We start from the raw sequence: 60,948 nt of genomic DNA, 5'->3' as shown, positions 1-60,948 counted from the left end.
CAACTTGCAAACTGAGTAGATCTTCAAAATGGTGGGAAGAGAGCTGAAGCAAAGAAGGAGGCTGCCAGCCCCTCCCTTCTGGTCTTCCAAAATGGCCGAAAATGAAGAGACGCAGACAGATGGGCTCCTCTTCAAGATGGCCGAAACTCCTCAGACACACAGATGGATGGATCCAGGTAATGAAGACTTGAAATGGCTTGTACAGGCTTCTTAAACACTGTTCTGTAGCTGTAAAGTCTTTTTCTCTATTCCCGGGTGGCAGAAGCCACCAGCTCCGTCTTTTACTGTGCTGTCGCACGCTGGGCCTGTACATTAAACCGTACACAGGACATAAATTCTCTGTGCCCAACGGGACGCCGGGGCTGCCTCAGAATAAAGGCCCTTAGATTCCCCCAAACAGAGTCTTTAGAATGCTTAAAGTAAGTCCAACAAAGTTCTTTTATTAAGGAACAAACAGGAACAAACAGGTACTTTAACGGTTTTCTTAACAGTCTATAGGCTCTTTCAAATCTTGTCCTCTAGGAACAGGCACTGTCTTCTTAACTGTAGCTAACCAATGGGGAAATCCTAGCTTCTAATCTGGGCAGTCTGTACTTGCCTCTGTTGACGTGGAGCCCCTGCACCCGGTACCAATTGCGTCTGGCTTCCGCGAGTGACTTGCCTCAACAGAGCTTTGTAGACCTCCAGGGAAAAAGAAGGAGTTCAGGTTGCTGTGATGGCCGGCTGGAGTCCCTTAGCCAAGCTGTGGCTGTATGTCTCCTGGCCAAGCCGTAGGGCTGTATAACCCCGGCCAAGCTGTAAAAGACGAAGCTTTTCTACAGGAGCCACTTCGTTCTATGTCCTGTGTGAAAGGCTTCTCTGTGAGAACTAACTCAAAATGGCTTTTTTCCTCCAAAACTCAACAAGGGGCGGGATCAGGGAACCTAACTATAACTGGCAGGTGGCTTACCCTATAAATGCAAATTATAACAGGAAACCCCCTGCTGCAAAATCCCAAGCATAGGATTGCACACAAACATTTAAACACAGCAAATACATCTGGAGCTCCTGGAACAGCTGTTCCAGAACAAAGTCACAGGGATGAGGGAGCAAGCTTGCTTTCTGCTTCCTTGGAGACTAGGACGCGGAACAATGGTTTCAAACTACAAGAGAGGAGATTCCATCTGAACATGAGGAAGAACTTCCTGACTGTGAGAGACGTTCAGCAGTGGAACTCTCTGCCCCGGAGTGTGGAGGCTCCTTCTTTGGAAGCTTTTAAACAGAGGCTGAATGGCCATCTGTCGGGGGTGCTTTGAATGCAATTTTCCTGATTCTTGGTAGGGAGTTGGACTGGATGGCCCATGAGGTCTCTTCCAACTCTGATTCTAGGGTTCCACAGCATTGAGCTGTGGCAGTTAAAGTGGTGTCAAACTGTGTTCATTCTATAGTAAAGACACATCTGTGGTCTGTGGTGTTCTGGTCAGGAGCTCTTGCATACCAAAACCTCAATGGGTTAACTCCACTGAGCTCTCCAGCCTAGACAGGGCTGCACAAATAAAAATAGACAGTGCAGAGTGTGTTTGGGTTTGTTTGGTTTTTTTTTTTCATACTTGCACTGTATTCCTCTTCCTGTCCCTCCCCTTTGGCTAAAGTGTCCTTTTCGTGTGTCGCCTAAACTTTGGAGTGTTCTCCAATTTTGCAAAGGCTGCAACTGAATCAGCACTTCAGGGAGGTGAGTAAAGAAGGGGGGAAAGGGGGAGGAAATCAGAAAGGAAGGAGAGTGGAAGGAGAGGAAGAATTGCCCGAAAAAGGAAGAGGGAAGAAACTAACTGTAAACCAAGGATCCCAAACTGTAATGCTCAGGTGCTGTTAGACTGCAACTCCCATCTAACCAGTTTGAGAAGGTGTGATGGGCATTGCAATCTAGCAACATATGGAGGGCCATAAGTTGCTCTTTACATGTTTTCCTTTCTCTCCCTCTCTCTGTAATGCATAAAGATTGTCAGCAAACTTCTGCATACTCTAATGCAATGTTTCTCAACCTTCGTAATGCCATGATCCCATAATACAGTTCCTCATGTTGTGCTGACCCCCAACCATAACATTATTTTTGTTGCTACTTCACAACTGCAATTTTGCTACTGTTACGAATCATTATGTAAATATCCAATATGCAAGATGTATTTTCATTCACTGGACCAAATTGGGTTCAAAAACCCAATACGCCCAAATCTGAATACTAGTGGGGTAGGGTTGGGGTTGATTTTGTCATTTGGGTGTTGTAGTTGCTGGGATTGATAGTTCACCTACAGTCAAAGAGCATTCTGAACTCCACCAATGATCAAATTGAACCCATCTTTACACAAAGAACTCCCATGACCAACAAAAAATACTGGAAGGGTTTGGTGGGCACTGACCTTGAGTTTTGGAGTTGTAGTTCACCTACATCCAGAGAACACTGTGGTCTCAAACAATGATGGATCTGGACCAAACATGGCACAAATAATCAGTATGCCCAAATATGAACACTGGTGGAGTTTGGGAAAAATAGACCTTGACATTTGGGAGTTGTAGTTGCTGGGATTTATAGTTCGCCTACAATCAAAGAGCATTCTGAACCCCACCAATGATGGAATTGAATCAACTTGGCACAACCAACTCCCATAACCAACAGAAAATACTGGAAAGGTTTAGTGGACCTTAAGTTTTTGGAGTTGTAGTTCACCTATATCCAGAGAGCACTGTGGACTCAAACAATGGTGGATCTGGACCAAACTTGGCATGCATACTCAATATGCCCAAATGTGAACACTGGTAGAGTTTGGAGAAAGTAGACCTTGGGATTTGTAGTTGCTGTGATTTATAGTTTGCCTACAATCAAAGAGCATTCTGAACCCTACCAATGATAGAACTGGGCCAATACAGAACCTCCATGACCAGCAAAAAATACTGTGTTTTGTGATGGTCTTTGGCGACCCCTCTGACACCTCCCTCGCAACCCCACACAGGGGTCCCAACCCCCAGGTTGAAAAACACTGCTCTAATGTATGTGTGTATGTATGTATGTATGCAATAGTAGAGCCTTCCCATTCAGGTGCAGTCTATCTCTGAGTGCACCTACACTGTAAAATAAATGCAGTTTGACAGCCCTTTCACTGCCCTGGTACAAGGCTATGGAATTCTGGGAATTCTACTTTGGTGCAGAATCAGCACTCTTTGGCTGAGAAGGATAAATAAATTACAGATCTCAGGATTCCACGGCATTGAGTGATGGAAGTTAAAGGTGTGTCAATATGCATTCATTTGCCAGCTTAGATATGTAAATAGGTATGCATTAAGAGAGCCTCCATATTTAGGTGCAGTTTGACACCCCTTTGATCCATGATTCAGTGCTATGGAATTTTGGGATTTGTAGTTTTACAAGGTCTTTATCCTCTCTTCTTGTAGTTTGAATTCATTGCTCTGTTTCTAGAGCAGTAGAAAGCAAGCTCTTCCCCTCCTCAATGTGACAACCTTTCAAATATACCAACATTTACGAACATGGCTTTCGTTTCAGCCCTTAACCTTCTTTTCTCTAAACTAAATATATCAGTGTTCCAGGTTGTCGATATCCTTCATAGAATCATAGAATCAAAGAGTTGGAAGAGATCTCATGGGCCATCCAGTCCAACCCTCTGCCAAGAAGCAGGAATATTGTATTCAAATCACCCCTGACAGATGGCCATCCAGCCTCTGTTTAAAAGCTTCCAAAAGCTTCTTCTTCAACAACAAAAAAACACTTTATTTATAATCTGCTACATCTCCTGGAGAGACTCAGAGACTTATTACATATATAAGGCAAACATTCAATGCCTTTTTACACAGTACACAACGACATACAACACACAGATAGAGGTAAAAGCCTTTCCTTCCACCTCCAGCACCTGGAGGCGCGAGTCAGGGTGAGCTCAACTCTGGCCATCATGGCTCTTGTTCCATATTTCCATGCCGAAGAGCCTGTTGACCGTAGACTTCTCTGATCGAGTTGCCGGCATGTTTGCATATCTGCATGGGGTGCCCTTTTGCCTCCCCTTCAAGGTGGTACCTATTGATCTACTTGCAATACATGATTTCGAACTGCTAGGTAGGCAGAAGCAAGAGCTAACAGCTGGCAGCTCACCCTGACTCGCGGCTTCAGACTTCTAACCGTGCAGTCAGCATATTTCCTGAAGCTAGCAGTTTAACCTGCTGTGCTACTGAGGCTCCTGTGGTATGCAGAACTGGACAGTTCCATGTGAGGTCTGACCAAATATACACTATCTCAAAGCTGATCCAGAGTGTTGAGTTCCAGATCAGTCCCAGGATGGTTTCCACCCCCAATTCCTAAGTTTGCAGAGACAGGAAGGAGTCCTGGTCATCCAGCGATGCCAAACTCATTTTGGCGCTGCCAGATGCCCACTTTTGTACAATCACCTCCTGTTCTCAGCATTGCAGTGGCCTCTGAGTGCAAAATGGCTAGTGTCCATCGCTTGTTGCTTGGAGTGACATCGTCAGGTGTCAACTCACTCCAGGTGACTAGTAATGGATACCAGCCACGTTAGGCCCAGTGGCTATCATGATGATTTGGATGGTGAGTGCCATCTTGTGTCCCTGGGCCACTGAAGCCAAGGAAATCTGGAATAGCCATGTCAACAGTTGCAGCTGTTTCCATCTTGGAAACAGCCCAACTCCTTATATGGGCCCAACATTGCAGTTTGCTTTGGATTCTTGGGGGGAATTCAGAGTAACCCACAATTTTGGTTAACGCTATTCAAGGCTGCGTTAACCCAAATCAGGCCCATGCCATGTGCAGCCATTATGGAGCTGCTTCACCCCTCCTTTGGGATAATGGGTTAGTGTCAATGTGCCACTAGATGCTACGGTTTTTGGCAAAATGATGCCATAACCTTTTGGCAAATGTGAATCTCATAACCATTTGGGAAATAGGATTCATAACTTTTTTTGAAGAATATCACTGGTCACTGGAAAGGCATGACCTTGTTAGAAGTCACAACCTTTTGAAAAATGTAGTTTGCCAGCATCCATGCAAGGCAACTAGGTCTCTCAGCTGTTATGTACCTAGGTATGTCTTTGAACTGTCAGGGCCAAAGAAATGCCAATGCACAAAACATATATTCAGCAAAGTTTCAGAAGTGTTCTTTTAGTTGTCCCAAAACATGTACTCTTCCTTAAAATATATTTGTCTTTAAATCATGCTACCGCGGGGGAAATCCCTTCCTGTCTTGCTTCCCCTATGATGTAGCAGTTGTTTCCAGCTAGGGACAGACATGTTCCCGTGGAGTCTCTTGGTTAGCTAAGTACTTCCCAAAGACAAAATAAACAGTTTTCTTTAAAGGTAACAGAGTTGGTCTAAAGATGTGGATGTTTCGCTGTACTTTTGACTAGACAATTCCTTAGACAACTGGTTCCAGCTAGAACCCAAAATCTCGTCCTTGCACTTTACTATTGTTTGTACCCAAAGCTCTACCTTACATTGTCCTCTGTCGTACTGCTGCCATATGACCTATGCACTTTATTCACTAGCGCTATCCTCTAAATAGTTTTTGCACCAGTTCGCCCACTCGTGAAAAAAACATGATGTGGAGGGGGGCAAAAACTCCCAGTTGTCATTTTTGAAATTAACTCAGTGTTGAGACAGGTTGAAATGAAACTAGTTATTGCTATCATTTAGTACAGCAGAAGTCATTTTTTCCATTGTTCTTGTTGTCATCGTTGTGTACCTTGAAATCATTTCAATAGGTTTCCATGACTGAGCAGGGAATCAAATATTTTTGGAAATTATAGCCTTTTGAAAGGCAAAACCTTTTGGAAGTTATGACCTTTTTGAGATCATAACCTTTTGTAAAACCAGAATCTCCATAGCCATTTGGAATCATAGAATCATAGTTGGAAGAGACCTCATGGGCCATCCAGTCCAACCCTATTCTGCCAAGAAGCAGGAATATTGCATTCAAAGCACCCCTAACAGATGGCCATCCAGCCTCTGTTTAAAAGCTTCCAAAGAAGAAGCCTCCACTACGCTCTGTGGCAGAGAGTTTCACTGCTGAACAGCTCTCACAGTCAGGAAGTTCTTCCTAATGTTCAGATGGAATCTCCTTTCTTGTAGTTTGAAGCCATTGTTCCACTTCTCCAGGGAAGCAGGAAACATGCTTGCTCCCTCCTCCCTATGACTTCCTCTCACATATTTATACATGGCTATCATATCTCCTTTCAGCCTTCTCAGGCTAAATATGCCCATCTCTTCAAGCCGTTCCTCATAGGGCTTGTTCTCCAGTTTCTTGATCATATTAGTCGCCCTGCTCTGGACACATTGTAGATTATCAATATCTCCCTTCAATTGTGGTGCCCAGAATTGGAAACAGTGTGATTCCAGGTGTGGTCTAACTAAGGCAGAATAGAGGGGTAGCATGACTTCCCTGGATCTAGACAACAGACTCCTATTGATGCAGGCCAAAATCCCATTGGCTTTTTTTGCCGCTGCATAACATTGTTGGCTCATGTTTAACTTCCTGTCCACGAGGTCTCCAAGATCTTTTTCACACATACTGCTCTCGAGCCATGCGTCCCCCATTCTGTATCCTTGCATTTCATTTTTTCTGCCTAAGGGGAGTATTCACATTCACAATTCCCCTATCAGCTGCTACTAAATAAATTCTTGGTTGATTGAGGGTGTATCTACACTTTAGAATTAAAACAATTTGACACCACTTTAAGTGGTATGACTCCCTGCTATCGAATCATGGGAATCATAATTTGGTGGGGCATCAGCCTTCTTTGGCAGAGAAGTCTAAAGACCTTGTAAAACTACAACCCCCATGATTTCATAGCATTTAAAGTATGATCAAACTGCATTTATTCTACAATGTATTTGTATCATTTGATTTTTCAAGAGCTGTTCAGCAGTGGAACTCTCTCCCCAGTGTGATGGAGGCTCCTTCTTTGGAGACTTTTAAGTAGAGGCTGGATGGCCATCTGTTGGGTGTGTTTTGAATGCGATTTTCCTGCTTCGTGGCAGAATGGAGTTGGTTTGGATGGCCTACAAGGTCTTTTTCCAACTCAATGATTCTATGCTTCTATGATTTGAGATGAAGTTGTAGTGATGGAGAAATTAAGAGTTTGTATATATATATATTCACACCAAACACACATACTAGCCGTCCCCTGCCACATGTTGCTGTGGCCCAGTCTGGTGATCTGGAAAATAAAGTATTGAGAAAGTGTTGCTTTCTATTATATATAATTTCTTTATGCTTTTGGGTAAACAGTGTTTGATTACATTTCCTTGCCCTGGTGAAGGGAGTTTGATCATAGAGGTTCCATGTGGGAAGTTTGCCCCAATTCTATCATTTGTGGGGTTAAGAATGCTCTTTAATTGTTGATGAACTATAAATCCCAATAACTACAACTCCCAAATGTCAAGGACTATTTTCCCCAAGCTCCTACTTGGGCATATGGAATATTCGTGCCAAGTTTGTTCCAGATCCATCATTGTTTGAGTCCACAGTGCTGTCTGGATGGAGGTGAACTACAACTCCCAAACTCAATGTCAATGCCCACCAAGCCCTTCTAGTGTTTTCTGTTGGTCACGGGAGTCCTGTGTGCCACATTCAGTTCAATTCCATCATTGGTGGAGTTTGGAAGGCTCTTTGATTGTAGGTGAACTATAAATCCCAGCAACTACAACCCCCAAATGACAATTATTTTGAGTGATGGTCACTCCTTGGGTTAGTAGGTGTTCTGTGGCCAAATTTGGTTGCAATTCGTCCAGTGCTTTTTGAGTTACGACCCCCAAATGACAAACTCAATTTTTTTGAGTGATGGTCACTCCTTGGGTTAGTAGGTGTCTTGTGGCCAAATTTGGCGGCAATTTGTCCAGTGCTTTTTGAGTTACGTTAATCCCACAAATGAACATTACATTTTTATTTAAATGTATGTAAATCTATATATAATATAGATTTATTATTCTAGCTCTGTTTTTAAATATTTAATTGGTTTAATTGATGTGGCAATTTTCGAAAAGTCAAACAAAAGAAAGCAAAGGCCATGCCTCCTTGCTCCAGTTTTCAGCCTGGCAACTTTAATCCTGTCTCTCCAGATCCAGCTTTTCCTCTCTCCAAACCATTCAGCCCTCCAACAGTTAAGTCAATAGAGTTTCCATGTGCAGAGAGGAAGGTGCATTTTTGATGTGTGTTTGGGGGGGGGAGGAAGAGGGGGAGCCTGCCATTGCATTAATAAATGCCACTTCCGCTCTGCATCCTTTGCCAACTGGGATTTTGAATTAACCTTTAGCAGCAGAGGAAGGAAACCGATGCCTGGGACCAAGGCTTTAAAGGTACATCATTAGATGGGATAGAGGAGAGGATGGAGGGATGGGGATGTGCGCATCAGGGGGAGAAGAGATGCGTATTGTGTGGGGATTGTTATTATTATTGAAAGGAGGGGGGCAGATGGATTTAGGAATGCAAATTGTGCAGCCATGTATTGTCGAAGGCATTCATGGCCGGAATCACTGGGTTGTTGTGAGTTTCCCAGGAACAAAAACCATAGTGTTACATAGTGCAAATGTGGGATTCATAACAGTAGCAAAGTATTTATTTATTTATTTGTCGTTTCAGAACAACCAGTCAAATTATATTACATTTCTAACAGAACAAAGCAAACAAACAGACAAAATACAAAATTTGTGAGTTTGGTAGTTCATCAAATGTCCTTTGACCAGTATCTGGCCACTTGGAGTGCTTCTGGTGTTGCCGCAAGAAGGTCCTCCATGGTGCATGTGGCAGGGCTCAGGGTGCATTGCAGCAGGTGGTCAGTGGTTTGCTCTTCTCCACACTCGCATGTCGAGGATTCCACTTTGTGGCCCCATTTCTGAAGGTTGGCTCTGCATCTCGTGGTGCCAGAGTGCAGTCTGTTCAGCGCCTTCCAAGTCGCCCAGTCCTCTGTGTGTCCAGGGGGGAGTCTCTCATTTGGTATGAGCTATTGGTTGAGGTTCTGTGTTTGAGCCTGCCACTTTTGGACTCTTGCTTGCAGAGGTGTTCCAGCGAGTGTCTCTGTAGTAGCAAAGTGACAACTATGTAGTAGCAACCAAAATAATGCCTTAGTCAGAGCACACCTGGAATCACATTGTGTCCAATTCTGGGCACCGCAATTGAAGGGAAATGTTGACTCCAAGCTGGAATGTGTCCAGAGGAGGGCGACTCAAAGGATCAAGGGTCTGGAGAACAAGCCCTATGAGGAGCAGCTGAAAGAGTTGGGCACGTGTAGCCTACAGAAAAGAAGGCTGAGAGGAGAAATGAAGAGGGCCATGTATCAAGATGGGAGGGGAAGTCACAGGGAGGAGGGAGCAAGCTTGTTTACTCATGTATGGTTTGATGATGTTACTTGGAAACTACCCTGAGTCCCCCTCAAGGAAATAGAGTGGTATATAAATAAAGGTGATGATGATGATGATGATGATTATTATTATTATTATTTTCCGCTGCCCTAGAGACTAGGACATGGAACAATGGCTTCAAACTACTGGAAATTCCACCTGAACATTAGGAAGAACTTCCTAATTGTGAGAGCTGTTCAGCAGTGGAACTCTCTGAGTGTACTGGAGTCTCCTTTTTTGGAGGCCTTTAAACAGAGGATGGATGGCCATCTGTCAGGGTATTTGAATGTGATTTTCCTGCTTCTTGGCAGAATGGGGTTGGACTGGATGGCCCATGAGGTCTCTCCCAACTCTGTGATTCTGTGAGTCAACATTGCGAGTACCAGAGGGTGAAACCAATATTGTTTTCTTTTGGCCAGGTGACGACATTTTAATCAAAGCTTTATATATGTATTTATAACAACAAGTTGGAATTCATGCCACAGAAGACATTCCCTAGCTAACCACTAAAAGACCTTCAGTGTATTGCTGAAGGCTTTCATGGACGGAATCACTGGGTTGTTGTGAGTTTTCCGGGTTGTATGGCCATGTTCCAGAAGCAATATCTCTTGACATTTCGCCTGCATCTATGGTAGGCATCCTCAGAGGTTGTGAGATCTGTTGGAAATTAGGAAATGCTATAAAATGAACAACAGGGAATAATTGCTGTCTAGGGCTGTTAAAGAGAACGAAAAGCCAAGTCAAATTCTGTCTGACTGAGAGGCACATACATATGATGATTTCCCAAGATATATCTGTGTTACATCTGTTGCAGCAAAACAACAAAAGGCTGCATCTCCACTGCAGAATGAATATAATAATAACAATAATAATAATAAAACTTTATTTGTACCCCGCTACCATCTCCCCAAGGAGACTCAGTGCGGCTTACATGAGGCCGAGCCCACAATACATCAGCAAAAAACAACAACAGTAATAAAAAACAATAAAATAAAACTCATAAACAAAAAAGAGGCAGTAAACATCAACAATAACACAATAGCATTTAAAAACCTATGGCTGGGCCAAATGTAATGATTAAAATTTTAAAAATAATGCTGAGCAAGACCAGGTGAAATATAACTAGGATAGAATTTCAGAAAAGAATAGGGCATACAGACAGTCCTAGATCACTAATAGAGTGAAATTAGGGACATATTCTGGGAGTTTCCTTATTCTGGGAAGGCACACTGGAACAAACACATTTTCAAACTCCTCCTAAAGATTGCCAAAGTTGGGGCATGCCTGATGTCCTTGGGGAGTGAGTTCCAGAGTCGGGGGCCACCACCAAGAAGGTCCTCTCCCTCGTCCCCACCAATCAATCACGCCTGCGATGGAGGTGGGAGTGCGAGCAGGGCCTCTCCAGATGATCAAAGAGATTGTGTGGGTTCATACACAGAAATGCGGTCACGCAGGTAGGCAGGTCCCAAACCGTTTAGGGCTTTGTAGGTAAGAACCTGCAACTTGAATTGGGACCACTTTGATGCCACTTTGATGCCACTTTGTCTGCCATGGCACCATGCTCTGGGATTCGTTGTAGTTCAGTAAAAAGCACTCTTTGGCAGAGAAGGCTAAAGACCTTGTAGAACTGCAACACCCAGGATTCCATAGCATTGATCCATGTCAGTCGAAGCAGCATCAAACAGCATTAACTCTACAGTAGAGATGCATCCTGTCAATCCATTTAAGACAAATCGAATCTTAGAATCCTAGAGTTGGAAGAGACCTCATGGGCCATCCTGTCCAACCCCCTGCCAAGAAGCAGGAATATTGCATTCAAAGCACCCCAACAGATGGCCATCCAGCCTCTGTTTCAAAGCCTCCATAGAAGGAGACTCCACCACACTTCGGGGCAGAGAGTTCCATTGCGGAACAGCTCTCACACTCAGGAAGTTCTTCCTAATATTCAGGTGGAATCCCCTTTCCTGTATTTTGAAGCCATTGCTCCATTGTGTCCTAGTCTCCAGGGCAGCAGAAAATGCTCCCTTCTCCCGATAACTTCCTTTCACATATTTTATACATGGCCATGATGTCTCCTCTCAGCCTTGAGCGAGTCACTCTATTTCAGCCACAGAGGAAGGCAATGGCAAACATCTCCTGAAGAACTCTTGCCAAGAAAACCCAAGGAATCTTAGGACCACAACTTGGAGGCACATGCTAATAATTTATTATAGCCTGAGCATTGCTGTATTTATCCCAATCCACGCTGACATACTGGTGAGATAATTTCATCAGGGAGAGTAATGGAATACTAGAGCTGGACGAGACCTTAAGGGCCATTCGGTCCAGCCCCATGAAGCCATGCAAGAAATGCACAAAGCATTCCCTACAGATGGTCATCCAGCCTCTGCTTTTAAAAAAAGCCCAGAGAAGGAGACTCCAGGCCCTTCCACACAGCCATATCACCCAGAATTTCAAGACAGATAATCCACAATATCTGCTTTGAACTGGGTAGTCTACACTGCCAAATAATCCATCTTAATGTGGATTTCATACAGCTGTGTGGAAGGGGCCTCCATCACACTTGTATGATGACATGCAAGAAATGCACAAAGCACTCCTGACAGATGGTCATCCAGCCTCTGCTTTAAAAAATAACCCAGAGAAGGAGACTCTGGGCCCTTCCACAAAGCCATATCATCCAGAATATCAAGGCAGATAATCCACAATATCTGCTTTAAACTGGGTAGCCCACACTGCCAAATAATCCAGCTCAATGTGGATTTCATACAGCTGTGTGGAAGGGGCCTCCATCACACTTACATGAGAAGCAGACAACTGGAGAACATCCCATAAAATCCACAGAAGAATGGGAGATGCGCCTCAAAATGTTAATGAAAATAATATGGTTGCTTTGTGTTGTCGAAGGCTTTTATGACCAGAATCATTAGATTGCTGTGAGTTTTCCAGGCTGTATGGCTATGTTTCAGAAGCATCTCTCCTGACATTTCAACCATATCTATGTTAGGCATCCTCAGAGGTCGTGGGGTCTGTTGGAAACTAGGCAAGTGAGGTTTATATATCTGTGGAATTAGCAGGGTGGGAGAAAGAACTCTTGTCTGTATGGTTGCTTCACTAGTCAAATAGAAACCCAGCAGGTTTCAACCTGAATATACTGTCAGCCCTCTGTTTCTACAGATTCTGTGCTTATGGATTCAACCATCCATATCAGGAAAATATTTCATTAAACTTTTTCCAAAGGGCTAACCTTTATTTTGCAATTTTGTATCATGGGACTATTTCGCTACATCATTGTATCTAGTAGCTTTTGAGCATTCATGGATTTTGGTACCTCTGGAACCAGACCCTAGCGAATACCAAGGGCCCACTTTTACTCTTAGGACAGTGTTTCTCAATCTTCCTAATGTCCTGACCCCTTAATACAGTTCCTCATGTTGTGGTGACCCCCAACCATAAAATTATTTTCATTGCAACTTCACAACTGTAATTTTTCTACTGTTATGAATCATCATGTAAATATCTGATATGCAGGATGTATTTTCATTCACTGGACCAAATTTGGCACCAATACCCAGTACGCCCAAATTTGAATCCTGGTGGGGTTGAGGGGGAAGATTGATTTTGTCATTTGGGAGTTGTAGTTGCTGGGATTTATAGTCCACCTACAATCAAAGAGCATTTGGAACTCCAGCAAAGATGGAGTTGAACCAAAATTGGCACACAGAACTCCATTGACCAACAGAAAATACTGGGTTTGGTGGGCATTGATCTTGGGTTTTGGAGTTGTAGTTCATCTACATCCAGAGAGCACTGTGGACTCACACAATGATGGATCTGGACCAAACTTGGCATGAATACGCAATATGCCCAAATGTGAACACTGGTGGAGTTTAAGGTGTATCAGGTATTTATGTCAAATTTGGACCAGTGAATGAAAATACATCCGACATATCAAATATTACGTGACGTTTCATAACAGTATCAAAATTAATTATGAAGTAGCAACAAAAATAATGTTATGGTTGGGGGTCACCACAACATGAGGAACTGTATTAAGGGGTCGTGGCTTTAGGAAGGTTTAGAATCACTGATTTATACCATAGAATGAATGCAGTTTGACACCACTTTAACTGTCATGGCTCACTGCTATGGAGTCCTAAGAGTTTAACAGGTTTTTAGCCTTCTTTGACAAAGAGTGCCGGTGACTTAAGAAACTACAACTCCCACAATTCCATGTCATTGAGCCATGGCATTTAAGTAGTGCCAAGCTGCATGATGCCATAGATGCACCCTTTATAGAGGATGTTTTTGTCTGCATAATGACCAGCATAATGCAAAATAAAATGCAGTGTTTATATATTGTTATTTACGTGTGTGTGTCTCCTCTATAACTTTTTGTTGGCTGTGATTTTGCTTGGTTTCTTAAGCAAGTTTTCCTGCTCTCCTTTTAGGCGGTTTTAAGTTTGGCTCAATTCTATCATTGGTAGGGTTCGGAATGCTCTTTGATTGTAGGTGGATTATAAATCCCAGCAACTACAACTCCCAAATGTGAAATCTATTTTCCCTAAACTCCACCAGTGTCCACATTTGGGAACGTTGAGTATTTGTGCCAAGTTTGGTCCAGATCCATCATTGTTAGAATCCACACTGCTCTCTGGATGTAGGTGAACTACAGCTCCAAAACTCAAGGTCAATGCCCACCAATATTTTCTGTTAGTCATGGGAGTTCTGTGTGCCAAAGTTGGTTCAGTTCCATTGTTGGTGGAGTTCAGAATGCTCTTTGGTTGTAGGTGAACTATAAATCCCAACAACAACAACTGCCACATGACAAAATGAATCTCCCCACAACCCCACCAATATTCAAAATTGGGTGTATTGGGCATTTGTGCCAAATTTGTTCCAGTGAATATAAATATATCCTGCATATCTGATATTTACATTGCTATTCATAACAGTAGCAAAATTACAATTGTGAAGTAGCAACAAAAATAATTTTAATATTGGGGGGTTACTACAATATGAGGAACTATATTAAGGGGTCGTGGCATTAGGAAGGTTGAGAAACACTGTCTTAAACAATGAATGACCAGGGCCAGCTCTATCAGTATTCCTGTAGAAACATACCAAAGCCAAGGTCCTAACGTCTTATTTCATTGTTTCATGTTTTTTTCTGACTCATCCGGCCTCGTGTTGGAACAATAAGCAATGCAAAATCTCCCCCAAGCCTCGAATCAGAGTGCTCTCGCAATCCTTTTATTAGATTAATAAAAGCAAGAGAGTCAGCCGCTCCGATTTAAGCACAGCCATAAAGAATGGAGATGGCAGGTGCATAAATGCCCCGCACCACCCGATTTCCTTGTTCTTTATAATGAGCAGAGAACGAATCCCAGTTCTCCCACCTTTGACCATCCCTGATCTGGACTGGGAGGCACAGGTTTGTGGTGGGATAAACTCTAGATCACATTCCACCTTACCCTTCCCAAGCAATAGTAAACAGGATTGGTATCCATTTTTAATCCCAGCAGACACTTAATAACCCAGATAGCAGGGTGGAAATATAATAGCAGTATATGTTTATAACTATCAGTGGAGGAAAGCTGGATTTACTACTATGGAAGCAGCCAGCCGACAGACCAAAACAGAGCTCAGGAAAGAATGAGTCTCTCAAATGTTTCCATGCAGAGGAGTATTATTATATCGTCTCAAAAGTATTTCACAAATTAGTATAAAACCGATAAAAATAGAAGGAGCGCAGGTGGCTAAATATCTTATGTCCAAAAACGGGCAACAGCAATGGCATTGTCTGTAGCCTCCAATAAATCTTCCTCTGTACATGAGGCAGGGCATAGTGGACAAGCATACAGATGCGGAGTTGTCTGTTCTGCTCCACAGTCACACAAGGTTTGGGATTCTTTTAGGTAGTGCCATTTTGCCAGGCTGTCTTTTGATCTGCCCACTCCACTTCTGAGTCTGTTCAGGGAATTCCAAGTTGCCCATTCTTGGTTTGCCCCTGGAGGAAGACCCTTGTGGGGGGCCATCCAGTTGGGGTTTCCTGGTTTAGCTGCCCAGAGGGATACCCTTGCTGTTGCTGGGGGGATGCCAAGAGGAGTGGTAGTAGCCAAGAGGAGTGGCCCGTACTTTGGGAAGTCTGACTTGGCCACGGTGGTCCACGCTTTGGTTACATCCCGTTTAGATTACTGCAACGCTCTCTACGTGGGGTTGCCTCTGAAGACTGCCTGGAAGCTGCAGTTAGTCCAATGCTCAGCAGCCAGACTACTAACGGATGCTGGGTGCAGGGAGCACACCACTCCGCTGTTACACCAGCTCCACTGGCTGGCAATTAGCTTCCAAGCACAATTCAAAATGCTGGTGTTAACCCATAAAGCCCTAAATGACTCCGGCCCTGTTTACCTCTCCGAAAGTATTCTCCCCTATGAACCATCAAGATTATTAAGATCGTCTGGAGAGGCCCTGCTCTTGGTCCCACCGACCTCGCAAGCACATCTGGTGGGGACGAGGGACAGGGCCTTCTCGGTGGTGGCCCCTCAACTCTGGAACTCTCTCCCACCGGAGATCAGAACCACCCCTTCTATCCTGACTTTCAGGAAACAGGTGAAGACGTGGTTATGGAGACAGGCATTCAACGAGTGAGCCAACACCCTGAGATATGGATGGAGGATGATGAACATCGATTTTAGTGGGACAACTGACCATTGTACTTATTGAATATAATTGCTGTTTTAATGTTTTATTGTAATATGAAGTATGATGTTTTATTGACTGTATGTGATGTTATGGTTGGAAACCGGTCTGAGTCCCTCAAGAGAGGTGAGAAGGTCGATATACAAAACTTTTAAATAATAAATAAATAAATAGTTCTCGTGAAGCTTTTCCTTGATTTGAGTCTGCTGGGAGGAAGCTGGTAGCCATGTAGTGGGTGGCTTTCACAGTGTTCAACCTTATCTCTCTCACATTTAGCAGCAACTTCCCATCACACATCGGGAGGGCAATGCCAGCTAGCTTGTAGAGTTTATCAACAGGCAGGGGTGGCTGAAGCAATAGGCGAGTTACGCATTTGCGTATAGCGCGTGAATCCCCGAGGGGTGTCTCAAGAGCCCTAGTCCCGAAAGGAGAAGCGATGGCCCTTCCAAAAATAGCCTTCCCTGCCGTCCCGCTCCTCTCCTTGGCCTTCATCCCACCTCCAAAGGGCCCACCCCCACTTCGAGCCCCATCAGGTGTAGGTTTAAGACATCCTGTGATTATTCTGCATGTTTCATTCAATGCTATGTTCACCTGCTTTGCATGGGCAGACCTATGCCAAACAGGACAGGCATACTCGGCAGTTGATTAAGACAAGGCCACGGCTGATGTTCTTACTAATTTTGGGTCTGTACCCCATGTGCTGCCAGTAAGTTTCCGCAGGATGTTATGGCATGCAGTTATTTTGTACTTGGTGTTCAAGCAGTGTTTCCTATATGTTAATGTTCGATTTATTTATTTATTTATTTATTTATTTAGCAATTTTATATACCAGTCTTCTCCCCTCTATCGGGGGACTCGGGCCAGTTTCCAACAATAAAATCACAAAACAATCATTAAAAACATCATATAACATATTCAATTAAAATGTTATAACAGCAAAATGCAATCACATAATAACAATGGTCAGTCGTCATAGTGAATTCGTTGTCCATCATTCATCGTCATCTATCCGATCACAGAAATATTGATCCACTCGTCGAAAGCCAAACCCCATAGCCAGGTTTTCACCCATTTTCTGAACGACAGAATGGAGGGAGCAGTTCTGATCTCCAATGGGAGAGAGTTCCAGAGTCGAGGGGCTACCACCGAGAAGGCCCTGTCCCTCGTCCCCAACAGATGCGCCTGAAAGGCCAGTGGGACCGAGAGCAGGGCCCCTCCAGACGATCTTAACAACCAAGATGGTTCATCTAAGGTGACACTGAGATATTTAGGATGGAAATAATGTTCAAGCTCTTGACCTTCCCAGGTGACTTAGAAATGGAAATGAGAACCAACTCCCAGAGTTGGACACGACTGGACTTGATATTTGGGGAAAACCTTTATCTTTACCTTTACTTAGCTCAGACGTGATGGAACTGTGCCTGCCTCTTCTTCCTTCCCTTCAAGGTCAGGGCAGTGGCAATGGGCATTGAGGGAGGAGTTTTCATCTGAGTCTGGCAGAACTGTGACTGCCATTGCCCCAACCTGAGGTTAGGGCAATGGCAGTTGAGATGGATGGAGTGCATCTCAGCATGATGGAGTTATGCTTGCTGTTTCTTTGCGTCTTTATTTGTCGTGTCAGGGCAACCAATCAATTATGTTACATTTCTAACAGAACAAAGCAAACAAACAGACAAAATACAAAATGTGTGAGTTTGGTAGTTGATTAAATGTCCTTTGACCAGTTCCTGGCCACTTGGAGTGCCTCTGGTGTTGCTGAAAGGAGGTCCTCCATTGTGCATGTGGCAGGGCTCAGGTTGCATTGCAGGAGGTGGTCAGTGGTTTGCTCCTCTCCACACTCGCATGTTGTGGATTCCACTTTGTAGCCCCATTTCTTGAGGTTGGCTTTGCATCTTGTGGTGCCAGTTCTTCTCTCTTGAGGCCAGGGCAGTGGCAGATGGGATGTGTGGAGGGGCTTTCTCTTTTCGGGGCAGCCCAGTGTTTGCAAGACTTGAGCAGGGCAATTGATGACTAGTGCTCTTGGAAGGCCTTTCAATTGCTCTGAATAGGCAGGGTTATTTTTAATATATATGTGTTATTGTGATAATTTTATGCTTCTGTTGTTTTGTTAATTTTATGTTACGCTGTTTACTCTGTATGTTGTGGTGATGTTGCTTGGAAACTGCACTTGAGTCCCCCTCGGGGAGGTAGAGCGGTATATAAATAAAGTTTTATTATTGTTATTAGTAAGGCTCTGAGAGAGACAACAAAGTCAAAGCCAAATGGACAGCAATAGCAACAAACCAGTGTTCCTCCCAACCTCATTGTTGAATTTGCTGCAGTAATGGAAAGTACAGTTGTCCTTAGAAACAAGATGTATGCTGGCTTGGTGTTAGTTTTCCGCGCTGTCTGGTCATGTTTCAGAAGCCTTCTCTCCTGACATTTCACCCACATCTATTGCAGGCATCCTCAGAGGTTGTGAGGTTTGTTGGAAACTAGGAAAGTGGGATTTGTATATTTGTGGAATGCCCAGATTGGGAGAAAGAACTCTTGTCTGTTTGAGGCAAATTTGAATGTTGCAATTGGCCACCTTGATTAACATTGAATGGTCTTGCAGCTTCAAAGCCTGGCTGCATCTTTCCTTTGCTGGAAGGTGTTAGCTTGTCCTGATTGATTCCTGTCTGGAATACCCTTATCATAGAGCAATGGGTTCAAATGACAGGAAAGGGAATTCCACCTGAACATTAGGAAGAAGTTCTTAACTGTAACAACTGTTCAACAGTGGAACTCCCTGCCTCAGGGTGTGGTGGAAGCTCCTTCCTTGGAAACTTTTAAACAGGGACAGGAGGGGTTGCTGTGAATTTTCCAGGTTGTATATGGCCATGTTTAAGATCCACTGGGGAGGCCCTGCTCTCAGTCCCACTGGCCTCGCAAACGTGTCTGGTGGGGACAAGGGACGGGGCCTTCTCAGTGGTGGCCCCCTGCTTGTTGACTCCCCAGTGAGATTAGATCAGCATCCTCCCTCCTTTCCTTCAGGAAAAAACTGAAATCGTGGTTTTGAAACCAGGCTTTTGGCTAGCAGGCACAACGGCACTTTGGATGTTGAATTGGACCATATGATGATTGTTATGATAATGGAAACGGATATGATTGTATAATTCATGTTATTGTTTTAATCTATCATGTTTTATGGTTTAATATTGTTGTTCTATTACGATATTGCGGCATCGAATTGTTGCCAGTGTTTGCCGCTCTGAGTCCCCCCTCGGGGGGTTGAGAAGGATGAGGTAGAAATGTTGTAAATAAACAAAATAAATGTTCCAGAAGCATTCTCTCCTGATGTTTCGCCCACATCTTTGGCAGGCATCCTCAGAGGTTGAGAGATCTTTTGGAAACTAGGCAAGTGGGATTTATATATCTGTGGAATGTCCAGGGTGGGAGAAGGAACTCTTGTCTGCTTGTGAGAAGTGTGAATGTTGCAATTGGCCACCTTGATTATCATTGAATAGCCTTGCAGCATCAAAGCCTGGCTGCTTCTTGCCTGGGGGAATCCTTTGTTGGCAGGTGTTAGGTGGCTCTGATTGATTCTTGTCTGGAATTCCCTGTTTTTTAGTGTTGCTCTTAATTAACTGTTATGATTTTTTAGTATTTTGTAATACTGGTTGCCAGATTTTGTTCATTTTCATGTTTTCCTCCTTTCTGTTGTAATTGTCCACACAATTATGGATTTCAGTGGCTTCTCTGTGTAGTCTGACGTGGTGGTTGTGAGAGTGGTCCAACATCTTTGTGTTCTCAAATAATATGCTGTGTCCAGGTTGGCTCATTTCCCCAAAATTGCCTACCTTGAATTAAAACGACAATAAAAAAAACACAAGGATAGGTATGCCGGCATTATTCTCAAAAGAGATACTGTGGCTTTAAGAGGTGCACGCAACGGGCAGGAACTCTAGATTTTATTTATTTATCTCATTTAAGGATTTTGCGACTTGCTTTTCTAGTAAAACAAACCCAAGCAGCCGGCGATGGTGCATAAACAGATTAAAGCAATCCATCATAAAGCAATAAAAGCTGCAAAAAAAACCCAACAACATATAGAAGTAACAAATAATGCCAAGCAAAATACCATGGGCAAGTTGAAAAAATAAGCATTTAAGAAAAATAGTCAAGCCACAAAGCAAGTGTTTGATGCTATCCAAAGCAAGGCTCCTTAGCAGACAAAGGGAAGAAGACACCAGAGTGGTGCAGGGTGGACTTCCTTTGGTAAAACATTCCAGAAGGTAAGCGGTACAAGAGGAACCGGCTTCACATAGGTCTCTAGGGAAAGTCAGGGCAGGAGTTTTGATCCTAATCAGAGAATATGTTTGAAAGCAACAATAGCAATAATAACAATGGATATAATATTTGTGTTGTCGAAGGCTTTCATGGCTGGAATCACTGGGTTGCTGTGAGTTTTCCGGGCTGTCTGGCCATGTTCCAGAAGCATTCTCTCCTGACGTTTCACCCACATCTATGGTAGGCATCCTCAGAGGTTGTGAGGTCTGTTGGAAACTAGGAAAATTGTGTTTATATATCTGTGGAATGTCAAGGGTGGTAGAAAGGACTCTTGTCTGTTGGAAGCTGGTGTGAATGTTGCAATTGGCCACCTTTATTAACATTGAATGGCCTTCCAGCTTCAAAGCCTGGCCACTTCCTTTCTTTGTTGGGAAGTGTTAGATTGCCCTGATTGATTCCTGTCTGGAATGCCCTTATCATAGAGCAATGGGTTCAAATGACAAGGAGAGAGATTCTTTAGGAACTTTAGGAAGAACTTCCTAGCTGAATTTATTTATTTATTTATGACACTTATATGCTGCTCTTCTCACCCCGAAGGGGACTCAGAGTGGCTTACAAGATATATATGCATACAATATATTAAATTATTAGTATAGTACAATATCAGTATTATATATTACTATAGTACTACACCAAGTACTTTGGCCACATCATGAGAAGAAAGGAAAGCTTAGAGAAGAGTATGATGCTGGGGAAAATGGAAGGAAAAAGGAAGAGGGGCGGACCAAGGGCAAGATGGATGGATGGCACCCTTGAAGTGACTGCATTGACCTTGAAGGAGCTGGGGGTGGTGACGGCCGACAAGGAGCTCTGGCGTGGACTGGTCCATGAAGTCATGAAGAGTTGGAAATGACTGAAAGAGTGAACAACAACACACCATTATATTGTAATATTATTAGGACTATTACATGTAATATAAAATATATAATTATAATATTGTATCATTATTATTAGTATTATATTGTATTACATTATAATATTATAGATATTATATGTATATACAATATATTATATTATATTATTAGTAAAGCAAAGGAGACAAGATGGAACTGTCTTCTGCCCCCCTCTCTCTTCACTCTATATGAATTGTTCAACAATGGAACTCCCTGCCTCAGGGTGTGGTGGAAGCACCTTCCTTGGAAACTTTTGAGCAAGGGCTGTATGGGTTGCTGTGAGTTTTTCGGGCTGTCTGGCCATGTTCCAGAAGCATTCTCTCCTGACGTTTCACCCACATCTATGGTAGGCATCCTCAGAGGTTGTGAGGTCTGTTGGAAACTGGGCAAGTGGGGTTTCTATATCTGTGGAATAATGTCCTGGGTGGGAGAAAGAACTCTTGTCTGCTTGAGGCAAGTGTGGATGCTGCAATTAGCCACCTTGATTAGCACTGAATAGCCTTGCAACTTCAAGGCTTGGCTGCTCCCTGCCTGGGGGAATCCTTTATTGGGAGGTGATTAGCTGGTCCTGATTGCTTCTCGTCTGTAATTCCCCTGTTTTTTAGTGTTCTTCTTTCTTTGCTGTCCTGATTTTAGATTTTTTTACCATTTTATGTCGTACATGTGGCGATTTTCAATTGTATTATCGTGCAGTGTTTTATTCCTATGCTTTATCTATTTTATTGTGATGTTTGTTCTGTTGTTCTGGTTTTATTTTGTTGTAATGTACTACTGGGCTCGGCCTCATGTAAGCCGCCCCAAGTCCCCTTTGGGGAGATGGTGGTGGGGTATAAATAAAGATTATTATTATTATTATTATTATTATTATTATTATTTTAAATACTGGTAACCAGATTTTGGCCACCTTGATTGAATGAATATTTAAAAACTCTAAAATCAGGACTGTAAATAAAGAACAACAGGGGAATTCCAGACAGGATACAATCAGGGCCAGCTAATACCTCCCAACAAAGGATTCCCCCAGGAAGGAAGCAGCCATGCTTTGAAGCTGCAAGGTCATTCAGGTGGCTGATTGCAACATTCATACTTGCCTTCAACAGACAAGAGTTCTTTCTCTCACCCTAGATATTGTATGTATACATCAACCCCACTTGCCTAGTTTCCAACAGACCTCGCAACCTCTGAGGATGCCTGCCATAGATCTGGGCAAAACGTCAGGAGAGAATGCTTCTAGAACATGGCCATACCTCCCGAAAAACCTACAACGATTCAGTGATCCCGGCCATGAAAGCCTTCGACAATACATTGAAATAAATAAATACACAAATAAATAAATATTGTACGCAGCTTTCCCTTGCTGTCCCTCCTCCTGCCTCTGGGGCTGACATGAGAAACATCCGCTTGCTTCTTGCTCTCCAGCGTGGGAGCTACAGACACAAAGGCTGCCAGGCGCAAGGGGGTGACTGAGTGGAATTGCAAACAATTCCAGTAAAGGAACAAGTTTGCCAATATTAGAATCCTAGGGGGCATCTATACAGTAGAATTAATGCAGTTGGATTCCACTTGAATTGCCATGGCTCAGTAGAACCCTGAAACATGTGGAATCCTAGGAGTGATAGTTTGGAGGCTATTTAATTTTGCATCTTCATAAAGGTATGCTTTGAATTCTGGCCACCGGGCGAGCTGTCGCTTCACCGTTCACTTGTGACACCGATGGAGTACTTCCTCATTCTTTTGCAAGCTGCTGGAGAGTTTTTTTATGGTGTCATAAATCAGTTAAATTAACCTCCTGGCATAAGCGGTACCTAAATTTCCTACTTGACAGATGCAACTGTCTTTCAGGCTGAAAAGGTCAACAGCAAGCAAGACAAATGGTCAGGAGCTTACTCCAACCCAGGTTGACTTCGAACTTATGACCTTTCGGTCAGTAGTGATGTTAATGAAGCTGACTACCAACCGGCTGTGCCACAACCCGGTCCAAATTGAAATCCAAAACACCTGGAAGGCCCAAATTGGCCCATGCCTGGTGTCGATCCACTTCTAGAGTTGGACAAGACCCCCAGGACCATCCAGTCCAACTCCATTCTGCTATGCAGAAACACACAAAGCCTTTCCTAGTGTTGACTGCCTTGAGTTTATATTAGCCTAGATAACCTTCAGTGTTGGAATTCAGCCTGTGGTTGTGTCTAATGATCAGGGTACTCTGGATGTTGGGCATGAATGAGGTTCCTGTATCTAATGATGAGGTTGCTCTAGATGCAGAGAATGACAATGGGATTCCTGTTCAAAGTGACTTTTCTGATGGGAATGTTCCTGAAGGGTTTGGAGTGATGATGTGTTTCCTGGGCCTAAATTGCTACCAGAAAATTCCCAAGAGAAAAGCTCGGCACCTGGGCCAGCTGCAGAAATTAATGAGCCAGTAGATAGGAGAAATGCTTTCAATCAGCAAAGACAAACAAATCAGGTTCTCAGGCGCTCTGCCAGATTGCGGGAGAGATTGATAACAGATTCAAGGCTGAAAGGAAACCCATTCCTGGCTGCTTGGGATATAGAATAGATTAGGGGATAAAAATGCCAAGTACAGAATCTGTAGCCAGATGAAGCACTGTTGGAATTGAGTCAAGACCTCATCCCAGGTCCCTGGAAGCCTTGCCTTGGATAGATTCCTGTGTTAAGTGCCTTGTTTGCTTCATGTTCAAGTTTTGGGGTTTTACCTTGAAAGTTTCAGTATTTGTTTTCATGAACTCCGATGGACTAATTTCCTGGACTATTTGTTTCTATCTTTCTACCTAATTGGATGTACCATTTTTGTGGATTGCTTTTTACTGCTACTGCTTTTAAATATCTTCAATAAACTGCTTGCATTTTTACTCAGCTGTGTGTTGTTTAAAGTCAGAGGACTTTCCTGGCCTGGAGTGTAACATTCAAGTAGTTCTATGCCCTTAACTCCCAATAAATGTAGAGGGTTCCTTGCTGGGGTAATGGTATGGCAAACCTATTCTTCTGTTCCCAATGCAGGAGTCGGATTCCGAAACCAAAATGGAGGAACAGGAACCCGACAGACCTGAGCCACAGGAGAGCCTGGAGCAGGGAGCCCGAGATCTCCATGTGGTCCAAATTGGGGCAACTGGGGAGTTGCTGGAAGGGTCGGTCCCACCGCAGCAGTTCAAACGGGAGCCGGAAGACCAAAGCTGGGACACCCAATTGCACGATTTCCTGAAAACAATGCAACCGAGCCGCTCGGGATGGAGGAGCTCCCCACAGTCACCTCACTATATGTCAGGAGAAGACACCAAGTATTTCCAGAGCTCCCTCAAGGGGGTAGAGGAAGGCAGCCGGTGGCCCAAAGTCGAGTGTACGTCCCGGAGTATGTCCGATGATGGAAAGACCTATGAAAGCAGCCAGGACTCACCCGTGAAAGTGAAGGAAGAGGTTCTCGATGACGACCTGGTCAATCTGGAGATGCGGAGGCAGCGATTCCGGCTCTTTTGCTACGAGGAGGCCGAGGGCCCCCGAGAGGTTTGTAACAAGCTCTGGGAGCTGTGCCACCAGTGGCTGAGGCCGGAGACACACACCAAGGAGCAGATCCTAGAGTTTCTCATCCTGGAGCAGTTCCTGGCTGTCCTGCCACCAGAGATGCAGAGCTGGGTGCGGGAGCAAGGCCCTGACACTTGCACCCGGGCTGTGAACCTGGCAGAGCGTTTCCTTCAAGAATCTGAGGAGCCAGAACAGAAAGTGAGTGTTTCAGTATATTTATTTATTTACAGTATTTATATTCTGCCCTTCTGACCCGTCATGAGTCAGACGGGTCATTGAATGTTTGCACATATACATGGCAAACATTCAGTGCCATAGAAACGCAACATATATAGGCAGACATATAGAGGCTATTTAACTTTCCAGCTTCATGAGGGTATGCTTTGAATTCCGGCTACCAGGGGACCTGTCGCTTCACGACCCACTTGTGACACCGAGTCCTTTATGGAGTACTTCCTCATTCTTTTGCATGCTGCTGGAGGACAATTTTTGAGTATTTCAGACTTCGGCGTTCTGGATCAGAGATACTCAACGTATAGGATTTCTGTTTGGACCAGGAGGAAGACCCTGGGTCCAGGGCTTTACTATACCTGTAACACTTTTTTTCCTTTTTAAAATCTAGATGTCAGGATCTCTTGGTTCTCCCAAGTCAGACCCTTCTTCCCCTGTTATCTTGAAGATGCAGCTCCCACTGGAGGAGAAGCAAGAGGATGACTGGGAAGCCACCTTGTCTGGTGAGCTTTCTCTTTCTGACTTTTTTAGGGTGAATATTTCATTTAGTCATGGCTAACTTGGCAACATTAATTTTATTCCAACCCCAACAATCTGGTTTACCATAAAAATAAAGTAGGCCCTCCACATTGACATGGAGTAGGGGTGGGCACAAGACCTCTATGAAAGTGAGAAAACTGCAAATTCCTAAACTGGAAGAACACTTCTCTAGAAACCTCTGGGTCTTCCAGGATGGATTTGTGGTGAACTTCAGTAGGAATATAACCATAGAATCTTCCTGGATGAACTAGAGATTTGGGACTTTCTTGGGAAGTGTTTTTCTTCTTCTAGGAATCTCTGGGTCATCCAGAAGTAGTTGACCATACTCACCTGGAGAACCTAAACAGAACATATTAATCAAATCTCCAAGAGTTGGATCCACAAATGTGACGGGTCAGATGTACATTCAAAAGGGAATAAAAGGAGAAGATCAAATAATTATTTTGACCTAACTTATACGCTTGTTGTGATGATAAATAAAGAGGGGATGTATTGTCCCTTGAAGGGACTCGCTGGCATGAGCCTCCCTCCAGCCTTGCACGCTCTCCCTCGCCTGCATGTGCGCACCATGCTGCCATTTGCTGAGCATGCCTGCTCTCTCCTCCCTGTTTGGAGTCTCAGAGGCCAGCCAATCACAGCAGAGAGGAGGGCTTTTGGTAGGAGGATTTGCCATCTGTTTGCAAAAAAGGAAGAGAAGGACAGGTGGAGAGAACTTCAGCCTTCTCTGCCGAAGAAGGGGATCTGTGCTACCAGAGCCACATGTGAGTAGTTTATTTATTCTGTTTATATCTCCAATTTTCTTCCAAGAAGCTCAAGGCAAAATATTTCAGTGCTTGTAGTGTACAGTTACTGTGACAGAGTAACTGATAACAGTCTCTCTCATGTCTTCAACAAGTGATGGTGGCAAAGCTGAAAGAAGACCTTTCTCTGTAGGTCTTGGTTTTCTGGTAGGTTCATGTAAGGCAGTTTTTCTCAATCTGAGGGTCGAGACCGCTGGGGGATCATGAGGGGTTTCATAGGGGTCACCAAAGACCATCAGAAAACATCTATTTCTGGTGGTCTCAGGAACCCCTTTGGCAGAGAAGGCTGAAGATCTCTCCACCTGTCCTTCTCATCCTTTTTGGAAACAGACGGTGAATCCTTCCACACAAAGCCCTCCTCTGCTGTGATTGGCTGGCCTCCCAGCCAAGGGGAATGTTGTTTCTGAGACTCCAAATGGGGAGGGGAGAACAGGCGTGCTCGGCGCATGGCAGCATGGTGTGCACATGCAGGCAAGGGAGACCATGCGAGGCTGGAGGGAGGCTCATGGGGGTTTTGTATGAGAAGTTTGGCCCAATTCTGTTGTTGTTGGGGTTCAGAATGCTCTTTAATTTTAGGGGATCTATAAATCCCAGCAACTCCCAAATGTCAAGATCTATTTTCCTCAAATTCCACCTGCGTTCAAATTTGGGCATATTGAGTATCCATGCAAAGTTTGGTCCAGATCCACCATTATTTGAGTCCACAGTGCTTTCTGGATGTAGGTGATATGCAGGATGTATATTCATTGAACTACAACTCCAAAACTCAAGGTCAATGCCCACCAAACTCTTTCAGTATTTTCTGTTGGTCATGGGAGTTCTGTGTGCCAAGTTTGGTTCAATTCCATTGTTGGTGGAGGTCAGAGTGCTCTTTGATTGTAGGTGAACTATAAATCCCAGCAACTACAACTCCCAAATGATAAAATCAATTCCTTCGCAACTCCACCAGTATCCACATTTCGGCACACTGGGTATTTGTTCCAAATTTGAACCAGTGAATGACAATACATCCTGCATATCAGATATTTACTTTACAATTCATAACAGTAGCAAAATTACAGTTATGAAGTAACAACAAAAATAATGTTATGTTTGGGGGTTACCACAACAAGAGGGGCTGTATTAAGGTGTTGTGGTATTGGGAAGGTTGAGAAACACTGATATAAGGAGATGAAGTGATGATGAACTTCTGGGTTACTAGAAATTGGTTGATCAAGAGGTCCCCTGTCTTGCTTGTTGGTTACCCAGGAATTATTTTGTTGATCATTGTGGGAATTTGAATTTGGGACTAGATGGCCCAAGTTCATAGAATCTCTCTCGTCCGGATTAGGTGAATTCAAGCTGAGAGAGGTTTGCAATGACCACATGTGAGTGGCTAAAGGTGCAACCAAAATTTTGGAAACCCATGTCTAGTATCTGTCTAGCCAAACACATCTGACCCCTGAGATAGGACTTAGATAGGAGTTTCTGCAGTGTTCTTATGAGGTATTGTTGTGTTTGTTCCCCATAGGCAATGAACAAGTGCAAGATGACGATGAGGAGGAGGAGGAGGAATCGTTTCAGTCTGATCAGCCTGATCAAGTGGGTATTGGTGGAATGTCCTTAGACCGAACCAAAGGGAAGAGTTTCCAGGGTCCTGAGATGGACAAGATGCCCGAGAGCCACCAGGGACTAGACGGAGCCCAGGAGAACCAACCTGGGAAGTCTGCAAAACTTGCCGGGGAAGGAGACCAGGGTGTTTGGCAAGGACCCCACAGACACGCTGACTCAGGGGAGAGCTCCGGTCAGAATTTCATCCACCCAGAAATCCAACCCATTGAAAAACCGCACAAATGCTCGTTATGTGAAGCAAGTTTCTATGAGAGCACCCATTTGGTGATACACGAGCGAATCCACACAGGAGAGAAGCCATACAAATGTTCTGTGTGTGAGACCTGGTTCTCTCATCCCTCAGAGCTGATGAGGCATGAGGAGACCCACATGCCCGAGAAACCCCATAAATGTGGGGTCTGTGGCAAAAGCTTCAACCAGAAAGCCTCCCTTATCACCCACGAGAGAACCCACACAGGTGAGAAGCCGTACGAGTGCTCTGAGTGCGGGAAAAGCTTCAGTACCAGCTCCCAGCTCATTACACACAAGAGAGTGCACACGGGCGAGAAACCTTACAGTTGCTCATACTGTGGCAAAAACTTCAATCAGAAAGCCTCCCTCATAACCCACAAGAGAACCCACACTGGGGAGAAGCCGTACGAGTGTACGCTGTGTGGGAAAAGCTTCAGCGCTTGCTCCCAAATTATCAATCACATCAGAGTCCACACAGGCGAGAAACCCTACGAATGTTTAGAATGCGGGAAACGCTTTGGGAGCAGCTCCCACCTGACCGATCACAAGAGAACCCACACGGGCGAGAAGCCCTACAAGTGCTCCGACTGCGGGAAGAACTTCAGCCGAAGTTCCAACCTCACCGCGCACAGTCGGATCCACACAGGAGAGAAGCCATATATCTGCTCAGGGTGTGGCAAAAGCTTCAGGCAGAAAGCGTCCCTCATCACACACAAGCGAACCCACACGGGAGAGAAACCCTTTGAATGCACCGAGTGCGGGAAGAGCTTCATTTCAAGCTCCCGCCTCGTCAGCCATAAACGGGTGCACACGGGCGAGAAGCCCTACGAGTGCATGATATGTGGGAAGTGCTTCATTTCGAGCTCCCATCTTTTAAGCCATAAGAGGGTGCACACAGAAGGGGAGCCATACACGTGCTCGTAGAGCAGCAGGAAAGTTTTCTGCTGGTAGGCCACCCTTCCGAGGGACGGTTCCCACATAACCCCAGGCCAGGGATTATATATATCGAGAGCGGCCTAGCTTCTATAATCTCGAAGGCTGTTTTATCCTCTAGATGTAACTCAAAAGTGCAGAACCTCTCTTCTAATTAAATAAAAACTTTTTTCTCAGGCCAGGTAAGTTTTCTCCGAGGGATTAGTCGGGTCATTATCTCTCTGTCAACATTGCTGTGGCACTTGGTCCATGCTCTTGCCACAGCAATGCGTATGAGCCTGGGTAGGGAATGCAGCCCTGGTGTGTGTGGTCTTTTCTCTCCTCTCTTCCAAAAGGATGGGAGAAGGAGTATTCAAACAAGGGTGCACACATGCCACAGACAGTGTGCAGTGCATGCATTGGGTGAACTGGTCCAGTGCTCTGCCTGGGGACAAGGTAGCTCCATGTGTTCATATCTCCCACCGAGGTGTGTATGCGATCGAGGTGCAATCCCTGGGATGTGAGTCTCCCTATATTGAGAATAGGCAAAGGGAGAGTCGATTTGTCACCCAGGGAAACCCTCGCTGGTCGGCAGCAACAGAATCTCTGTGTGTTGTAGTTCTCGAGCTTCTCATGGGGAAGACTGGCTGGAATTGATGGCTGTCACTGTAGCCTTCCTCACCTCCTTCCACTGTGAACAATTAGTATGGCTTTGAATGCGCCCTCTTCTCTTCAATGTTTACGAAGTTTGTCTGCTATTTGCAATCTCTCCGTAGAGGGTAGGAGCATACGTTGCCCTTCAACACATTTTGGAAACATTCACTGTTATGGAAAACTGTCAGCTTATATTGTGAAAAGCTTTCCTGGCCAGAATCACTGGGTTGCTGTGAGTTTTTCAGACTGCACGGTCATGTTCCAGAGGCATTCTCTCCTGACGCTTCGCCTGCATCTATGGCAAGCATTCTCAGAGGTAGTGAGGTCTGTAGGAAACCAGGAAAATTGGGTTTATATATATGTGGGATGTCCAGAAGCACCATTAAATTGCAACCTCATTGTAATCAGATAAACTCGGTATTGTGAACGAATATGGAACGGCTTAATGATGCAGATGGACATGGATTTAAACCTGGAAGTCATTGATTTTTCATAGTTTTAAATTGTTTTTATATGAATTTTATTGTGTGATTTAACCTGTTTTAAATTATATATTTATGTGTGTTCAGCATCTAATAGTTGCCAAACTGTATGCCGCCCTGAGTCGCCTTTGGGCTGAAAAGGGCGGGATAAAAGTGTGGCAAGTAAATAAATAAATAAATATAGCCCTGGCAGACTGTGCAAAAAGAATCTGCGAACCCCACCTCCTCCCAGTTTAGGTGGTAAACTGAACCACCTAAACTGGGCTCTACAGGCCAATGGATGCTCCACTTCAGACACCAGAAGAGCTACAAGACCAAAAACAAGCCACAAGAATAAAGACAAAGATCCACCCAGAGGAAAAGTGTTCTTGCCATATGTGAAGGGAACCATTGACCGCATAGGGAAGCTGATGAGGAAGCACAACATACAAACTATCTACAGACCCATTAAGAAAATCCAACAAATGCTACGTTCAGCAAAGGACAAGAAGGATCATCTCACCTCTGCAGGAGTCTACCGTATATCATGCAGCTGTGCAGAAGTCTACATTTTTTTTGTCGTGTCAGGAGCGACTTGAGAAATTGCAAGTCACTTCTGGTGTGAGAGAATTGGCTGTCTGCAAGGACGTTGCCCAGGGGACGCCCGGATGTTTTGATGTTTTATCATCCTTATGGGAGGCTTCTCTCATGTCCCCACATGAGGAGCTAGAGCTGATAGAGGGAGCTCATCTGCACTCTCCCCAGATTTGAACCTGGGACCTGTCAGTCTTCAGTCCTGCTGGTACAAGGGTTTAACCCACTGGTACAAGGGTTTAACCCTCTACATAGGGCCTATTGCCCAACACACATCAAGGAATATGGAAGGCACTGCAGACTAACTCAACCAGAGAAGTCAGCCATAGCAGAGCACCTGATGAACTAATCTAGACACAACATATTATTTGAGAACACAGAAATGCTGGACCACTCTCACAACCACCATGTCAGACTACACAGAGAAGCCATTGAAATACGTAAGCATGTGGACAATTTCAACAGAAAGGAGGAAACCATGAAAATGAACAAAATCTGGCTACCAGTTTTTTTAAAAAAAATGTAAAATCATAACAGTAAATAAAGAACAACACTCAAAAACAGGGGATTTCCAGACAAAAAACAATCAGGGACAGCTAATCACCTCCCAACAAAGGATTCCCCAAGGCAGGAAGAAGCCACACCTTGAAACTGCTAGGCCATTCAATGCTAATCAAGGTGGCCAATTGCTACATTCATATTTGCCTCAAGCAGACAGGAGTTCTTTCTCCCACAATGGACATTCCACAGATATATAAACCCCACTTGCCTAGTTTCCAACAGACCTCACAACCTCTGCAATAAGTGCAGGCGAAACGTCAGGAGATAATGCTTCTGGAACATGGCCATACAGCCTGGAAAATTCACAACAACCCTGTCAGCATATAGATTTGGAGGAGCCATCTAATGCTGGGTTAACTCTAATCTCCCATCCATCTGCAGCATCACACATTCTTGCTGCTGCCAAGCAATTGCCTGTCCTTGATAGAAAATTGATAGATCTCGTGTCCTAGTCACCTCTTGGCCTGTAATAGGAAGGGACCCGATTCCTGATTAACTGAGTACGTCAATGGCAAGTTCTTGTCTGCTCTGCCCTTTGCTATTCAGTGAATATACTTGTGCGTCATTTTTCTCCTTTCCTCCTGTGGTGCGTTGGATTGTGATCCTAGAAACCAAGCTTCAAGTCCCTGCTCAGAGATCTTAGCACTTTTAGAGGAAGGCACTTAGAGGAGGTGTTGCCTTACATTAATCCTTTGAGTCCCTGTTATTCGTATTCTAGGTGTTTAGCACTAAGTTGGATAGGAAACAGTAGGAGACTCCATATTATCCGACATTTTTGTTTATCCGACATTCTGCTAGCCCGTTTATGTTGGATAAGCGAGACTACTATATTGAGCATTTAAAATGGCATCAAACTCCATTTTACAGTGTACATCAGACATGGGCAAAATTCGGCCATCCAGTTGTTTTGGATTTTAACTCCCACAATTCCTAATAGCTGGTAGACTGTTAGGAATTGTGGAGTTGAAGTCGAAAACACCTAAGGTGCCAAAGTTTTGTCCATGCTTGGGGTAGAGAGGGACCAATAAACTTAGCATGTAGCACTATTGCTAACTGAAAGGTCACAGATTCATATCCGGAAAGCAAGGTGAGCTCCCGCTATTAACCCCAGCTTCTGCCAACCTAGTAGTTCGAAAACATCCATATCTGAGTAGATCAATAAGTAGACTTAGATCCCATCACCAAGGTATCTTACTATATATATACATGTATGTATTCCCCTGGTGGTGCAGCGGGTTAAATCGCTGAGCTGCTGAACTTGCTGACCCTAAGGTCGGCAGTTCGAATCTGGGGAGTGGAGTGAGCTCCCGCTGTTAACCCCAGCTTCTGCCAACCTAGAAGTTTGAAAACATGCAAATGTGAGTAGATCAATAGGTAAACTTAAATCCCATCGCCAAGGTATCTTACTATATATGTATGTATTCTCCCAGTGGTGCAGCGGGTTAAACCGCTGAGCTGCTGAACTTGCTGACCCAAAGGTCAGCAGTCCGAATCCGGAGAGTGGCGGGAGCTCCTTCTTTTAGCCCCAGCTTCTGCCAACCTAGCAGTTCAAAAACATGCAAGTGTGAGTATATCAATAGGTAGACTTAGATCCCATCGCTAAGGTATCTTACTATATACATGTATGTATTACCCCAGTGGTGCAGTGGGTTAAACCGCTGAGCTGCTGAACTTGCTGACCCAAAGGTCAGCAGTTCAAATCCAGGGAATGGGGTGAGCTCCCACTGTTAACCCCAGATTCTGCTAACCTAGCAGTTCGAAAACATTCAAATGTGAGTAGATCAATAGGTGGATTTAGATCCCATTGCCAAGGTATCTTACTATATACATGTATGTATTCCCCCAGTGGTGCAGTGGGTTAAACCGCTGAGCTGCTGAACTTGCTGACCTAAAGGTCGGCAGTTTGAATCCAGGGAGCGGGGTGAGCTCCTGCTGTTGGCTTCTGCCAACCTAGCAGTTCGAAAACATGCAAATGTGAGTAGATCAATAGGTAGATTTAGATCCCATTGCCAAGGTATCTTACTATATACGTATGTATTCCCCCAGTGGTGCAGCAGGTTAAACTGCTGAGCTACTGAACTTGCTGACCCAAAGATCTGCAGTTTGAATCCGGGGAGCAGGGTGCGCTCATGCTGTTGCCTTCTGTAACTTAGCAGTTTGAAAACATTCAAATGTGAGTAAATCAATAGGTACCGCTCCGGCATGAAGGTAACGGCGCTCTATGCAGTCATGCCAGCCACGTGACCTTGGAGGTGTCTATGGACAATGCCGGCTCTTCGGCTTAGAAATTGAGATGAGCACCAACCCCCAGAGTCGGACACGACTGGACTTAATGTCAGGGGAAAACCTTTACCTTTACCTTTAGCACTATTCAGGAATTCTAGATTTGGGGTGGGGGGAAGTCTAGTGGTGGTTTTCCTCCACTTCTGTGCCTGCCAACAGGAGCCATTTAACAAAATCCCTGGAGTTTCGGGCGTCTAAACGTTGGCAGCCTTATTTGGGAGATGACTTTTCAGGACTAAGTGTAGGCTTCCTAGAGGGATTTGCTTAGCTGATGCAGGGAACTTCACAACCTGTTAATCCAGTCCAGCAAAGCACCTAACAGCTGGTAAACTGGGATTTCTGGGAGTTGCAGGCCAAAACACCTGGGGACCGCCAGGTTGAGAACCACTGGGTTAAAGGTTCACTTCTGAATCGCCCTCCCTTTCACTTATCTAGGGGAGACCGTGCCTTGTTTTAAGTGAGAGTCACACTTCTGAGAGGCCTCTGAAAATATAATTTTTGAAGGACTTTGGGGGTTCTTGAGACCACCAAATTAGGCTAGGAGAAGACCTGCATGAAGCCCCTGCCATACAAATCTTTGGAGTGGGAAGCCAGGAGAGTACAGCCGGACTTCTACATTTATTTAGGATAGGGGCATAAGACCTCCGTTAAAATGAAAAGCCACAAGTAAAGAAATTGCTCTGTAATTATTTTCCGACCTGAGAGACCACCTCTAGAAATCTTTTAAGTCCTCCATGGTCAGCCATTGACCATAACATAACTAGGTGTTCTCTCTAGGAATCTCTAGGCACTCCAGCATGACACTGGATGACCTCGAGATAACGTTTTAGTCGAACCCATAAGTAATCTTCAAAAGTCAAATCCACAAATGTGGAGGATCAACTCTTCTGTGCAGATGGGGCTCAGAAGTAATTGAGATGGGAAGTTACAAAATCTGGGTTGTTGTAGGTTTTTTCGGGCTATATGGCCATGTTCTAGAGGCATTTTCTCCTGACATTTCGCCTGCATCTATGGCAAGCATCCTCAGAGGTAGTGAGGTCTGAGGATGCTTGCCATAGATGAAGGTGAAACGTCAGGAGAAAATGCCTCTAGAACATGGCCATATAGCCCGGAAAAACCTACAACAACCTAGTGATTCCGGCCATGAAAGCCTTCGACACAAAATCTGTATGTGTCTTCAGTGAGGGAAGTTGAGGAAAGCAACTTGTGGCTTTCCAGATGCTGATGGGCTTCATACCCCCATCTTACAGGAACCCCACCTCCCACAAGAAAGGAGATTCCACCTTTTAAAAAACTCTTTAAGAAGTTACTTTTTTAAAAAAAAACCTCTAGAATTTTCCACAATCCTGGTGAGAATTTTTGGGAATTCAAAAAAAGTAACTTTTCCAACATCTGCTCCTGATGTTCAAGGTGGAGTCCAATGTTGTAGAATAGGGTGCTCTCTTGCCCCCGTTTTTTGCACGATTGGTGCAGAAACACAACGTAAACAGAGACTGTTTTGTCTTTTCTGAAATCTGGTCCTTTGTTTCATGGATAAGGAAATGTTTGAATCCAGGCAATGCCAGTCCTAGAATGACATGCAGATTTCCTTCATTTCAAGAATTGCAAATACTTTTCTCTACCTTGCATCCGTATGAAAAAAGGCTACTTCTCGTTTTATATGGCAGCCGTCTTGGATTCTGTCTTTGCTTCCAGGTTGAATTTCAGGTCCGGGTTCTCTCCCGAAATTATAATCCACCCAGCTTCCTCCAGGCTTTCCTCACTCAGCCTCCTCACTTATACTTAACTCCACTTTCCACCTCCGTTTGTAATCCCTCGACGCATATGCATGTCTGCTGTCCACAACGGAAAGGCTCGGAGAGAGTTGAACACGGCTTCCTTCCCATGAATGTTTGTGAATCTGTAGTTGTAAATGCATTAAAATATCTTTAATTTATGCCTATGTGTTACTTGTAGATTTTACATTAAATTCTTTTATCTTTTATTCTGTCTTTTTGGCATTAATTTTGCATCGCTCAGTCCTATGGGGAAGGGTATAACAGGCCGTGGGCTTCCAGATATCTTTGAGATGAAATTCCATTGTGTGGTGGAATGAAAAGTACGCATCGTTCATATTTTACCGGTCCACACACTGTCTTGCCAGAAAAAGAAATATTCCATGCAGATGATCTGCCTTGTATTCTGCCTTGTTTAGACCACACCTGAATATTGTGTCCTATTCTGGGTACCACAATTGAAGAGAGATATTGACAAGCTGGAATGTGTCAAGAGGAGGGCGATTAAAATGATCAAGGGTCTGGAGAACAAGCCCTATGAGGAGCGGCTTAAAGAGCTGAGCATCTTTAGCCTGAAGAAGAGAAGGCTGAGAGGAGACATTTATATATGTGAGAGGAAGTCATAGGGAGGAGGGAGTAAGCTTGTTTTCTGTTGCCCTAGAGACTAGGACGCAGAACAATTATTATTATTAACTTTATTTATACCCCGCAAAATCTCCCGGAGAACTCGATGCAGCTTACAAAGGCCAAGGCCACCAACAACAATAACATACACATACACAATAAAGGGAGCCCCCGGTGGTGCAGTGAGTTAAAGCACTGAGCTGCTGAGCTTGTTGATGGAAAGGTTGCAGGTTCAATTCCGGGGAGCGGCGTGAGCTTCCGCTGTCAGCCCTAGTTTCTGCCAACCTAGCAGTTCGAAAACATGCAAATGTGAGAAGATCAATAGGTACCGCTCCGGCGGGAAGGTAACGGCGCTCCATGCAGTCATGCCAGCCACATGACCTTGGAGGTGTCTACGGACAACCCTGGCTCTTCGGCTTAGAAATGGAGATGAGCACCACACCCCAGAGTCAGACATGACTGGACTTAATGTCAGGGGACAACCTTTACCTTTACCTTTTTACACAATAAAGTCATAAGCAAATCAAAACATCAAGCAAGGCATTAGAACAATAAAAAAAAACAATGACACAGTGACGCATTTAAAAACCAAGGGCCGGGCCAAGTGTAATAGACAAAATTTAAAAGTGCTGGACTTGACATGTGATTTGGAGGTAGGTGCAATGTGCAAATAACCCTGAATCTCTAACAAAGTGCATTTGGGACTTGATGCCAGGAGTTTCCTATTCTGGAAAGGCACACTGGAACAGCCAGGTCTTCAGATTCTTCCTACAGACAGACAGCGTTGGGGCTTGTCTGATGTCCTTGGGGAGAGAGTTTCAGAGTCGGGCCTCAAACAATGGCCTCAAACGACAAGAAAGGAGATTCCGTCTGAACATTAGGAAGAACTTGAGAGCTGTGAGAGCTGTTCAGCAGTGGAACTCTCTGCCTGGGAGTGTGGTGGAGGCTCCTTCATTGGAAGCTTTTAAACAGAGGCTGGATGGCCATCTGTCGGGGGTGCTTTGAATGCAATATTCCTGCTTCTTGGCAGGGGGTTGGACTGGATGGCCCATGAGGTCTCTTCCAACTCAAGGATTCTATGATTCTATGAAAGAACAAGAAGTTGACTTGTAGTGCAGAGCGACATATATACAATCATGAGAACAGTTGCATTGACTCACACAATGTTCTTTCTGAGAGAGATTCAAATAGTATTTAGGTGTCCATGTGGATGATCCTCTTCCAGCAGCTCATGAAGCAAGAACTGTCTCTCCCTTTCCCTGCACAGCTAAAGCCTGTTGCACTCCAGGCCAGGAAAGCCCTCTGACTTTAAACACCACACAGCTGAGTAGAAATGCAAGCGGTTTATTGAAGATATTTTAAAAGCAGTAGCAGTAAAAAAAAAAATCCATAAAAATAGGTAAATCCAATTAGGTAGAAAGATAAGCAGGAACAAATAGTCTAGGAAATTAGTCCATCAAAGTTCATGAAGACCAAAGGCAGAAACTTCCAAGGTAAAATCCCAGAGCTTGAAGAATGACTCAATCAAGGCACTTAACACATGAATCTATCCAAGGCAAGGCTTCCAAGGACCAGGAAAGATGTCTTGACTCAATTCCAATGATGCTTTGTATGACTACAGATTCTATTCTTGGCACTTTTATCTCCTAATCTACTCTATGTCCTAAGTGGCCAGGAACGGAATTCATTTCAGCCTTGACTCTGTTATCAATCTCTCTCTCAGTCTGGCAGAATGCCTGAGAGATTGGTTTTTTGCCTGTGCTGACTAAAAACATGCCTTCTATCTAATGGCTCATTAATTTCTGCAGCTGGCTCAGGTGCTGAGCTATTCTCAGGCTCCATGTGAAATTGATAAGAGCCTCGATCATGGCTCAGTATATGTCTTTAGTTCATAATATTTATATGAAAGTCCATAGAAGAAAATATGTCTATAATGGGAAAGAGAGTCCTTTATGTCCAACGCTCAGCAGCCAGACTACTAACGGGTGCTGGGTACAGGGAGCACACCACTCCGCTGTTACACCAGCTCCACTGGCTGCCAATTAGCTTCCGAACACAATTCAAAGTGCTGGTGTTAACCTATAAAGCCCTAAACGACTCCGGCCCTGTTTACCTCTACGAACATATTCTCCCCTATGAACCATCAAGATTATTAAGATCGTCTGGAGAGGCCCTGCTCTCAGTCCCACTGGCCTTGCAAGCGCATCTGGTGGGGATGAGGGACAGGGCCTTCTCAGTGGTGGCCCCTTGACTCTGAAACTCTCTCCCACTGGAGATCAGAACCGCCCCGTCTATCCTGACATTTAGGAAACAGGTGAAGACCTGGTTATGGAGGCAGGCATTCGACGAGTGAGCCAACACCCTGAGATATGGATGGAGGATGATGAGCAACGATTTTAGTGTGACGACTGACCATTATAGTTATTGATTGTAATTGCTGTTTTAATGTTTTACTGTAATATGTATTATGATGTTTTATTGATTGTATGTGATATTATGGTTGGAAACTGGTCTGAGTCCCTCAAGAGAGGTGAGAAGGCCGGTATACAAAACTTTTAAATAAGTAAATAAATAAATAAATGTGGGGCAAAAGGGTTCAAAAATCATAAGAAGTGGCTTGGTAAGTCCACTGAGCCAGGATATGGAGCTCTGCATCGCTGGGGCTGGAGCTTGCCCTTGGGTCTGAAGAGGACTACATCTCCCTTGGGGTCCGGAGCGAGGATGGCAAGTCCCCGAGGATCCCATGGGGTGACCACATCATGTTCCCCGGGTCCTGGGGCTCCAAGAGGGCAACGAAGCATCGGCAGGAGCAGAGCAGCAGCAGGAAGCCCAGTTTGACAATCAGCTGTTTCTCTTTAATTATGTTCTTAAAACAAAAAGTTTATTCCCAGAGTGCAGGAGTCCAAAATACAAAAAGTGAGATAGCAGTTAGTGTTAGAATAGGGCTAGGAAAAATATGGCACCAAAATAGAATCGTTTGGTTAACGCGCGGATACGGGGGCCCGAAGGGTTTCCGTATCCGCGGTTTAAAGAAATGCAGATTCGGCCTCCCTGGGATGCCTGGAAGGCATCCCAAGTGGGCCGGCACCTACCCGCAGCCCGGAAAAGGATAAGTACATGCAATTGATATCTTTGAGTCAAGAAATAGACACAATGTATCACTATGGAGAGGTATAGGTTACAATTCAATTCGTCTTTATTAGGGGTTTGTTACAATGTTTGGGCTGGGGAGAGAAGCAAAAGGAGAGAGCTCAAGGTTGGAGAGAGTCCTTGCTTGAGGCTGCTGCTGGGGCACATTTTATCAAAGTTGGCATCCAGGAACTGCGGAACTCCCTGCAGCTGGTCAGATTAGCTGGAAAGCAGGGGCCACAGGCGGGCTCGCCATCACATATACACATATATATACACACAGAAAACTCTTATACACAGACTGGGTATGGGGATGGCAGGGGATGGCTAGTTTGCAAATAAATTTGTTAAAAATCAGACATGTTATCTCTCATAGTTGAGGTCTACCTATGATGACAATTACAGGCCTCCCTCATCTTTTTAAGTTGGAGAACTTGTACAATTGGTATCTGACTAAATACAACCACCCCTCCACACCCACACACACACTGTATAGAGACAGAAAGATCAGGGAAATTTACAAGACACCTCATAATTAAACGAGAAGCTTCCAAAAGAGACTTTTAAAAAAGTCATCAAACACTGGAGCTAGTTTTAATTGGAGTGATGGGAGCTGTAGTTTGGGAACTTCCTGACTGTGAGAGCTGTTCAGCAGTGGAACTCTCTGCCCCGGAGTGTGGTGGAGGCTCCTTCTTTGGAAGCTTTTAAACAGAGGCTGGATAGCCATCTGTCAGGGGTGATTTGAATGTGATTTCCCTGCTTCTTGGCAGAATGGGGTTGGACTGGATGGCCCATGAGGTCTCTTCCAACTCTTTGATTCTATGATAAGATCTTTGCCTTTTCTGCCAAAGAGTGATGGTGCTTTGAAAAACTCTAAGCAGCAGAAGTAATGATAATAATGATCTGTGGTCCTGCATCAATAGGAGCCTAGTGTCTAGTTCCAGGGAAGTCATGCTACCCCTCTATTCTGCTTTGGTTAGACCACACCTGGAATATTGTGTCCAATTCTGGGCACCACAGTTCAAGAGAGACATTGACAAGCTGGATTGTGTCCAGACGAGAGCGACTAAAATGATCAAGGGTCTGGAGAACAAGCCCTATGAGGAGCGGCTTAAGGAGCTGGGCACGTTTAGCCTGAAGAAGAGAAGGCTGAGAGGGGATATGATAGCCATGTATAAATATGTGAGAGGAAGCCACAGGGAGGAGGGAGCAAGCTTGTTTTCTGCTTCCCTGAAGACTAGGACGCGGAACAATGGCTTCAAACTACAAGAGAGGAGATTCCATCTGAACATGAGGAAGAACTTCCTGTGAGAGCTGTTCAGCAGTGGAACTCTCTGCCCCGGAGTGTGGTGGAGGCTCCTTCTTTGGAGGCTTTTAAACAGAGGCTGGATGGCCATCTGTCAGGGCTGATTTGAATGCAATATTCCTGCTTCTTGGCAGAATGGGGTTGGACTGGATGGCCCATGAGGTCTCTTCCAACTCTTTGATTCTATCATAAGATCTTTGCCTTTTCTGCTAAAGAGTGATAGTGCTTTGAACAACCCTAAGCAGCAGAAGTAATGATAATAATGATCTGTGGTCCTCCAGGTGTTTTGGACTTCATCTCCCAGAATTCTTAACAACTGGCCACAATAAGTGGGGCTTCTGGGAGTTGAAGTCCAAACCACTTGGAGGCCAAGCCTAGGAATCAGTGCTCTTCCAGTCTAGACATTGCAACTCTCTGATGTCTCTGCTTGAAGAGTTAGAGCAATATGCGGATTCAAGTTCGACCCACACTTCCGGATAAGAAATGACTTCCCAATGCAAGTTAAGGCAACAGGGAGGGGGCGTGGTTTTATAAGCAGGAAGCGCTGAGTCTCTCCTCTGAGCCAATCGTGTGTTGGTGCTGCTCTAGCCGCAGGAGCCTCTATGGTGAGTGTTGTCTATAGCTTCCCTGGGAAAGAGTGGACAGTGTTTTGAAGCAAGTTGGAAGGAGAGGAGCAGGTTTGTGGAGCTGGTGAGTTTTGGGGCCTGGTTAGCTTTGGTGTGGATTATTATTATTGTTGTTGTTTTGGCAGAAATGTAAACATTTCTTTCTGAACTGGGACAGCCATGGATTGAAGCTTAATGCAACAAAAGTGGGATATCTATATACATAAATCTATATAAATAAAAATGTAATGTTCATTTGTGGGATTAACAGAACTCAAAAACCACTGGACGAATTGACACCAAATTTGGACACAAGACACCTACTAACCCAAGGAGTGACCATCACTCAAAAAAGTTGATTTTGTCATTTGGGAGTTGTAGTTGCTGGGATTTATAGTTCACCTACAATCAAAGAGGATTCTGAACTCCACCAATGATGGAATTGAACCAAATATGGCACACAGGACTCCCAAGACCAACAGAAAACACTAGAAGGCTTTGGTGGGCATTGACCTTGAGTTTGGGAGTTGTAGTTCACCTACATCCAGAGAGCACTGGACACAAAAAAAATAAATATCTGGACCAAACTTGGCACGAATATTCCATATGCCCAAATATGAACACTGATGGAGTTTGGGGGAAATAGACCTTGGCATTCCAAAGCTGGGGAGCCACCACCGAGAAGGCCCTCTCTCTCGTCCCCACCAACATATTCCTCCCACGGATGTGAAAGTTGCAGGGTTGATGGAAGTTGAAGTCAGTCCACCAAAATCCGTTCCTTTAAGTCAGAGATCTTAACTCTTTCCTAGGCAACAAGACATGTGGTATTCCCACAATGAAGGCTAATATTTAGTATGTGCGACAGAAACAAAATATTCTGCCCCCTTTTGTCTCCTTCCTAGGGCACAGAGTGATGTTACCGATCCACTCAGGATGCAGTTAATGTCATGAACGAGTTGCTGTTGTGATGGAGCCAATTCAGGTGCTTATGTTATTTATTGTTACTTGGTATTGCTGGAGATGATGATGATGATGAAATAATAATAATAATAACAACAACTTTATTTGTACCCTGCTGCCATCTCCCCGAAGGGACTCAGGGCAGCTAACAAAGCACTCAAGGTACCACACATAAAATAGAATTACATGTCATCGAAATAATATACAGTTTGACTGAATACAAACTATGGACAACGTCAATCGATAAAATTTAAAAATTTAAAAATTCTAAAACACTGTCATACATGTGGGTCATTGGGTTTCTTCAAGCATGAACTAAATTTCGGAATAACAATGGTCAACGCCATCACATGACCATAGCACATTACTCCAGGTCAAAAGCCCATGTAAATAGCCATGTTTTTAGGCTCGAATGGAAGTTTTGGAGATTTGGGGCTAATCTTATCTCTCTAAGGAGGACATTCCAAAGCCGGGGAGCCACCACCGAGAAGGCCCTCTCTCTCTCTCGTCCCCACCAACTATACCTGAGATCATGATGTATAGTTATCCCTCCACATTTGCAGATTTGATTCTTTATTGATTTGTCTTTTTGATGTCTTCTCTGTAGAAATCTCTATGTTTCCAGAATGACTCCATGGGCAACTATAACCAGAAGTTGACCATAGAATCACGTTAAAGAACTTAGAGATTCCTAAAGATGCTGATGCTGCTCCTGTTGTTGATGATAATACGACTACTCTGGGCCAGTGTTTCTCAACCTCCTTAATGCCACGACCCCTTAATCCAGTTTCTTATGTTGTGGTGACCCTCAACCATAACATTATTTTCATTACTATTTCCGAACTGTAATTTTGCTACTGTTATGAATCGTACTGTAAATATCTAATATGCAGGATGTATTTTCATTCACTGGATCAGATTTGGCATAAATACCTGATACATTGAAATTTGAATACTGGTTGAGTTTGGGAGGAGTGGGTGTTGATTTTGTCATTTGGGAGTTGTAGTTGCTGGGATTTATAGTCCACCTACAATCAATGGGCATTCTGAAATCCACCAATGATAGAAATGGGCAAAACTCCCATGACCAACAGAAAATACTGTTTTTTCTGATGGTCTTTGGCGACCCCTCTGACACCCCCTCGCAGCCCCCCCAGGGGTCCCGACCCCCAGGTTGAGAAACACTGCTCTAGGCAATAAACATTTTGGTGCCTCAAATGTGAGACCTGTTTTCGGTATATCCGACCTGCTGATTCCAAAAATGGCACTAGTTTTCCCCTAGGCTATAGTTTTTGATATACAAAACATGACATCTACCAATCATCCCAATTTGCTCACCCATAGAGAAACATGATAACCCTATCTAAAAAACTAGAGCTGATATGTCTTATCAAATGCAGTTTTCTGAATCAGTGCCCAACTAACTCCAGGAATGGGCCTAAAAACCTAGATACCAACAAAAAAGCAAGGGGAGGTTATGTTATTGTTGTTTAGTCATTGAGGAAGCTGTTGCAGAAAGCAGATTGGAATGGAAGGAGGGTTGGCTGACTCTGTCTGGATCTGCACTGCCATGTAATGCATTTGAAATTGCATTCTATGGTCAGTATAGACCAGGCATGGGAAAACTTCGGCCCTCCAGACTTCCGACTTACAAAACTTCCAATTTTCCTTACGATTTTTTTTTTTGCACATGCCTGATGACTATGTGTTTCAGTAGAAGGCAACTTCATAGAATTGTCTTTCCTCATTTCTTTTTGTCAGGTTGCTGTTACTTTTGAAGACATAGCTGTATATTTCTCTGCAGAGGAATGGCTTCTCTTGGATCCTAGGCAGAAGGCCCTGTACAGAGACGTCATGGTGGCAAATTATGGGATGCTAGCCTCTCTGGGTAAGGATTGCTCTTCTTGCTGTTGAGTAAAATCTTAGAACTGTGGGCTTTTACCCTGTTCAGTTGCACTGGTCATAGCTGATGGGAACTACAGTCCAACAACATCCAGAGACCTGCAACTATGTCATCTCTGAGCTCTATCATATACTTATCCTTGCTTCTGTTTACATTGCATATAGTATTCTTCCTCTATGCCTTTTCTCTAAAACAGTGGTTCCCAACCTTTTTTTGATCAGGTACTACTTGACCAAGGCCCACTTTGACCAGGAACCACTTAACCAGGGACCACTCTCCAACATTAGTACCAAAGGGGTTACGAATCGGTTTTTGGCCAACTTTAGATTCAGTTTGGTTTTTTGAGGTGCTGATTCAGAAGATTGCATTAGATAGACCACATCAACTCTAGTTTCTGATACAGAACATATACCATCCAGTAGTCGCCATCTGCTTACCCACAGAAAACCATATTTAATAAGCCTCAGTACTAAAAGAGGGTTTTGCAAGACTCTTGTTGCAACGGTGTAGTAATGGTGAGGCCGCAGACCATATTTTAGTTCTCATGGACCACTGGTGGTCCACGGACTACAGCTTGGGAACCATTTCTTTAAAAGAAACACTCCCCTGTTGTCAATCTGTGGAGGATTATGGGTTGAAACCTACACTTTCAAAGTTTGAATACATGGTCTCAATGCCAACCCCTGCATAGTTCTGTGTAAAACAGAGGTGCAGAACCTGTGGCTCTCCAGGTGTTTTGGACTTCAGCTCCCAGAAATCCTGACTATTGGACAAGCTGACCAGAGCTTCTTGGAATAAAAGTCCCAAACAACTGGAGAAACACAGATTGTGCATCACTGGGGTAAAATAATAATAATAGTAATAATAATAATAATAATAATAATAATAATAATAATGACAACAACAACACTTTATTTGTACCCCACTACCATCTCCCCAAGGGACTCGGTGCGGCTTACATGAGGCCGAGCCCAAATACAACAATACAAGCAATAATTACAACAATACAAGCAATTAAAATAAAAACATGGACAATAAAATAATACAACATTAACAATAAGACCACACGATTAAAACTATGGGAAGGCCAAATGTAAAATTAAAGTTGAAAGTAATATCTAGGGTTGGGGATATTCAAACTTTACCAACTTGGATTCCATCTGAAAAAAAATAGCTTTTGGGGGTGCGGGTTGGAGTTTAATAACATTTGGAGAGCAACAGTCTTCTTGTCCATGTGCAGAGGAATGTGTGTGAGCTGCAGAGTCACATGTTACTGGTAAAGGGTCATTGTTGTGTACCTTCAAGTCGTTTCTGACTTACCGCAACCCTATCAATGGATGCTCTTGGACAGATTTTGTTCAGTGGGCTTTGCTTTCCTGGGCTTCTGAGATTGAGAGAATGTGACTTGCCCAAGGTTACCTAGTGGTTTTCACGTCCAAACTATTTGTACCTTGGTCTCCAGAGTCATAGCCTAGCACTCAAACCACATATGTAATTTTTTTAGTGGGATGCTTTGGATAGTATGATACACATAATAGTACTAATAATAATACAATAAAATAATTGTATATTATATATTACATGTAATGTTGCTAATAATATTGCAGTATAGTGGTATAGTACAATATAGTAATATATAATACTAATATTGTGTTATCCTAATGATTATAATATATTGTATGTACATATAATATTGATCATAATATTGTAATACAATATAATAATAAAAATATTATATGTTTTATATATAATATTACTAAGAATATTGCAGTATAGTGGTATAGTACAATATAGTAATATATAATAATAATTTTGTGCTATGCTAATAATTATAATATATTGTATGTGTGTATAATAATAATAATAATAATAATAATAAAACTTTATTTATACCCCGCTACCATCTCCCCATGGGACTCGGTGCAGCTTACATGAGGCTGAGCCCACATACAACAATACAAGCAATAACAATACAATACAAAGCAATTAAAATAAATATTGATCATAATATTGTAATAATATAATATAATAATAAAATTATTATATATTTTATATTACATGTAATATTACTAAGAATATTGCAATATAGTCGTATAGTATAATATAGTAACATGTAATACTAGTATTGTACTATGCTAATAATTTAATATATTGTATGTACATATAACTTGTAAGCCACTCTGAGTCCCCTTCAGGGTGAGAAGGGCAGCATATAAATCTCGTAAATAAATAAATAATAAATACATATGGCTATAGAGAGCCTCCTATAGAATGGAGCCCCCCCCCCTCCAAAAAAAAATCCCAAGATCTTATTATTTATTTATTTATTATTATTTATTATTTGCATTTGTTAACCGCCACTCTCAGCCCGGAGGCGACTCGTGGCGGTGTACAGAACATAGAACATAGAGACAACAGTTACAGTAGATTCAAGGCCATAACATACATCTTACGAACACACAGATAATTAAGCTAAAAATCCGCTTCGTCCTGTTTGGGTCATAATCAATCTCGTAGTCCTAGTCCAATCCGGTGGTCATACCAAAGCATAGCACTTAATTGAAGGCTTCTTCGAAGAGCCAGGTCTTCAGGCCCTTGCGGAAGGCCATGAGGCCTTCTTGTTAGGCCCCCACCCCTGCAGCCCCAGGATGATCTGGAAGCAAGAACAGGGTCTGTGGAACCAGTTGCTGATTAAAATTTCCCATAATGCCTTGCAGTAACATCGTGTTGTAGAATGCGTTGGGAAACACAAAAGGGTGGCTGATTCCCAGATCAACCCATTACTGCCAGGTAAGTCTGCGGCTGCAGAAACAGGTTGGACGGTAGATAGTTCTTTGGCTCCCATCGTCCCCGCAGATTCATTGTGCAGGAGGGTTATGAGAAAGTCCAAAACACTTGGAGGGCCCAAGCTGGCCCATGACTGATCTATATATAGTTCAAAGACAACGTATCTATGTAAGTTGGTTGGTTTGTATGTTTGTACCACAAAGGCTCCTCCATGGTTTGATGGATCAGCACCAAACACGGCACACATCCCTTCATTGTCCAACTTACAATAATTGAACTTAAAAACCCACACTTTTCAGGCCCAGAGCAGAGGGAAGAAAAGGAACAAAGTGGAATGAGGGTGAAGTGGCCCTCTGTGATGTGACTCGGGGGAATAGAAATGAATCAGATTGGCCGCAGCTGGGTGACATCTGTATGAAGGGAAAGGAGGAAGGATGGGAGGAGAGAAACAAAGAAAGGGAAAAAGAGGGAAATAAAGGAAGGGAGAAAAAAAGGGAATAAGGAAAAAGAAAGGGAGGGAGGAGGAAAAAAGGATGGAAGAAAGAGAAAGGAAATGGACAAAGGTATGAAGGAAGGAAAGAAAGAGAAAAGAAGGGAAGAAAAGGGAAGGGAAGAAAGAAAAGACTGAAGCGAAGAGAGAAAAAGAAGGGAAGAGAAAGGAAAGGAAGTGTGGGAAAGGTGTTTGAGGGAAATTTATTATGTCAGAAGCGAATTGGGTACACTTATAATGTATTTAAAAACACAAACTGTCAATGGCCTCTCCACACAGCAAGGCAAGGAAACACATCGATCACAGTCTCTTTTAAACTATCAGCTAATTTATTGTACAAATATTTACATTAGAAGCTAAGCACATCGTAAAAACTGCTTCCTCTCCATTGGGTGCTACATTGCGAAGAACAGAACACATTGTTATCAGCATTAGTCCACACCTCCTGCATTCCAGAGTGACGTATGACTTACGATGGCTGCGTCCTTTGCTATCTGTATTAAGATTTATGACCTCTTGAGGAATGCTGTTTCTTTTCATGGTACAATTAACCCTTTCCACACAGGAATCTTCTTGGCACATAGCATTACATTTTAAACATACAAACACACTTTGAAATCTACATTACACATTTTCAAAACACATCAACACAAACAAAGTTAAAAATTTGGCATTACAGTATTCCCTCACTTATCGCGAGTGATCCATTCCAGGACCACCTGCGATAAGTGAAAATCCGTGAAGTATGGATGCTTTGCTCACTCGGCAGTGGCCTCGTTCTCTTCGCCAAGTCTGCTGCTCGCTGCCTCGGAGGCCCCTTGGGCACCATTGATGGCACTACCAGGCTGGACTGAGGCCTTGGCCTAGCCTGGCAGTGCCGTCAACAGAGCCCAAGGGGCCTCTGAGGTGGTGAGCAGCAGACTTGGCGAAGAGGATGAAGCCGCTGTTGAGTGGGTGGAGACAAGCCCCAGGGTAAGACCTAGTGCCTGGCTCCCCCCTCCTCCTCTTCCTCTCCCCCCCCCCCCCCCCGCGACTCTACCCCCTTCTTATTGTGGACCCGCAAAACCGAGTCTGCAATAAGCGAACAATATAGTGAGAGAACATTATATACTAAATGTCCTTTGACTAGAACTTGGAGTGCCTCTGGTGTCACTGAGAAGGTCCTCCATTGTGCATATGGCAAGGTTCAGACCGCATTGTAGTAGCTGGTCTGTGGTTTGCAAATTGAGGGTACAGTTGTAATGTATTTTTAAAAAATACAAACCAAGTTAAAAACTTGGCATTATATTAAATGTCCTTTGACCTGAAGCTGGCCACTTGGAGTGCCTCTGTGTTGCTGTGAGAAGGTCCTCCATTGTGCATGTGGCAGGGCTCAGGCTGCATTGTAGTAAATGGCCTGTGGTTTGCTCTTTTCTGCATTTGTATGTCGCGGACTCCACTTTGTAGACCCATTTCTTAAGATTAGTTCTGCATCTCGTGGTACCTATGAGCAAAATGGCGGAAGGAAAGAAAGAGCCGCAAAAAGAGCCTGCTCACTATTGTCAGAGCATTGCCATGGAGATATTGTGAGGACCTCATTACCTCTGAGAATGCTTGCCATAGATACAGGAGTTCTTTCTCCCACCCTGGACATTCTACAGATATATAAACCCAAGTTTTCCTAGTTTCCATCAGACCTCACAAGCTCTGAGGATGCTTGCCATAGATGCAGGCAAAACGTCAGGAGAGAATGCTTCTAGAACATGGCCATATAGCCCGAAAAACCTACAACAACCCAGTGATTCATAGAATCATAGAATCAAAGAGTTGGAAGAGACCTCATGGGCTATCTAGTCCAACCCCCTACCAAGAAGCAGGAATATTACATTCAAATCACCCCTGACAGATGGCCATCCAGCCTCTGTTTAAAAGCTTCCAAAGAAGGAGCCTCCACCACACTCCGGGGCAGAGAGTTCCACTGCTGAACGGCTCTCACAGTCAGGAAGTTCTTCCTCATGTTCAGATGGAATCTCCTTTCTTGTAGTTTGAAGCCATTGTTCTGCGTCCTAGTCTCCAGGGAAGCAGAAAACAAGCTTGCTCCCTCCTCCCTGTGGCTTCCAGCCATGAAAGCCTTCGACAATACATTGTGAGGAAGGCTTCTCCGAGTTGGAAAAGGGAGAAAGTGGGCAAGCAGCGGTCCCAAAGTCACTCAGGCAATGTTGGGTATATATGCTAGTGTTATTATAAACATACAATTTAGTCTCTTTTGAGCTACATGTGTTTTGACTTGTATTCCAACTCACTTTAAAAATGAAAAACTTCCAGAAAACTTTAACATGGACAGCCTTGTTCATATCTTGCAAACTCAAGACAGTTGTGGCCTCCTTGATTGGATCAATTTACCTCTCATGAGGTTTCATGTTCCTACTGTTGTCCACTTTACCAAACGTTATTGTCTCTTCCAGTATTTTTGCTTGTATTTCTTTTTGTATTATATACCATGTTGAATCCGAGCTTTGGGAAGAAGGACAGAAATAAAAGTACAGTAGTGTTTTCTCTAGGAATCTATTGCTCTTGCAGTGTGACTGTGTTCAGTTTCCAGTTGTGGTTGGCCATAGAGTTATAGTGCAGAACCAAAAGCAGGGGTCCTCAATCTAAGGCCCAGGGGCCAAATACGGCCCTCCAAGGTCATTTATCTGGCCCTCGCTCAGGGTCAACCTAAGTCTGAAACGACTTGAAAGCACACATCAACACCAATCCTTTCTCATCAGCCAAAAGCAGGCCCACACTTCCCATTGAAATACTAATAAGTTTATATGTATTGAAATTGTTCTTCATTTGAATTATTGTATTGTTTTCAAGTGTTTTTTGCACTACAAATAAGATATGTGCAGTGTGAAATTCACACAAGAAGACAATGGATTCCCACTAATACAAAAAACACAAATCCACTAAAAGTTGTGGTACATAAATCACAATGGTCGATATTGCCTAACAGTTTGTATATTACAATATTCAACAAACGGCAAAATTAAATGGTATGGGCATAACCCAGTATATAATGAACAACAACCAGTTGTTTACAAAGATTACACACATATAACATAAAGAGTCTTTTGTTGTAAAGACAACTTGTCTTCAGGGCATAAGATCCCTTGCTTAAGAGTAAGCGTACTGTGAAGAGTCTTTCTTGGTGTAAAACCAACTTCTCTTCAGGGCATAGGATCCCTTGCTTTAGAAAGTTTTTGGATATCCACATCCACGACCGGTTTCGACTGGAGTCTTCCTCAGGTGGATATATGAGACATCAAGTTCTTCACAATAGTAATCCCTCCTCGGGTGTTTAATACAATGGAACAGTGGATCTATAGGGAAAATACACAGGTGGCTAGAGTATGTCTCAAAGGGGGATAAACATTTGTATGTATTACTCCCATAACAACAGAGGACAAATAAACAGGCATAGGTTACTTACAGGAACTCAGAAGCCGTGCTCTGCAGCAGTTTGATTCTCTAGCAAGCACAAAGGTCATCAGGTAGAAACTAGTTTATAAAGTAACCCAGTTAAAGGGGCTCCAACCAGGTAGATCAAGCCAAGAATGTGTTAAAGGGCTATGTACTCTGATTTATAAGAAACACTGATATGAGATGGTATCATTCAGACCCTTGGGATGTGTAGTCTTCAGGGTGAAGATCCAAAAGGCTTCACGCTGTAGTAATTTAATGCCAAAATCCAAATTGGAGGGGGGTGTGACAACCTCCAAAACAAGCACCCGGAGTGAATCTGCATCATGATTTAAATCCACAAAATGTTTATAGAAAGTGGAATCCACGGAGCGATTTCTAATTTTGCTCTTATGCTCTATGATCCTTTGTTTGATCTGTCTACTTGTTTGGCCTATGTACATAAGCGAGCATGGGCAAAAAACAATGTAGACCACTCCCTTGGTGGTACAAGTAGCAAAATGTTTTATTGGGTAAGAAGCCTTAGTGTCAGGATTCTGAAATGTCTTTGTCTGAATAAATTGTGCACATATCGAACAGTGATGGCAAGCAAAATTCCCTACCAAATTGTGTTTAACCTTAGAGGTTTGAAAACAATGATCTATATCAGAATGTACCAGCATATCCTTGATATTCTGTGTTCTCTTGTGAGCAATCACGGGAGGTCTCTCGCACCCAGGTATCTCCCTTATCAGTTGCCAATATTTTTTCACAGTTTTAATGACATGTTTGGACAAATTGGTTAGTGTAAGGGGCCATATCAATCTGTTGTCACAAGTGATTTGTTTATCCTCAAATAGAGTGGTCCGAGAGATGCTGGACGCTTTAGAGCTAGCCTTGTTGATGAGATGTTCTGGATAACCCCTGGATCTAAATTGATCTTTAACCTTTGCGATGTTATGTTCAAAATCTTGTTGTAATGTGCAATTACGTTTAATCCTCAACATTTGGGAATATGGTAAGTTATTTTTCAAAGGTAAGCTGTGGAAGCTAGTGTAGTGTAGAATTGAATTTCTGTCAGTGGACTTACGAAAGTTATTCACAATGAGTTTGTTGTTAAGTTTAGTAACCAAGACATCTAAATAGGGTATGCAGTTAGAGTCAACATGGCCAGTGAACTTGATGTTGGGATGAATAGTATTGGCCCATCTTAACAACTCTTGTGCTGATTGTAGGTCGTGCATGATGATGAATATATCATCAATGTACCTCAAGTATTTAACCATGCTGTTAAACACAGGATTTTGTGTGGCACTAAAAAATGATTTTGTTTCCAAGTCATTCATAAACAGGTTGGCAATGGATGGGGCAATCGGACTGCCCATGGCAACGCCCTGAGTTTGGAGATAAAAGTGACCATCGAATTTGAAATAGTTTTTCTCCAAAATCACATCTAATAAGTCTAAAAGGAAATGAGTGGGGGGATGTAAATTGGTTCTAGAATTCAAAGTGTTCTCACAGATTCCACGTGCTTCTGGTAGAGGGATGCTCGTATATAGTGATGTACATCACTATATACGAGCATCCCTCTACCAGAAGCACGTGGAATCTGTGAGAACACTTTGAATTCTAGAACCAATTTACATCCCCCCACTCATTTCCTTTTAGACTTATTAGATGTGATTTTGGAGAAAAACTATTTCAAATTCGATGGTCACTTTTATCTCCAAACTCAGGGCGTTGCCATGGGCAGTCCGATTGCCCCATCCATTGCCAACCTGTTTATGAATGACTTGGAAACAAAATCATTTTTTAGTGCCACACAAAATCCTGTGTTTAACAGCATGGTTAAATACTTGAGGTACATTGATGATATATTCATCATCATGCACGACCTACAATCAGCACAAGAGTTGTTAAGATGGGCCAATACTATTCATCCCAACATCAAGTTCACTGGCCATGTTGACTCTAACTGCATACCCTATTTAGATGTCTTGGTTACTAAACTTAACAACAAACTCATTGTGAATAACTTTCGTAAGTCCACTGACAGAAATTCAATTCTACACTACACTAGCTTCCACAGCTTACCTTTGAAAAATAACTTACCATATTCCCAAATGTTGAGGATTAAACGTAATTGCACATTACAACAAGATTTTGAACATAACATCGCAAAGGTTAAAGATCAATTTAGATCCAGGGGTTATCCAGAACATCTCATCAACAAGGCTAGCTCTAAAGCGTCCAGCATCTCTCGGACCACTCTATTTGAGGATAAACAAATCACTTGTGACAACAGATTGATATGGCCCCTTACACTAACCAATTTGTCCAAACATGTCATTAAAACTGTGAAAAAATATTGGCAACTGATAAGGGAGATACCTGGGTGCGAGAGACCTCCCGTGATTGCTCACAAGAGAACACAGAATATCAAGGATATGCTGGTACATTCTGATATAGATCATTGTTTTCAAACCTCTAAGGTTAAACACAATTTGGTAGGGAATTTTGCTTGCCATCACTGTTCGATATGTGCACAATTTATTCAGACAAAGACATTTCAGAATCCTGACACTAAGGCTTCTTACCCAATAAAACATTTTGCTACTTGTACCACCAAGGGAGTGGTCTACATTGTTTTTTGCCCATGCTCGCTTATGTACATAGGCCAAACAAGTAGACAGATCAAACAAAGGATCATAGAGCATAAGAGCAAAATTAGAAATCGCTCCGTGGATTCCACTTTCTATAAACATTTTGTGGATTTAAATCATGATGCAGATTCACTCCGGGTGCTTGTTTTGGAGGTTGTCACACCCCCCTCCAATTTGGATTTTGGCATTAAATTACTACAGCGTGAAGCCTTTTGGATCTTCACCCTGAAGACTACACATCCCAAGGGTCTGAATGATACCATCTCATATCAGTGTTTCTTATAAATCAGAGTACATAGCCCTTTAACACATTCTTGGCTTGATCTACCTGGTTGGAGCCCCTTTAACTGGGTTACTTTATAAACTAGTTTCTACCTGATGACCTTTGTGCTTGCTAGAGAATCAAACTGCTGCAGAGCACGGCTTCTGAGTTCCTGTAAGTAACCTATGCCTGTTTATTTGTCCTCTGTTGTTATGGGAGTAATACATACAAATGTTTATCCCCCTTTGAGACATACTCTAGCCACCTGTGTATTTTCCCTATAGATCCACTGTTCCATTGTATTAAACACCCGAGGAGGGATTACTATTGTGAAGAACTTGATGTCTCATATATCCACCTGAGGAAGACTCCAGTCGAAACCGGTCGTGGATGTGGATATCCAAAAACTTTCTAAAGCAAGGGATCCTATGCCCTGAAGAGAAGTTGGTTTTACACCAAGAAAGACTCTTCACAGTACGCTTACTCTTAAGCAAGGGATCTTATGCCCTGAAGACAAGTTGTCTTTACAACAAAAGACTCTTTATGTTATATGTGTGTAATCTTTGTAAACAACTGGTTGTTGTTCATTATATACTGGGTTATGCCCATACCATTTAATTTTGCCGTTTGTTGAATATTGTAATATACAAACTGTTAGGCAATATCGACCATTGTGATTTATGTACCACAACTTTCAGTGTGAAATTCATTCATTTTTTTTTTCAAATTATAATCCGGTCCTCCAACAGTTTGAGGGGATGTGACCTGGCCCCCTGTTTAAAAAGTTTGAGGACCCCTGACCCAGAGAATCATAGAATAGTTGTATCCATTGGAATTGCAAACAATCAAATCCACAAAAGTCAAATCTGCAAATGTGGAGGGCCAAATTTAACACCGCCATGGTTTGTCTATTCATTTCAGTCCAAGAGGTGCAGTCAGGAGTAAACACAGAAGAACAGGACTCCAAAGCAGCTGACAAAATCTGGCAGAGAATGGAAAAAGAAAAAGGCGTTCCTATCGTTCCATTTGGGACCAACCCAGATGTTCTGGCTGAAAGAACTCAGGCTCAGATTCAACCCACTCCAGGTGGCATCGTACGTCATGATTGGGGAGATCGTTTTCTGGATTTCCTGATGATGACGGCATCCTTTTGCTCAGGACAAACTCCCTCTCTGCCCTTGTTGGAGTATGAAAGGAGGAAAATCCAGAGCACTTTGAAGGAGGTAATTCATCTCAACCAGTAACTGAAAGGAAAAGGGGTGAAAGACTTCTCAAATTTGCAGATGACGCCAAATGGGAGGGAGAGCTAATACCCCCAGACAACAGGATCAAGATCCAGAATGGTATATTAGACAGCTGGGCCAGAACCTGAGCCCTGAAACAAGGGTTTGTATGTATCGAGGTGGGGTGGGATTGTGGTTCTTTTGAGCAGAAGACAAATCCATTCAAATCTCTTTTCTCTCTCTTTGAGGTGGAGCGGTCTTTAGTCCCCATGTTGGAGCAAGAGTCTTCAGACAAAGTGAGGATGCAGTTCCTGATGGATGCCCTACAGAAAGATGACTTCCTGGGTAGAATTTCTCTCTCTCTCTTTTCTTTTTCTTTTAATGGTACATTAGCTACTTCCATGCAGTCATGCTGACCACATGACCTTGGAGATGTCGATGGACAATGCTGGCTCTTCCCAGAATAAGGAATCCCAAGCAATATGTTCCAAATGCACTTTACGAGAGATTTAGGATTGAAACATTCACACTTAGCTGCAGCAGACAAAAGTCCTTTGTCCCACCCTGGTCATTTCACAGATATATAAACCCATTTTCCTACTTCCAGCAGACCTCACTACCTCTGAGGATGCTTGCCATAGATGCAGGCAAAACGTCAGGAGAAAATGCCTCTCGAACATGGCCATATAGCCTGGAAAAACCTACAACAACCCAGATTTAGGATTGTCTGCACGCCCACTTAACCCTAAAATATCCATCCTATTTCACTTTGACATGCCCAGCATTTTTACATTTTTAATCATTACACAGGTTTTTAAATGTGTCGTGATATTATTGCTATTGTTTTGCTTTGTTTATGAGTTATTTACTGTTGTATTGTTGTTATTGTGTTTTATTGTTGTTGTATTTGGGCTCGGCCTCTTGTAAGCCGCACTGAGTCCTGCGGGAGATGGTAGCAGGGTATAAATAAAGGTTTATTATTATTATTATTCGGCCTAGAATTAGAGATGAGCACCAGCTCCAGAGTCGGACACGACTGGGCTTAATGTCAGGGGAAAACCTTTACTTTCACTAGCTACCTCCTAATCCCTTTTCCTGTTTGCAATATAGCCCAGTGATCAGTCACCATGAACTAAATCAGTCAGAGTTCATAATCTGTTTTCTATTCGGACATTTAAACATGGCTCTCAGGTCCCCTTTTAACATTCTCCATATGAACCATACCCAGCTCCCATTCCTCCTAGACTTAGCTTCCAGACTTTTGATCGTTTTGGTCACCTTTTTCTGGACACCCCAAACTGGATACGGTATTCCAGGAGAGGTCTGACTAAAGTGGAATATAGCGATATTATTACTTCCTTCAATCTAGACCAGTATTTCTCAGTCTTCCTAATGCTGACGTTTGGGAGTTGTAGTTGCCGGGGTTTATAGTTCACCTACAATCAAAGAGCATTCTGAACGCCACAAACAATGGCATTGAACCAATCTTGGCACACAGAACTCCCATGACCAACATGCTCTCCCCTCCCCGCTTGGAGTCTCAGAAACAGCCCTCCCCTGGGCTGAGAGGCCAGCTAAGAGGCCGGACAATCACAGCACGAGGAGGGCTTTTGGTGGGAGGATTCGCCGTCTGTTTCCAAAAAGAAAGATCTTCAGCCTTCTCTACCAAATGGGTTCCTAAGACCATATCTGGATCTGTAGCTTTCTGGTGAAGAAATTACCTCACAAACAAAGTGAAATAATAATAATAAAACTTTATTTATACCCCGCCACCATCTCCCCAAGGGACTTGGAGCAGCTTACATGAGGCCAAGCCCAACAACACATCAATAAAAACAACAAGCAATAAGCTAAATAAACAAAATTAATATAAGTTGGAATGCTTTAATTCGAAACGCAACAAAATTCCAACTGACAGTTTATTTCCCTCACTCCTCACCCTGGCCTTTCCACTGCATTGCCTCCATTTCCATGGCAATCCTCAAATACACACAGGACAGGTCTAAGGCATGGCCTAATTTCCTAGCTTCACACAAATCCAGGAAATAAGGTCATGACAGACCATAAGAAACATGTGTTTTCTGATAGTCTTTGGTGACCCTCCACCCCACCCCCAAACTGCTCTCACACACCCCTCAGGCGTCCTGACCCCCAGGTTGAGAAACACCAATAGACACTAGAGATAAACTATAATATATATATTGGCTGTTTAGGTGCTGCATCACACTGCCGTCTCATGTCCAGCTTGTGACCTACTGAGAGTCTTAGATCCCTTTATTTATTTATGTATTTATTTACTTACTTACTATATTTGTATACCGCTCTTCTCAGCCTTGGGCGACTCAGAGCGGTTCACAATAGCAAAATTCAGTGCTTAAAACATAAAACAGTTATTTATTTATTTATCGTGTCATCCGCAACCAGAACATTCTATTACATTTCTAACAGAACAAAACAAACAAACAGATAAAAAAAACAAATTTTGCAAACTTTATAGCTGATTAAATGTCCTTTGACCAGTATCTGGCCACTTGGAGTGCCTCTGGTGTTGCCACAAGAAGGTCCTCCATCGTGCATGTGGCAGGGCTCAGGGTGCATTGCAGCAATCAATTAAGCATCATAACATCTCATTATCATCTCATAGTTAAAATCAAGATCCAGTTTCATCATCCAATTGTTCCATATTCCTATCTTTGTTACACTGCCTATTCAAATGCCTGCTCGAACAACCAGGTCTTCACTTTCCTCCAAAATGCTAACAGGGAGGGGGCCGATCTAATTTCCTGTGTCCTGCTATCAAAACAAATTCAGATATTAAGAACATATATTATCAATCTTCGTAATAAAATAAAATGAATATCATTATTTTTCTGTTTGTCTCAGAAAATGGTGACGAAGGACTGGAGTCCAAGGAGAATTGTTGGCCAGAGCAAACAAGTGGAACCACCGGCCTCGATGGTTATCAGGAAATACAAGCAGAAGTGGCCAAAAGATATCCCTGCTCCTATTGTGGGGAGTGTTTTGACGAGAGTTCGGACTTGGTAGCTCACGAGAGAGGCCACATCCGAGAGAAAATCTACCAGTGCTCGCATTGCGAGAAACGGTTCTCTCATCACCCTGACCTCCTGACACACAAGAAGAACCACCAGGGCGAGGATCCCCACCAGTGTGGCCTGGACTGCAGCAAATGCTTCGAGCATAATGCTTTCCCCGCAAGACACCAGAAGACTCCTCCTGGAGAACAAGCGTGCCAGTGTCCAGTCTGTGGGGTGAACTTCACTTGGAAATCAAACCTTATTAGGCACCGGAGAACCCACACAGGAGAGAAGCCCTACCGGTGTTCTGAATGTGGCAGAAGCTATACCCGAAAAACAGCCCTTGACAGACACAAGAAAATCCACATAGGGGATGTTGGTGATCCTCCACACTTGGGGCAAGCTTCAATATGGGTTCTCCACTTATGAAACCTCAGGGATGAAAAAAAGATGGTAGTGGTATGCCATTGCCTAATGATCATGTTGTGGGAATGCCATTGCCTGATGATTTTGTTAAAAAGGCTGTGTTCTGTTTCAGAATAGATATGGTCTCATCAATTGAGACAGTACGTAGACCAGTGGTTCTCAACCTTCCTAATGCCATGGCCACTTAGCACAGGTCCTCATGTTGTAGTGACCCTCAACCATAAAATTATTTTCGTTGCTACTTCATAACTGTAATTTTGCTACTGTTATGAATCGTCATGTAAATATCTGATATTCAGGATGTATTTTCATTCACTGGACCAAATTTGGCACAAATACCTCAAATTTCAATACTGGTGGGGTTGGGGGAGGGTTTATTTTGTCATTTGGGAGTTGTAGTTGCTGGGATTTATAGTTAAACTACAATCAGAGAGCATTCTGAACTTCACCAATGATGGAATTGAACCTAACTTGGCACACAGTACTCCCATGACCAACAGAAAATATTATGGAAGGGTTTGGTGGGCATTGACCTTGAGTTTTGGAGTTGTAGTTCTCCTACATCCAGTGAGCACTGTAGACTCAAGCAATGATGCTAAACTTGGCACAAATACACAATATACCCGAATGTGAACACTGCTGGAGTTTGGGGAAAATAGACGTTGACATTTGGCAGTTGTAGTTGCTGGGATTTATAGTTCACCTACAATCAAAGAGCATTCTGAATCCCACCAATAACAGGAATGAGTCAAACTTCCCACATAGAATCTCCATGACCAACAGAACATACTGTGTTTTCTGATGGTCTGTGGTGACCCCTCTGACACCCCCTCACGACCCCTCCAGAGGTCCTGACCCCCAGGTTGAGAAACGCTGACGTAGACGAACCAAGAAAAGTTGGAGAACAAGGTTGAGTTCAGGTCAGGTCACTCCAGAGATCCAGAGCTAAAATATAGCAAGGTTTGCAAATTAGACAAATCCAGAGATCCAGAGCTAAAATGTAGCAAGGTCTGTCCAAAAGACTACAGAAGAGCAAGAGTTCTTTCTCCCACCCTGGAGTCTCCACAGATACATATATAAACCCAATTTTCCTAGTTTCCAACAGACATCTCAACCTCTGAGGATGCCTATCACAGATGTAGGCGAAACATCAGGAGAGAATGCTTCTAGAACAGGGGTCAAATATTTTAAACAGAGGGCCAGGCCAGAGTTCTTCAAACTGTTGGAGGGCCGGATTATAATTTGAAAAAAACATGAATTAATTCCTATGCATACTGCACATAACTGATTTGTATGCAAAAAAACACACTTAAAAACAATACAATAATTAAAATGAAGAACAATTTTAACAAATATAAACTTATTAGTATTTCAATGGGAAGTGTAGGCCTGCTTTTGGCTGATGAGAAAGGATTGTTGTTGTTGTTGTTGTTGTTGTGTGCTTTCAAGTCATTTCAGACTTAGGTTGTCCCTGAGCGAGGGCCGGGTAAATGACCTTGGAGGGCCGTATCTGGCCCTCAGGCCTTAGTTTGAGGACCCCTGGTCTAGAAAATGGCAATGCAACCTGGAAAATTCACAGCAACCCAATATAACAAGGCCTTGGGCTTTCACACAGCCGTTCTTAGCTTGTTGAGTAACTCAGCTTTGAGGCTTTTTGTGCTGATTTGCCAGAGGTATCCTGAAAAGTAAGGCACAGTCATAGTGTCATAAACACTTTCTGGAAGGAAAGCTGATACAGACTGGATGGAAATAAATAATAAAGGTATAGAAATGAGATTAGAAAATATATTTTTAAAGGAATACTCAAAAAAGGAAATTAACCAAATGAGAAATGTACCATTGGAAAATATACTAACAATATGGAACAAATATAAGAAAAACCTAATCAAAGGGAATTCTAAAATAATGCCAGTTATAATGGAGGGGAAAATTTTCCTAAAAATCTGAAAAAATGTGATGGATAAGGAGTTGACAAAATTAGACAAAATTGGAAGTTGGATGGAGTAAATAAAGGAGAAGAGCAGCATTAAGGAATCTTTTGTTGAGAGGTGATTAGCTGTCCCTGATTGTTTCCCCTCTGGAGTTTCCCTATGTTTTGAGTGTTGTTTTGCTGTTATAATTTTAGAGTTTTTTTTAATACTGTTAGTCAGATTTTGTTCATTTTTATGGTTTTCCCCTTTCTGTTGAAATTGTCCACATGCTTAAAAGATTCCCCAAGGCACTAACAAGCCACTGCCAGGCCATCAAATGCTAATCAAAGTGGCCAATTAAAACCGTCACACCTACTTTCAAGAGGAGCCCCCAGTGGCGCAGTGGGTTAAACCCCTGTGCCGGCAGGACTGAAGACCGACAGGTCACAGGTTCGAATCCGGGGAGAGGCAGATGAGCTCCCTTTGTCAGCTCTAGCTCCCCGAGCGGGGACATGAGAGAAGCCTCCCACAAGGATGATAAAAGATCAAATCATCCGGGCGTCCCCTGGGCAATGTCCTTGCAGACGGCCAATTTTCTCACACCAGAAGCAACTTGCAGTTTCTCAAGTCGCTCCTGACACAACAAAAAAAACAACAAAACAAACCTACTTTCAACAGATAAAGAGTTATTTGTATTGTTGAAGGCTTTCATGGC

At 43.3% G+C, this 60,948-nt stretch overlaps 2 protein-coding genes across 4 annotated transcripts; both read left to right on the top strand.

Moving 5' to 3' along the window:
• Positions 1-1,574: 1,574 nt before the first annotated feature.
• Positions 1,575-35,696, top strand: LOC132765895 (zinc finger protein 436-like). Of its 3 annotated transcripts, XR_010909382.1 has the most exons (5): positions 8,235-8,350; positions 24,316-25,032; positions 25,457-25,568; positions 27,916-30,532; positions 30,568-35,696. XR_010909382.1 is itself a non-coding variant. In XM_060760176.2 (4 exons), exons 2-4 carry the CDS (start codon positions 24,337-24,339, stop codon positions 29,169-29,171), a joined length of 2,064 nt encoding a protein of 687 aa, XP_060616159.2. In that variant the 5' UTR covers positions 1,575-1,711; positions 24,316-24,336; the 3' UTR covers positions 29,172-35,696. The 3 variants fall into 3 exon arrangements, 2 of the variants coding, with proteins under 2 accessions (XP_060616159.2, XP_060616158.2); XM_060760176.2 differs by lacking the exon at positions 8,235-8,350 and adding an exon at positions 1,575-1,711 and having other exon boundaries at positions 27,916-35,696; XM_060760175.2 differs by having other exon boundaries at positions 27,916-35,696.
• Positions 35,697-41,129: 5,433 nt separating this feature from the next.
• LOC132765936 (zinc finger protein 75A-like) lies at positions 41,130-58,855 on the top strand. The gene is made up of 6 exons (XM_060760240.2): positions 41,130-41,236; positions 42,054-42,133; positions 43,873-43,999; positions 54,561-54,862; positions 55,111-55,207; positions 57,746-58,855. Exons 2-6 carry the CDS (start codon positions 42,119-42,121, stop codon positions 58,324-58,326), a joined length of 1,122 nt encoding a protein of 373 aa, XP_060616223.2. The 5' UTR covers positions 41,130-41,236; positions 42,054-42,118; the 3' UTR covers positions 58,327-58,855.
• Positions 58,856-60,948: the final 2,093 nt, after the last annotated feature.

Source organism: Anolis sagrei, chromosome 2 (assembly GCF_037176765.1).
Source record: "Anolis sagrei isolate rAnoSag1 chromosome 2, rAnoSag1.mat, whole genome shotgun sequence".
NCBI lineage: Eukaryota > Metazoa > Chordata > Lepidosauria > Squamata > Dactyloidae > Anolis > Anolis sagrei.
The sequence above is the reverse complement of the archived record's forward strand: the minus strand, read 5'-3'. Positions and strand labels throughout refer to the sequence as shown.

Bases quoted from the DNA above. Each gene is read 5' to 3' on its own strand.
- LOC132765895 (XM_060760175.2), top strand. From the start codon at position 8,327: ATGCCTGGGACCAAGGCTTTAAAG. The intron at 25,033-25,456 runs GTGAGTGTTTCA...TTTAAAATCTAG, and splicing joins CTGAGGAGCCAGAACAGAAA to ATGTCAGGATCTCTTGGTTC. The intron at 25,569-27,915 runs GTGAGCTTTCTC...TGTTCCCCATAG, and splicing joins CTGGGAAGCCACCTTGTCTG to GCAATGAACAAGTGCAAGAT.
- LOC132765936 (XM_060760240.2), top strand. The intron at 54,863-55,110 runs GTAATTCATCTC...TCTCTCTTTGAG, and splicing joins TCCAGAGCACTTTGAAGGAG to GTGGAGCGGTCTTTAGTCCC. The intron at 55,208-57,745 runs GTAGAATTTCTC...TGTTTGTCTCAG, and splicing joins ACAGAAAGATGACTTCCTGG to AAAATGGTGACGAAGGACTG.